The 72,089-nt window shown below is 48.3% G+C and overlaps 1 protein-coding gene across 1 annotated transcript; it reads left to right on the top strand.

Annotated features, from left to right (window-relative positions):
• The first annotated feature begins 28,497 nt into the window (after positions 1-28,497).
• LOC135819510 (uncharacterized) lies at positions 28,498-56,321 on the top strand. Its single transcript, XM_065332730.1, has 5 exons — positions 28,498-29,743; positions 47,813-48,015; positions 51,952-52,004; positions 52,811-52,900; positions 54,016-56,321. Exons 1-5 carry the CDS (start codon positions 29,403-29,405, stop codon positions 54,898-54,900), a joined length of 1,572 nt encoding a protein of 523 aa, XP_065188802.1. The 5' UTR covers positions 28,498-29,402; the 3' UTR covers positions 54,901-56,321.
• The last annotated feature ends 15,768 nt before the right edge of the window (positions 56,322-72,089 follow it).

Genomic DNA, 72,089 nt, shown 5'->3' on the forward strand with positions numbered 1-72,089 from the left:
ATTCGAAACTGCCGGGAATATTCATGACAAATACCGATAGCACGGTGAAGTAGAGCGGTGGGCGTGGGTTGACTGCGCTTGGATATTTTTGAAGCCCACATGCACTTGGAGTGCAGCGACTCCACAGAGAATGTGTTGGACGACCAAACGCTGCTTCGGATCAGGATACCAGATAGGTAACATGTCGTGGTTGTTGGCAAACAATGCATGGAAGCATGACAACTATATGCAGCGACTCCACAGAGAATGTGTTTGACGACCAAACGCTGCGTCGGATCAGGATACCAGATAGGTAACATGTCGTGGTCGTTTGCAAACAATGCATGGAAGCATGACAACTATATGCAGCGACTCCACAGAGAATGTGTTTGACGACCAAACGCTGCTTCGGATCAGGATACCAGATAGATAACATGTCAAGAACACAACTGCAGGCAGAAGCACCTTTGACTAACACAATACACAAGCTTATCGAAGTTACTCACGCGGGGAATTGGAAACTGCCGGGAATATTCATGACAAAAACCGGTAGCAAGGTGAAGTAGAGCGGTGGGCGTGGGTTGACTGCGCTTGGATATTTTTGAAGCCCACATGCACTTGGAGTGCAGCGACTCCACAGAGAATGTGTTGGACGACCAAACGCTGCTTCGGATCAGGATACCAGATAGGTAACATGTCGTGATCACTGGCAAACAATGCATGGAAGCATGACAACTATATGCAGCGACTCCACAGAGAATGTGTTGGACGACCAAACGCTGCTTCGGATCAGGATACCAGATAGGTAACATGGGGTCGTTGGCAAACAATGCATGGAAGCATGACAACTATATGCAGTGACTTCACAGAGAATGTGTTGGACGACCAAACGCTGCGTCGGATCAGGATACCAGATAGGTAACATGTCGTGGTCGTTGGCAAACAATGCATGGAAGCATGACAACTATATGCATTGACTCCACAGAGAATGTGTTGGACGACCAAACGCTGCGTCGGATCAGGATACCAGATAGGTAACATGTCGTGGTCGTTGGCAAACAATGCATGGAAGCATGACAACTATATGCATTGACTCCACAGAGAATGTGTTGGACGACCAAACGCTGCTTCGGATCAGGATACCAGATAGGTAACATGTCAAGAACACAACTGCAGGCAGAAGCACCTTTGACTAACACAATACACAAGCTTATCGAAGTTACTCACGCGGGGAATTCGAAACTGCCGGGAATATGCATGACAAATACCGGTAGCAAGGTGAAGTGGAGCGGTGGGCGTGGGTTGACTGCGCTTGGATATTTTTGAAGCCCACATGCACTTGGAGTGCAGCGACTCCACAGAGAATGTGTTGGACGACCAAACGCTGCTTCGGATCAGGATACCAGATAGGTAACATGTCGTGGTCGTTTGCAAACAATGCATGGCAGCATGACAACTATATGCAGCGACTCCACAGAGAATGTGTTGGACGACCAAACGCCGCTTCGGATCAGGATACCAGATAGGTAACATGTCGTGGTTGTTGGCAAACAATGCATGGAAGCATGACAACTAAATGCAGCGACTCCACAGAGAATGTGTTGGACGACCAAACGCTGCTTCGGATCAGGATACCAGATAGGTAACATGTCGTGGTTGTTGGCAAACAATGCATCGAAGCATGACAACTATATGCAGCGACTCCACAGAGAATGTGTTGGACGACCAAACGCTGCTTCGGATCAGGATACCAGATAGGTAACATGCCGTGGTCGTTGGCAAACAATGCATGGAAGCATGACAACTATCTGCAGCGAATCCTCAGAGAATGTGTTGGACGACCAAACGCTGCGTCGGATCAGGATACCAGATAGGTAACATGTCGTGGTCGTTGGCAAACAATGCATGGAAGCATGACAACTATATGCATTGACTCCACAGAGAATGTGTTTGACGACCAAACGCTGCTTCGGATCAGGATACCAGATAGATAACATGTCAAGAACACAACTGCAGGCAGAAACACCTTTGACTAACACAATACACAAGCTTATCGAAGTTACTCACGCGGGGAATTGGAAACTGCCGGGAATATTCATGACAAAAACCGGTAGCAAGGTGAAGTAGAGCGGTGGGCGTGGGTTGACTGCGCTTGGATATTTTTGAAGCCCACATGCACTTGGAGTGCAGCGACTCCACAGAGAATGTGTTGGACGACCAAACGCTGCTTCGGATCAGGATACCAGATAGGTAACATGTCGTGATCGCTGGCAAACAATGCATGGAAGCATGACAACTCTATGCAGCGACTCCACAGAGAATGTGTTGGACGACCAAACGCTGCTTCGGATCAGGATACCAGATAGGTAACATGTCGTGGTCGTTGGCAAACAATGCATGGAAGCATGACAACTATATGCATTGACTCCACAGAGAATGTGTTGGACGACCAAACGCTGCGTTGGATCAGGATACCAGATAGGTAACATGTCGTGGTCATTTGCAAACAATGCATGGCAGCATGACGACTATATGCAGCGACTCCACAGAGAATGTGTTGGACGACCAAACGCTGCTTCGGATCAGGATACCAGATAGGTAACATGTCGTGGTTGTTGGGAAACAATGCATGGAAGCATGAGAACTATATGCAGCGACTCTACAGAGAATGTGTTGGACGACCAAACGCTGCTTCGGATCAGAATACCAGATAGGTAACATGTCGTGGTTGTTGGCAAACAATGCATGGAAGCATGACAACTATATGCAGCGACTCCACAGAGAATGTGTTGGACGACCAAACGCTGCTTCGGATCAGGATACCAGATAGGTAACATGTCGTGGTCGTTTGCAAACAATGCATGGCAGCATGACAACTACATGCAGCGACTCCACAGAGAATGTGTTGGACGACCAAACGCCGCTTCGGATCAGGATACCAGATAGGTAACATGTCGTGGTTGTTGGCAAACAATGCATGGAAGCATGACAACTAAATGCAGCGACTCCACAGAGAATGTGTTGGACGACCAAACGCTGCTTCGGATCAGGATACCAGATAGGTAACATGTCGTGGTTGTTGGCAAACAATGCATGGAAGCATGACAACTATATGCAGCGACTCCACAGAGAATGTGTTGGACGACCAAACGCTGCTTCGGATCAGGATACCAGATAGGTAACATGCCGTGGTCGTTGGCAAACAATGCATGGAAGCATGACAACTATCTGCAGCGAATCCTCAGAGAATGTGTTGGACGACCAAACGCTGCGTCGGATCAGGATACCAGATAGGTAACATGTCGTGGTCGTTGGCAAACAATGCATGGAAGCATGACAACTATATGCATTGACTCCACAGAGAATGTGTTTGACGACCAAACGCTGCTTCGGATCAGGATACCAGATAGATAACATGTCAAGAACACAACTGCAGGCAGAAACACCTTTGACTAACACAATACACAAGCTTATCGAAGTTACTCACGCGGGGAATTGGAAACTGCCGGGAATATTCATGACAAAAACCGGTAGCAAGGTGAAGTAGAGCGGTGGGCGTGGGTTGACTGCGCTTGGATATTTTTGAAGCCCACATGCACTTGGAGTGCAGCGACTCCACAGAGAATGTGTTGGACGACCAAACGCTGCTTCGGATCAGGATACCAGATAGGTAACATGTCGTGATCGCTGGCAAACAATGCATGGAAGCATGACAACTCTATGCAGCGACTCCACAGAGAATGTGTTGGACGACCAAACGCTGCTTCGGATCAGGATACCAGATAGGTAACATGTCGTGGTCGTTGGCAAACAATGCATGGAAGCATGACAACTATATGCATTGACTCCACAGAGAATGTGTTGGACGACCAAACGCTGCGTTGGATCAGGATACCAGATAGGTTACATGTCGTGGTCATTTGCAAACAATGCATGGCAGCATGACGACTATATGCAGCGACTCCACAGAGAATGTGTTGGACGACCAAACGCTGCTTCGGATCAGGATACCAGATAGGTAACATGTCGTGGTTGTTGGGAAACAATGCATGGAAGCATGAGAACTATATGCAGCGACTCTACAGAGAATGTGTTGGACGACCAAACGCTGCTTCGGATCAGAATACCAGATAGGTAACATGTCGTGGTTGTTGGCAAACAATGCATGGAAGCATGACAACTATATGCAGCGACTCCACAGAGAATGTGTTGGACGACCAAACGCTGCTTCGGATCAGGATACCAGATAGGTAACATGCCGTGGTCGTTGGCAAACAATGCATGGAAGCATGACAACTATCTGCAGCGAATCCTCAGAGAATGTGTTGGACGACCAAACGCTGCGTCGGATCAGGATACCAGATAGGTAACATGTCGTGGTCGTTGGCAAACAATGCATGGAAGCATGACAACTATATGCATTGACTCCACAGAGAATGTGTTTGACGACCAAACGCTGCTTCGGATCAGGATACCAGATAGATAACATGTCAAGAACACAACTGCAGGCAGAAGCACCTTTGACTAACACAATACACAAGCTTATCGAAGTTACTCACGCGGGGAATTGGAAACTGCCGGGAATATTCATGACAAAAACCGGTAGCAAGGTGAAGTAGAGCGGTGGGCGTGGGTTGACTGCGCTTGGATATTTTTGAAGCCCACATGCACTTGGAGTGCAGCGACTCCACAGAGAATGTGTTGGGCGACCAAACGCTGCTTCGGATCAGGATACCAGATAGGTAACATGTCGTGATCGCTGGCAAACAATGCATGGAAGCATGACAACTCTATGCAGCGACTCCACAGAGAATGTGTTGGACGACCAAACGCTGCTTCGGATCAGGATACCAGATAGGTAACATGTCGTGGTCGTTGGCAAACAATGCATGGAAGCATGACAACTATATGCATTGACTCCACAGAGAATGTGTTGGACGACCAAACGCTGCGTTGGATCAGGATACCAGATAGGTAACATGTCGTGGTCATTTGCAAACAATGCATGGCAGCATGACGACTATATGCAGCGACTCCACAGAGAATGTGTTGGACGACCAAACGCTGCTTCGGATCAGGATACCAGATAGGTAACATGTCGTGGTTGTTGGGAAACAATGCATGGAAGCATGAGAACTATATGCAGCGACTCTACAGAGAATGTGTTGGACGACCAAACGCTGCTTCGGATCAGAATACCAGATAGGTAACATGTCGTGGTTGTTGGCAAACAATGCATGGAAGCATGACAACTATATGCAGCGACTCCACAGAGAATGTGTTGGACGACCAAACGCTGCTTCGGATCAGGATACCAGATAGGTAACATGCCGTGGTCGTTGGCAAACAATGCATGGAAGCATGACAACTATCTGCAGCGAATCCTCAGAGAATGTGTTGGACGACCAAACGCTGCGTCGGATCAGGATACCAGATAGGTAACATGTCGTGGTCGTTGGCAAACAATGCATGGAAGCATGACAACTAAATGCAGCGACTCCACAGAGAATGTGTTGGACGACCAAACGCTGCTTCGGATCAGGATACCAGATAGGTAACATGTCGTGGTTGTTGGCAAACAATGCATGGAAGCATGACAACTATATGCAGCGACTCCACAGAGAATGTGTTGGACGACCAAACGCTGCGTCGGATCAGGATACCAGATAGGTAACATGTCGTGGTCGTTTGCAAACAATGCATGGAAGCATGACAACTATATGCAGCGACTCCACAGAGAATGTGTTGGACGACCAAACGCTGCTTCGGATCAGGATACCAGATAGATAACATGTCAAGAACACAACTGCAGGCAGAAGCACCTTTGACTAACACAATACACAAGCATATCGAAGTTACTCACGCGGGGAATTGGAAACTGCCGGGAATATTCATGACAAATACCGGTAGCAAGGTGAAGTAGAGCGGTGGGCGTGGGTTGACTGCGCTTGGATATTTTTGAAGCCCACATGCACTTGGAGTGCAGCGACTCCACAGAGAATGTGTTGGACGACCAAACGCTGCTTCGGATCAGGATACCAGATAGGTAACATGTCGTGATCGCTGGCAAACAATGCATGGAAGCATGACAACTATATGCATTGACTCCACAGAGAATGTGTTGGACGACCAAACGCTGCGTCGGATCAGGATACCAGATAGGTAACATGTCGTGGTTGTTGGCAAACAATGCATGGAAGCATGAGAACTATATGCAGCGACTCTACAGAGAATGTGTTGGACGACCAAATGCTGCTTCGGATCAGAATACCAGATAGGTAACATGTCAAGAACACAACTGCAGGCAGAAGCACCTTTGACTAACACAATACACAAGCTTATCGAAGTTACTCACGCGGGGAATTGGAAACTGCCGGGAATATTCATGACAAAAACCGGTAGCAAGGTGAAGTAGAGCGGTGGGCGTGGGTTGACTGCGCTTGGATATTTTTGAAGCCCACATGCACTTGGAGTGCAGCGACTCCACAGAGAATGTGTTGGACGACCAAACGCTGCTTCGGATCAGGATACCAGATAGGTAACATGTCGTGGTCGTTGGCAAACAATGCATGGAAGCATGACAACTATATGCAGCGACTCCACAGAGAATGTGTTGGACGACCAAACGCTGCGTCGGATCAGGATACCAGATAGGTAACATGTCGTGGTCGTTTGCAAACAATGCATGGCAGCATGACGACTATATGCAGCGACTCCACAGAGAATGTGTTGGACGACCAAACGCTGCTTCGGATCAGGATACCAGATAGGTAACATGTCGTGGTTGTTGGCAAACAATGCATGGAAGCATGACAACTATATGCATTGACTCCACAGAGAATGTGTTGGACGACCAAACGCTGCGTCGGATCAGGATACAAGATAGGTAACATGTCGTGGTCGTTGGCAAACAATGCATGGAAGCATGACAACTATATGCAGCGACTCCACAGAGAATGTGTTGGACGACCAAACGCTGCTTCGGATCAGGATACCAGATAGGTAACATGTCGTGGTCGTTTGCAAACAATGCATGGAAGCATGACAACTATATGCAGCGACTCCACAGAGAATGTGTTGGACGACCAAACGCTGCTTCGGATCAGGATACCAGATAGGTAACATGTCAAGAACACAACTGCAGGCAGAAGCACCTGTGACTAACACAATACACAAGCTTATCGAAGTTACTCACGCGGGGAATTCGAAACTGCCGGGAAATTTCATGACAAATATAAATACACAAGCTTATCGAAGTTACTCACGCGGGGAATTCGAAACTGCCGGGAAATTTCATGACAAATACCGGTAGCAAGGTGAAGTAGAGCGGTGGGCGTGGGTTGACTGCGCTTGGACATTTTTGAAGCCCACATGCACTTGGAGTGCAGCGACTCCACAGAGAATGTGTTGGACGACCAAACGCTGCTTCGGATCAGAATACCAGATAGGTAACATGTCGTGGTCGTTTGCACACAATGCATGGAAGCATGACAACTATATGCAGCGACTCCACAGAGAATGTGTTGGACGACCAAACGCTGCTTCGGATCAGGATACCAGATAGGTAACATGTCGTGGTTGTTGGCAAACAATGCATGGAAGCATGACAACTATATGGAGCGACATCACAGAGAATGTGTTGGACGACCAAACGCTGCTTCGGATCAGGATACCAGATAGGTAACATGTCGTGGTCGTTGGCAAGAACACAACTGCAGGCAGAAGCACCTTTGACTAACACAATACACAAGCTTATCGAAGTTACTCACGCGGGGAATTGGAAACTGCCGGGAATATTCATGACAAATACCGGTAGCAAGGTGAAGTAGAGCGGTGGGCGTGGGTTGACTGCGCTTGGATATTTTTGAAGCCCACATGCACTTGGAGTGCCCTTATAACAAATACTGGGTTCTACAAGAAACTGGGCTTAGAGATAAGGTATACGGTATACTGCTTCAGGTAAATCAATCGTGACGAAATCTCCTGCTGCTATATTATTGAAATCGTGCTGAAAGGCTTCCGAATTTGTTGAACCAGAAAGCATGATAGAGTCTTGAACGCAGGATGTACCATTGGCCAAACTAAGTATCGTATTGATGTTACAATCAATGAAAACAGGTGCTCCTTTTACAAAATAACCCCATGCCTCATTGCAACTTGTATACATCATATCCATGATTTCCTTACTTTGCCGAATTCCTTTCCTGTCTGTTGCTGCCGATGGCAATTTCCATCTGACCACAGGCACCGATTTATATCGAGCTAATTTCTTGACCTGTAAAAAAAATATAATTATATATTTCGTAAGAGCAATAAAAGAGTTGAGAGTCAGTTTGCTTTGGACGATCTTGAGCTATATTAGCGCCAATTCTAAGTTATTTTGCTACCAACAGTGTCTTTTCCATAGCTAGGGGAATTAACCATCATCGTATGCGTAGGTTTATGCATCAGAAAAGTTAAAACTCACCTTTTCAAAATTTATGGCATGTCGCATTGAATTACCGGCGGTGACTATCGTTGCATCCAACCAGCTGCGGTCATTGCTTATATCAGTGGATGTGATCTGTCGCAAGCTGCTTAAATCAGCTTTTGTGAAAGGGGCGGATCGTTCCCGGAAGTTTGCAATCAGACTCCTTTGCAAATCACATTCCGCTGCACGCATTTGTTGCGTAAATTCTACCAACTGAAACATGGTAAATAACCTTTTAGCAGAGATGTCCGTCGGCTTGGTCAATTCCTCCTTCACAGCTATAGCGTATAAAGGTTGATTGCCGACCGGTGGAAGCTGGTAGAAGTCTCCCATGAGTACAATGGCGATTCCTCCGAAAGGAGCAGATGATCTGCATACTTCCTGAAGCCGTTGATCCACGTAATCCAACAAGATTGTACTCATCATGGAAACTTCGTCGATCACCAACACGCATGTTTTTATGGAGCCGTCTTGCCGAAATCCTAAGTTGCGCTCAACGGTTAATCGTCCCATGCGTGATAGAGGTCGAAACACGTGGCCTACAGCTGGGATAGAAAGCAGCGAATGCAAAGTTCTTCCTCCGTATAATGCTGCTGCCGCAATCCCTGTTGTTGCTGAAAATGTTACATGACCACGTGGCAAACTCATTTGAAGGCATCGTGCCAAGTGACTCTTACCGGTTCCCGGACCTCCATGAATAAGCAGCAGGAGAGGTTGTGAAGCCCGTTGTTCACGTTGGTAACCGACATACCAATTGATCACCTTGCAGAAAACATTTCTTTGCGCGATGTTCAAATGTTCAGGAGGTAGGATATGGTTGAGAACGACTTCATTTTCGTTCTCATAATATATCCCCCTTGACGGATCAACTGCGCCCGAGTGCAAACCTTCAATGCAGAAGACGTTACTTCAGTAACGTCTGGCGCTAGCCAGGGTCCACACAGCTTTATTCCCGTAGCTATGCAGAAGACGTTACTTCAGTAACGTCTGGCGCTAGCCAGGGTCCACGCAGCTTTAATTCCCGTAGCTATGCAGAAGACGTTACTTCAGTAACGTCTGGCGCTAGCCAGGGTCCACACAGCTTTAATTTGGTGTTTGTTTGTTTGTTTGTTTGTTTGTTTGTTTGTGTCACGGCTGGAGCTATCCCGTATCTGTTCCGTATCTGTCCCGTATCTGTGACTACAAAGGCTCTGCAGGATTGTACATAACAGCTGTCCACAATATTTGCGGGCCCCTGTATCTGTCCCGTACCGTACCAATATTCGTCGTATTATGTACACGACTCCCTGATGTAGAGGGAAATTTGGAAAGAAATAGGGAGACGTGGAGGAAATTAAATTAGAATAGACGCCGAATAGGTGATAGGATGCGTCAGCATTAACATACTTTGGAAGAGAGATCCCGTCGTCTCCAAAATAAATGTGAACGAGCGATTCAGCGCCGGTCACAGGAAACGTCGGAAGAGAGATCCCGTCGACTCCAGAACGCCCGTGATCGGCAGAGTTCGCCAGTCCCAGGCAACGTCAGGACAGACATCCCATTGAGTCCAGAACGCCCGTGATCAGCAGAGTCTAAGCCGGTCCCAGGAAACGTCAGGACAGAGATCCCGTCGAGTCCAGAATGCCCGTAATCGGCATAGTCAGCGCCGGTCCCAGTAAACGTCAGGACAGACATCCCGTCGACGCGCAGAAAAACTAAATCTGCAGCCTATTTTGCCGTCGGACAGGATACGTATTTTAGGAGACTGTAAAGTTATCTAATGTCCAAGTATCGACGTGAGCAGCAGGTCACTCGCGTTGATTTTTCGACGTGCGAGCCAAATAACGCGAGCTGAACTTTCGCGTCGCAGACATCCCGTCGACGCGCAGAAAAACTAAATCTGCAGCCTCTTTTGCCGTCGGACAGGATACGTATTTCAGGAGACTGTAAAGTTATGTAATGTGCTCCACAGGCAACCATGCATTCGGCGTCGTCATTAGGCTGTGTTTACATGAGAAATTTCAACCCGGGTCGAGTTCACCCCGGGTTGAAAGTCTGTACGATAGACAAAAGAGGTGAGCGTTTACATGAAGACAGCTGACCCGGGTCAAATACTGATATGCCGCCAAAAGTCCACTTCTACAGTCCTGTATGGTCACGTGAATCCGTTCGCGCGAAATTTGCATCTGCAGTGCCGTTCAAACCTGGCGCGAGATACGCACAGAAGTACGTTTGTACGATTTTCTTGACCCGGGTTGAAATCAACCCGGGGCGAAATTTCAACCCGGGTCAAGCGCAATGCGTCATGTAAACGCGCAATTCATTTTATGCACATGGCAGGTTGAAATCTGACCCGGGTCGAACTCAACCCGGGTTGAAACGCCTCATGTAAACACCGCCTTAGAGAGGTTCCGGGGTACGATTTTCCGTGCCAAAATCCGTATGGGCGCTACGGATTTTTTCCAGGCGTTACGTGCTCCATACGATTTTTCGGCACGAGAATCCGTGTGGACTGGCTTTCATACGAACCATGCTTCGTATGGAGATTTTGCGTCATCGGGTGCAGAAAGATTTTTCGCGTGCCTGCAGGGTACAACTTACTAGCCTGTTTGACCTTTTTTGGGTGCAGTCCTGTCACTCGAGTTGAACCTTGGTGTGAAAGTTGTCGCCTGCTGGCGTGGTGACCAGGTGACTGGTGTACGCAGGAGCACGTGACCGCTTCTTCAACCATGTTCGATTGGGAATAAAGGAGGAACGCTGCATCGTAGCCTTTTCGGACCAAAACCAGTCGACTTAGCGTCCAAAAGACTACAACATATGGGCCAATCGCGGTCATCCGTGCTTTTATAAGAACGAAATGGCGCTTTTAGTGACATTTTGCATACAAATCCCCATCTAGTAGGGCGCAGTCACCCAGTTTCGGTGGAAGTGCGCGAGTTCGATTGGGATTCAAGTAGGAAGGGAGCGTCTCAGCTTCCTCGGACCAAGACCATTCGACTCAGCACCCCGAAGACTACAACTGGTGAAATTTTAATTTTTGCCTTAACTTCCCCTTTAACATGAGAATTTTCAACCCGGGTTGAAAGTCTCTACAGTCATGTGTGGTGGAAAATTAGGTGCGTGCTTACATGTACCGTAAAATCCCGCCAGAGCGCCCCGTCTCTCCTGTCCACCCCTCCCTGACTTCTTGTCAGGGATGTATCCTCGTATGACTCTGTCGCAGTCTGTGATGCCGTACTGTACTGCAGACGCGTGCTCGACCCCGTTGGAAATGTACGCAACAGTTCCCACCCTAGGTACCCTCTTGACCAGGGATCGCACAAACCCTGAGTTTTGACGGGTCTGTACGACTCCTGGCTCTTGACCTTTGGTCGGTGTACGAGATGCACGAACAGTTTTCGTAGGGTGAGTACTTTTCATGTTGCACTGAATGCGGCAAGGAGGACTCGCCCATCCGCCTCTCCCCACCTGAAGCGACAAGGAGGTTGGGGCGCTCTGGCGGGATTTTACGGTATATGAAGTGAGTTAATCCGGGTCAATTACTGTACTGATATGCCAACAGAAGCCTTGTCAGTTGTGGTCAGTTTTGTGTGTGGGCCTTCATGAAGACGGTTGAAAGTAATAATAATTAAATGTGGTGCACTAACTCCCTTACTTACACCACACACTACCATCCTCTCCACTTTCACCGATTTGAGACTGAAAATAAATAAATCCAAGTAATATTAGTTACTCACCTCTCACAGACCTTCCTCCTCTCTTATCACGGCTAAGGTGACCAGACATATCATGCGAGTGGCATGGATGCAAGATCTCCTTTTGTTGGCCGTCGTCTGTGATCCATTGTGGTAGGCATTCATCTGTTTGGCGAAAAAGGACCCCACGATCCGAGACGAAGTTGACTGCAAAGCGTTTTATTGCTCTACGCCTCTTCGTGTCCGCAGGAAACGAGGCAGGCGTTTGCAAGCAACGCTTGCAAGACTTCGTCGTAACACGCCCGATTACCACCAAGAGAAGACATCTTCAGGACGTTTTGAAGAAAAAAAACCGAAAGCACAACTCATGATTGGGAACTGATTTCGCGGATGCATGTCGATCCGCGAAAACGGTCCATAGATGCAGGAAATGTGTGGAACCGTTTTCGCGGAGGAACCGTTTTCGCGGCTAGCTGGAACCGTTTTCGCGGTGAGACCCCATCCGCGAAAACGGTTCCAAGAGGGCCATAGATGCAGGAAATGTGTGGAAGAACCGTTTTCGCGGAGGAACTGTTTTCGCGGCTAGGTTCCAGGGGGTAACGGGTGTATGCCTGGAACCATTTTCGCGGAGGAACCTTTTTCGCGTTTACACCGGTCCCATAGCTATGCAGAAGACGTTACTTCAGTATCTCATTGAAACGTTTTTGCAATACAATGATGTAGCTAATCAAAGGAAAAAGCATTTCCATCAGTTCTATTAAACAACATGCACGATGAGCTAGGCAACAAAGCATAGCGCAGGGCCCTGAGCTTCCAAGCTCTCTCGTTTGGTATTTGTTTGTGTGTTTGTTTGTTTGTTTGTGTCACGCCTGGCGCTATCCCGTATCTGGCGGCAAAAAATCATAGGGATGTTATAATTTTTTCAATTCTCCTATTTATTCTCAGGCATATACTGGGGTTCGAACCCGCACTATCACCCTACATGCATTCCCCCATACACTTCGCATTCATACCCATTCTTCCAAGTTGCTTCACGTTATTGCGTTTGAAAGCCCTATTTGAATATTGCGGGCAGCTGTATGTGGCCAGCTGTGTTTGATGGTACGGTACGGGAGACGGTGTCGTATTACCCTCGATCGTACCTGTCCCGTACCTATCCCTACCGTACCGTACCATCAAAGACGGCTGAACACAATGCATATTCAAATAGGGCTTTCAAATGCAAGATCATAATGTGAAGCAACTTGGAAGAATTAGTATGTATGCGAAGTGTATCGGGGGATGCATGCAGGGCGCGATAGTGCGGGTTCGAATCCCAGGTTATGTCTTAAAAAAAAGGAATTTTTTAAAGACCGGGGGATGCATGCAGGGCGCGATAGTGCGGGTTCTAATCTAAGGTTATGTCTTTAAAAAAAGGAATTTTTTAAAGAATTTATAACATCCCTATGCTTTTTTTTGTCTAGGTCATGAAGGCAAAAAAAGCATAGCGTAGGGCCCTAAGCTTCCAAGATTTCGTGAACGCCTTCAGGCAATGCCGCTATCAGAACGCTGTCAATTACATTTGCAATCTGAGCAGCAAGATCGCTATCGGCTTGGCAACGCTCCAGAAGTGTTGGTCCGAGACTGCAAAGAAGACATCCATGCATATGCAGAGAACCACGACCTTGGGTTTCAGTCACCGCAAAGTAACCCAGGCACTCTCCACCACACATTAGACATTCCCTTTCTTGTAGACCAGGGAGCGTCGATGTACGCGTTGACTCTTGCGGTTCTTGATTAAATAAACACCGCAATACAGAGTTGATCAACGCTTGAAACCCTCGCGCTGCAGCAACCGGATTGGCTGCAATGATGTTTGTGCGTTCTTGCAGGGATGGCAACTGAAACTCCACGTCAATACCTGCAATACGAAGGGCTGGCGTGCTATCAATATCACTTGGAGACACTGTCCAGAACCAAAGTGGCAGCCCTGCATAATGCACCATCGCGCACATCTTGCTGATAGAGTCGTTCCTCTCGGCTGGACCAAATGGAACACGTCTTCCAGACACGACCAACAGCGGCTTCAGTAAATTCATCAATAATCTAGCGTCTCTATTGGCCGGGTTTGCTGCAGCTTGCGTGACTCTATCGGAGATTGACGGATCCAAAATCAACCGGTTGAATTTATCAACCGACTCTCTATCATTGTTGACCTTCAAATGAACGCCGAGCGCAGCATTCCAACGACGAATTCGGTCATATAGAGAGAACAAAAATCGGTTGTCCCTGCCGAAACGACCATCATGCCACATCATAACTCTTTTGGATATAGATGTTGACATAATATCTTTTTCTCCTATGCCCAGCGGGAACAGGTATGGGAAATCTAACAGGAACGCGTTGTGAGTAAATTCATTAATCATCTCACTAGTATCCGTCCTGATGGTGACTTCCAATACCCTGTCCCTCCGTGTTTGAGAAGATGCATTCCGGTATGTGCCATCTGTTGTCACTGACTCCTGAGATTCACCATCCGTGCCATTAACAGTGTTTTCTAACACTTTGAACACTTCAGATGTTACGCTAGCATCATGCTGCATGGCTCGAGAAGTCAGCATAACAGACTGCACACCGTCCACAGCTGGTAATCCCAAGGGGTCGTAGAAATCAGTCACGTCACCATGCGGTCTTACATTGGCTGTGTCATCGCGCGCGTAGTCGTCTATCGCCGCTGCGATTGCACTGTCCGCGCAATGAGCATTGTCCACAAGTAATTCTGGAAGAATCTCCAAAGCGTCTATAATGCTTGACGACAAGTTGAATGTATCTTCCGGCAAATGGCGATATGCGCAGTGGTCAGCAGCTCTCATCACACGGAGCCATTGCCTTATCTTGCGCCCACTACACGCCAGAAGACCACTGTGCGGGCCGTCCCGTCTTAATATGTCAGACCGCCTTTGTCGCCATTGTGCACTAGATCCTAGGAACATAATCGAAAAGTCTTCAGATATATCTTCGAGCCTATAATCATAGCAAAACAATCGAAACAAATGTATAGTTAAAAACCTTTTTGAACCAAAATTAATCATCGTCAAAAACCTACTACATACCTCACAACTACCAACGAACTGCACAAACTAATAAAAAAGTTGCATTTCAAATTTTTAACGAACCTGTGCCTTGGAAACATGGCAACAGTCGCCTCGACAGCATCATGACGGAACATCACTGCATGACCCTCCAGGAAACTCTGAGATGATCTTCCAGCGGCTCCACGAGAAGGTTTCAACTTGAGAATAGTTGCGAACGTTCGATATGGCGACACCACAATCTTCTCGAGTAATGACAACGGTTCCAGCATGTCCAACCTTCCGAAATCGTACCCACTAGCCAAGCTAAATTTTGGCACCATTCCCTTCTTCAAGGTAGAGCTACAAGCGGCACAAATGATAACTTCAGTGGCACCATCTTCAACCTCATTTAGATGATCGGGGAGAAGGTGGTACAGATTTCTATCTGAAGGGGAGCGATATACATTCATCACTTCCCTTACTATCTCTGGCCTCTGCTCGTACATTTCGGCGGCTGAATCATCCAGTCGGAGGCATTTCATAAACGCCTCGTGCTGAAGTCGATACTTGTGTGACTTCACCATATCACGGCAGCCACACGCAGCGCACAGGCAAACATTCTCTAAATTATACTCCGCTTGGAACGCTTCCAGACCATCAGCTAGCAGGGCTGTAGAAACTGGTGCTGGAATAATGGATGCCAGTTCTTCTCTCACAGAAGTATCAGGTACTGTCCGAGACGGTCCACGACCATGACCTGAAGCAGCATAAAAGGAAAGCAGAGCTACGTCAACGTTATCTTCCCTGCAAGATTGCAATAGGTGGCTATACTGCTGGCGCTCTTCACGCGTCAAAGAGGACACCATTGCATGATTTTTTCCTCTACCATAGACCGCACAGTTTCCATGTGCGCAGCTGCAGTAGCATGACGCGAATCAGCACGATTAAGCCTCCTATGCTCATTTCGTGCATTTGTGTCGTCCGACGTTTCCTGTGACAGGCGCTGACTCTGCCGATCACGGGCGTTCTGGAGTCGACGGGATGTCTCTTCCGACGTTTCCTGTGACCGGCGCTGAATCGCCCGTTCCCGCTTATTTTGGAGTCGACGGGATGTCTGTCCTGACGTTTCCTGTGACCGGCGCTGACTCTGCCGATCACGGGCGTTCTGGAGTCTACGGGATGTCTGTCCTGACGTTTCCTGGGACCGGCGCTGACTCTGCCGATCACGGGCGTTCTGGACTCGACGGGATGTCTGTCCTGACGTTTCCTGTGACCGGCGCTGACTCTGCCGATCACGGGCGTTCTGGAGTCTACGGGATGTCTGTCCTGACGTTTCCTGGGACCGGCGCTGACTCTGCCGATCACGGGCGTTCTGGACTCGACGGGATGTCTCTTCCGGCGTTTCCTGTGAGACGGCGCTGACTCTGCCGATCACGCACGTTCTGGACTCGACGGGATGTCTCTTCCGGCGTTTCCTGGGACCGGCGCTGACTCTGCCGATCACGGGCGTTCTGGAGTCGACGGGATCTCTCCTCCGACGTTTCCTGTGACCGGCGCTGAATCGCCCGTTCACGCTTATTTTGGAGACGGAGGGATCTCCCTTCCAAAGTATGTTTTTGCTGACGCATCCTATCACCTATTCCGCAACTAATCTATTCTAATTTTATTTCCTCCCCGTCTCCCTATTTCTTACCAAATCTCCCTCTACATCAGGGAGTCGCATACATATACATACGAATAGCAAGGCTCCGTCTTGGGGCCTGTTCTCTTTAACGTCTACACCCGTGATGTGAAATCGGTCTCATCGCCAATACCCAGCGTGCAATTCGCAGACGACATTGCTCTGTATGATTCAAAAGCTTCCGCTGGGGAAGTCTCCAAATCCGTCTCTTCAGCTGTCACTGATCTCGCCATATGGCTTAAGTCACGCGGCCTAATTTTAAATGCCTCCAAAAGCCAGGTAATGACTATCTCACCGCAACATGCCGGGCCTGAGGTCTCTATAGTGTGCTGCGATACCTCTCTACCGATAGTGAAGTCTGCGCGGTATCTTAGTGTCTTTCTTGACAACCGCCTGAGTTGGGATGTACACGTCAGCGCCATAGTGACCACAGTTGCAAGGAAGATAGGCGCCTTGTGGCGAGCCCGTCGATGCCTCTCCCGCAGCTCGCGCAAGATATATGTAAAGGCTATTGTCATGCCGGATATGATATATGGTGCCTGCAGCTTCTCTGCAGCCCTCCGCGTGACCCAACTTCAGCGTCTGCAAGCCATGCAAAACCGGGCGATCCGATGCATTGATGGCAGCCCGCCATGTTCCGCGATGCAGCCCCTCCTGGCTGCCAACTCGATTTACCGCGTCACTGAACTTTTTAAACAAAAGCTCCTGATCTTCATCTGGCGTTGTCTAAATGACTCCACTAGCCTTGCTCTAGCCCAGCTTCTCAAACCAGCAGCATGCAGCGGCAGAAGTACGCGCCATCAGCATGCCAATGGTCTGCTCAGCCAGCCAGCTCGCAGTCGGTGTGGCCAAACGAGATTCGCCACCGCAGGAGCATTGCTGTGGAACAGTTTGCCTAGAGAGGTGCGCACTGTATCCAGATTGCAAGATTTTAAGCTAGCCTGCCTTCCTTATGTATGCCTGAAATAGGTTGGGTTTCGTCAGGCTTTGACATGTTCCTTTCTTCTCAGTATTCTCGCTCGCATAGTACTCCACTTCTATGATAATATTGCCTATGCTGTTGCTCATTAGGATTTTGGCAAATTCTACCCTTCGCTTTCATATAACTGGGCCAGGAACCCGTTTGAACTTGCGAAGTAAAATAAAATCAATCAATCAATATTGTGGCCAGCTGTTTGTGGCCAGCTACGGGACAGATACGGGAGCCAGCAGGTAGCCAGCTGTGTTTGATGGTACGGTACGGTACGGGACAGATACGGGATAGCGCCAGGCGTGACACAAACAAACAAACAAACAAACACACAAATACCAAACAAGAGAGCTTGGAAGCTCAGGGCCCTGCGCTATGCTTTGTTGCCCAGCTCATCGTACATGTTGTTAGAACTGATGGAAATGCTTTTTCCTTTGATTAGCTACATCATTGTATTGCAAAAACGTTTCAATGAGATACTGAAGTAACGTCTTCTGCATAGCTATGGGACCGGCGCTGACTCTGCCGATCACGGGCGTTCTGGTGTCGACGGGATGTCTGTCCTGACTTTTCCTGGGACCGGCGCTGACTCTGCCGATCACGGGCGTTCTTCTTCTTCTTATTATTATTATTATACTGACGGCAACTAACATCCATTCTGATTGCATTTACTCGTCTCCCTACTTCGTATTTCTTTCCAGAAAATCTCCCCATACAGCAGGGAGTCGTTTACATAATATGACTCACTGCTATACATCTACATGACTGTATCTACGTTATAATTATTATGCTATCGGCCTACATGCGATTCCCGGGCTGGTCGACAGGCGGCCCAGCCAGCCTGCTAGTGGGATCTCGGCCTCGCACACAAATCCACACAAAATGTTACTGCACTGAATGCATTCCCCCGATACACTTTGCATATATACTCATTCTCTTGATGGTACCGTACTCTTGATGGTACGGGACAGGTACGGGATAGCGCCAGGCATGTCGATGGCACAAACAAACAAAAATATTGTGGCCAGCTGTCTTTGCTGATACGGTACAGTACGGGACAGATACGGGATAGCGCCAGGCGTGACACAAACAAACAAACAAACAAACAAACAAACAAACACCAAATTAAAGCTGTGTGGACCCTGGCTAGCGCCAGACGTTACTGAAGTAACGTCTTCTGCATAGCTACGGGAATTAAAGCTGTGTGGACCCTGGCTAGCGCCAGACGTTACTGAAGTAACGTCTTCTGCATAGCTACGGGAATAAAGTGCATCTTAACCTCTCTAATAACTGCAAATTCATCGGAAATACAGTGCATCTTAACCACTCTAATAACTGCAAATTCACGCGATATCTGGCGGCGTTGAAAAGCCAAGGTAATTATTTCACTGGCGCAAAACGTCTCAATGGGTTAGTAGTAGTAGTAGATTTTATTATTTTACTAGCGGAGTCTCAACAGGCGTTGCCTTTTTACTGGGAACTCTAGGTGAATTTTTACCATGTTTACATAATGAGTAAGAGACGGGGCCTGACGGCAGTCAGTGGGAAGAGCATTCCATCTGTCTGCCGCCAGGAAAATGGGTTGCACTATTAATGGTGCTCGGATCACTTTTTTGCCCCCAAAACGTTAGTGGCGATTACAGAGCCAGGCTTTACCAATTGTCTTGCTAATATAGTGAAGGACTTTAGCAATTATTATTTCATTTCATTATTTATTTTAATTTATTTATTGTACTAAAGGTTTTGCGCGAAAAACATGTGAACGTCCTTGTAGAGTGTGGGCACTATTTTCAAGTATTTTGGTCCAACTAACAAGAAGTGAATTTTAGCTGCTGCCCGTACAACAGCCTACAAGACTTAGTACACATGTACTGGTATAGGCTGTCGACGATGCTACAAATTGTGTACTTTTTTTCCTTCACCTGAGTTCATGGGAGATCTCGCACTGAATGGGCGCTTTCGATTACACGCATTTTGGTCAATTCTAGAATTAGTTATTGTTGATGCACAGTTTGATTACACAAAAAGTGACTAATTCCGTCGTTAGAATTGATTTTATCCAATTCCGTCGAATCCGTCAGTTCTGAAGAGATGGCGGAATTTCTCTAATTCTGGCGCCAGAATTGCACAGTCGGTGTGTTACCGGTCAGGTCATGACTCAAGCGCGCGAAGAGCCTCCCTGGCCGGCGCATGCGCGATGCTGGGTCCACGTGCGCGAGAGGGTGTACGTGATCTCTTTTTACGATTCATCCATTTTGTTTGTGACATGACAGAATCAAATGCGTTGTGAATTCCGGTTGTTCGTTTACAAGGCCAGAATCCGCTCATTCTGGTCATTCCAGAATTTAAAAAAAAACAGTTCCAGAATTGTGTAAACGCGTAATCGAAAGCGCCCAATATAGCCTCGCTTACCATAATGAAAAGAATGCGAACTGGCAATGATCCCGAAATGAATGCTAGCATCAAGTGCCCGTGCTGATGGGCGTTGTGTACTTCCTTATACATGTACAACTACATGTACTTGAAGTAACCATGTTATGGTATCAGTATCTGAGCCAGAGCAAGCGAAAAGGGACGTTATCCCGATTTAGGGGCATTTTGAGTTATCAACAGATTCCTGTAGCCAAAAGATGTACGAATCACATGGAAAAAAACGATTGAAAATCCATCGACGGATAGGAAAGTTACGGGCATTTATTCCACACTATTTTCCTAAGATTCTGTTTTTGTATTGTATTCCTTATTTTCAAAATCTTGAATCGGCGCTTTGTGACCTTGTTTTATACTGCTGTGTTTTTCCATGTCCGCCTAGATGATGGTGATGAGGACCGAAACGTTGAAACGCCACTTCTAATGGATTTGTGTGAAACGCAGTGCTCTCTTGAGTGTAGGCAGGTTGCGTGCAAACTATTCAAATTCTTTATTTCGCAAAAGTCAAACGGGACTATTGCCCAGTAATAATTATGATAGCGAAGGGTGGGGGTTGACAATACATAATAATTATCTGTCGTAATCATAATGACTGTGTTAGTACTCAGTAGGGAGGGATAAGAGAGCAGAAGAATTGCAGAATGCTAAAAGTAGGTAAGGTGTAAGACCGTTGTGTAAGTACATTTATGTACTCTGATGTGGTAAGGACATTGTTTGTTGTTTGTTTGTATTTATTTTGATTCGCAAATTCGAACGGGCATAGAACCCAATAACATGAAAGCGAATATGAAAATTATAATGAGAATGAGAATTAAAATGCTTAGATCTTCAGCGTAGAGTCAGCGGTACATCAGAGGGAGATCGGGTACAACAGAAAGAGAACAGAAAAAAAACAGAAGATTTCGCTTGTCTTCAGGATCTACAGGGCACAGGTATAGGGGATTACATACGATGAAAGCACTAGTGGTATCACTGTATGGGGATTGGGCGGCGAGACACCACCAGTCCGGCAGTAGTATCACAGTATACTGTTGTCGGCCAGGCATTAGTCAGGAATGCATTATAGTGTATACCTTTACAGTCTGCTCTACGATTTCAAACCAACCGCGCACACAATGTACCTGGCACAGCTCTTCCAACGGGGGTCAGAGCCGCGTCCGTTCAAGTACGGCAACTGCATGTATATGTACATGCACATCAGGGAGCTGTACTGTGTACATAATAGTACTCCCTGCTGTACATAATAGTACTCCCTGCTGTACATAATAGTACTCCCTGCTGTACATAATAGTACTCCCTGCTGTACATAATAGTACTCCCTGCTGTACATAATAGTACTCCCTGCTGTACATAACATCAAGAGTACATAACCAGTTTATCTACTCTTGATAACATGTTAACAGGACTCCTTGGTGTGCATTCCCAACAGGGTCACAGGTGACCCGGTTTTCTTTTTCCAAACGGGTCCAAGCACCCTCCAACCGGGTCGCTGACCCAGCTCTGGAACAAGCAGACGCTGCGAGTCGGAGTCGGAGACACCGTCGCTCTGACTCACCGTTACCATGGACACCGTACTAGATAAACCTTGCTTTGTTGAAAACACGTTGTTTGTTGGCAGCATGTAATTGTTACAAGGCGGAGGAGCACTGTGTTCGGAAACAGTGACCTTACTACAAGTACAACCATCCACGGTTGGCTATAAAAACCCTGCAATCGCCACGCAAAGTGGTCATTGGCTATCCCAGCCATGTACATGTATTGCTTGGAATAAAACTAAAGCTAAACTTGCAGAGCCCCGGTCTTGTGACCATCCGAACCGTACGGGTGTTAGCCCTGGTTCCTGGTTCTGACCCTCATTTTTTATTTTATTTTTTTATTTTTATTGGGAACACAGCCCTACAAAGAGACATGTGGAGACAAACACAAGACAAGACACAGGGGATGTAGGGACGACGTGCCGATGTACAGGGAGCAACTCGACTGACCAGGGGCCTCGGCGTTAGCGTTGCAACCTGGCATCGAAAAAAAAGGGGGGTGGCATAGTCAGGTAGCAAAAGTATTAATTTGGTGTGAGAAAGGGGCGCTAGTATTGCACCAAATAATATAAATACGTGTAATGACTAAACCAGAAGGGAAAAAGAAGAAAGAGAACAATAATCATAACAAGCAAGTACTAGTAGAGAGGTGAATACTAAATGGGTCTCAATATCATCGTCACAGGTACTGTGTGGACCACAGCCATCTCTTTCGGATTAGATCCTTGACCTTGAAGGTTTGGAGGCGTCTTTAATGAGGCTCGTGAAGCAGGAGGTCTGCAGGCAGGATGTTCCATGGTGTGATGGCGAATAAGGGGAAGGATCGCAGGAGGTTGTCAGGGGCTGTGCGAGGGGGTGTCCACTTCAGCTGAAAGGCATGGTGCGTCTGACGTTTTTGCCGTGTGCACATGCTAGCTACGGCAGTGGGCTTGGTTGGTGGCAGCATGGCCTTTACCTGGGGAGGCCCTGGAATGTAGTGCAGCTTGAACAAGTATGACAGGGATGCCACCATCCGACGAAGCTGAAGACTTTGGAGAATGGTTCCAGGTCCCAGGAAATGCAGGGCACGTTGCTGAACCCTGTCCAGCTGGGCCATGTTAGTTGCGGTTGCGCTCGACCAGGCCAGTGGGGCATATTCAAGTAGGGGTTGCACGAATCCCTTGTAGACCGTCACTCGACCATGGTCGTCCAGGATGGGTGCTGCCTTTCGTAGGAAACCCAGCCTTTTTTATGCTAGGGAGTTGTGTAAGTCCTCCGCCATTGCAATGTCAGCCGGTATTCTCTGCTCGCTTATGAAGTTATGGATATCTTCTTCTTGATACCCAGTCCTTACCCAGTCCTTATAAACTTAAAACTTTGCAGCGTTTGTTCTGACTTCTTCTTCATTCCTTTCCCTTTTTATACTCTTTTCTTTATTTTTCCAACTCCTACGAATAACAACTCCCCAGTATAATGAGGGTCAGAGCCAAGGCTAGCACCCATACGGTTCGAATGGTTGCAAGACCGGGGCTCTGCCAATCGTGGATGGTTGTAGGGTCACTGTTTCCGAACACAGAGGTCCTCCGCGCCATGTAATAATATTATGCTGTCAACCAACACTAAGGGAGCATCCGTAAAATTAATATAGATATTAATTTTATTTAGAAACGAAAACTAGTCGTTTAGGGGGGAGGGGGCCGAGCGCCTGTTGGTTTCTCGAAAAATATCGATGTACATTTCGCATGTGTGAGCATGTCCGGAAAAAAAGACCGAAAATATCGATACTATGTACCGTTTGTATGTGTTCGTTTCTCAGGGAGGGGGGAGGGGGTTGAAGAGAAACGACTAGTTTTCGTTTCTAAATAAATATCGGTATTTACGGAAGGCCCCTAATAACATTTCATGTACATGTGTATGCGAAGCATGTAGCGGCCCGGGTGTGGCGATGAAACGCGTTTTTTTGTCTGTTTCTACTTATGCATCACCCGCCACATCATTGCTGTTGCCTTTGCGCTACATTGTACATTGTAGTAGTGGTGCGTGTCATAAGTAGAGTACCGGCCGGGTGACGGTTTCGGGACGAGACCATGCTGTGCAAAGTGTGCAGAGACCGGCTACGGTATGCCCATGGACTTAGCAAGCAATGCATTGAAGCTGAGAGTTCTACGCTCCACTGCGACTCATGATTGGCTTCACACAAGTAATACTAATAATTCTGATTATTTACACTTCGCCCAGGTCGTGAGGACTTATTCAGCTAGCTAGACCTGTGTTGTACAAGACATGCAGCGGTGAACACTCTGGCTTTAGCCCTGTGAAGTGCATGTACCGTATTTCCACGAATACGTCGCACCTTTTTACACTAAATTTCAGGGTAAAAAAGGGGGTGCGACTTCAATCGAGTGCGACTTATAATCGGGAAAATACGGCACGTGCATGCACGACAGCAATGCATAGTGAGTGTTATCTTTGCTCCAAGTAACAGTTTGCCTTCTCTAGTCTAAGAATCTGAGTGACACTTTCCTTCCTAGTAGTAGTAGTAGTAAATTCTATTATTTTACTAGGTGAGTCCCAACAGGCGTTGCCTTTTTACTGGGAACCCTAGGTGAATATTAAACCATGTTTACATACAGAGTAAGAGACGGGGCCTGACGGCAGTCAGTGGAAAGAGCATTCCATCTGTCTGCCGCCAGGAAAGAAATGCTACTGTACTGTTCTCGGCAATCACAGCTCTACGGGTGTACGGACATGTGAAAAAACAACAATGTAGTGAAACACTTAATAAAACAGTGAATTTCCGAATCAACCTCCAACACTTCGTTCTGCAATGTACATTGTACCTACACGTGTACATGTACATGTATGTGCCCCAGTTGCGGGAACTTTTGGAGCAGTGCACATGTAGAAATAATAAGAATACACTGTGCCTTGTAAGATTGTTGTTGTTGTTGATTTTTATTTTACTTCGCAAGGCCAAACGGGCAATGGTGCCCAATTCTATGGAAGCGAATTTCAAAAGGGAGAGAGCTACGGGGAGAGAGAGAGAGAGAGAGAGAGAGGGGGGGGGAGGGAGGGAGATGATAAGCAATTTTGCAGCGTCAACAGAGCGATTTTGCAGTGTCAATAGAGCGATTTTGAAGCGTCAACAGAGGGAACACAAAGAGTTCATAAGCGCACAAGCACGCAGAGAAGAGTAAATGACGTGGTGTGTGGACGGGAAAAGTCAGACAGAGCATTCATTGCAAGGTGTAGGGGATGGAGGCAAGCTTAAATTGCTGGGCAGCCTTGATCTCCCTTACACTTCTTGGGAGAGCGTTCCAGGCCAAGGCTGCCTGAAAGGCCAGGCGAGATCTGCCGGCTTCTGACTGTGCCGAGGGGACAGTGAGGCCCCTGGAAACCTGGTGCTCGGTGGTGCTGCCAGCTGATGGTGAGAATAGGTCCTGGAGGACACTGCTGGCTTTCCCATTGACACAGCGCCACACCAGGACGAGCCGCTTCTGGGCGTAGCACTCCCGAACTCTGTACAGGGACATCCGTTCGAGCAGAGGCTGAGCTGAGGTGTGAGGCGGCAAACCGTATACCGCTCTCGCCGCTCGGTTCTGCAGGACCTGAAGGCGATCAAGCTGCGAAACCTTGAGGGAGGAAGAGAAGGCGTTAGACCCATATAGGAGGTCAGGCATGATGACTGACCTCACATACTGGATGCGACTACTGAGGCTCAGACATCTGAGGGACCGCCACAATGCTCCAATCCTCTGCACAACTTTCTTCGCCATCGCGTCAACATGGGGGTCCCACTTCACAGCGGCGTCAAGGGTCACGCCGAGGTACCTTGCTGTTGGGCTCAGGGGAAGCTCTGTCTGGTTGCAGCAAAAATAAGATTCCTTGCATGTGCCGGTAGCTGATCTTGGGCACTGGTGCACGCCACGACAATTACTATGTCATGTACACTGTATTATTGTATACTACCTACGACCATGGGCCATGGTGTACTGTAGTGTCCAGTATCCTCGGCATTGCACGTGCTGCGTTCCGACTCCTTGACTGCTCGCAAGGGTCTCTCCACGGTCCAGTTGTCAAAATAGTTGTTTTCATATATTAAAACTTGCCACCACTACAATCATGTACATGATCTATGACACGGCATGTGTATGATTGTAAATGCTCGTCTACACGAGTCACAGAGTACCACGCGTCACAGAGTACCACGAGTCACAGAGTACCACGTGTCTGGTTTGCTGTAACTAATACTACATGTAGTTTCATGCCAGATGGCAATCTTCAGACAACTGATCTACTGCTTTGCTCCCGCATTGAGCACCCTATCGAACCGGAGGACTCCGCTCTCTAAATGCTCGTCTACACAGTATCAGATCCCTTGTACAGTATCAAATCCCTTGCACAGTATCAGATCCATAGGCATAGTTTCTCCCGCACACTCGCTGGTGTTAATTTTTTGCTTTCTCTCCTTTTTCTGACCCATACAGTTCTATCTTTTTCGTTTGCTTGAGACGTGTTTTTGGCTGTGACGCCGAGACCTCAGGTCGACAGAGCCATCAATGTCCCACCATCACTGCTGCGTCTCCGTGCAGCGCCTGCTCATTATTTGTCACGTTTGTCCTAGTCTCCGTACCATTGTCATGATTCATTATTCTTTTCGAGCTGGGTATATGAACATAGTAAAAATAAATAAAAAAATACTACAAAAATAGATTTAAGAAAAGCTACAGTGTCACATAATCCTGTGGTGGTCCTTAGATCTTACGGGAGTTGGTATTCATGCATATTATGATTGTTACAAGAGAGAGAGAGAGAGAGAGAGAGAGAGAGAGAGAGAGAGATATTGGAAGCTTTGTTACAACTCTGAGTTTCACGTATTGCTACGATCATCGGGCAACTGATGGATCCAAAAGTATTATGATTGTTATAGATCCCACACATTTGGCGTGGGCTGCATAGCTGGACGCTCTACATGCACTCAGATCACTCAATCTGCACACATATCCGCATGTAGTTGGGATATAACACCAAGAATCAGAGTACATAACCCAAAATAAAAAAAAGGTTTAGGTACTCTTGATCAAAGCTACATGTATAGACAATAGTTCTAAGATACATGATGATTGTGGTGTTGTCAGTGCTCTATCTGTATGGTGTCATAGTCAAGTGCTGTCAAGTGTGCCCGACCGTGCATGGAGAACGACTTCAGTCTACATACTGACTGTGTGCATGCATGGCATGAGCCAGTACTGCTTCAAAGTCTGCGTGAACTCCAAATGCGGAGGGTTCGCATGCTCGCTCCGGCATGGCCGGATCGGACACCGCCGTCTAGCGGTGGGAGACCGATATTGCCGATGTGCACTTGGCTCAATGCAGCCACGAGTACGTACGTAGAGTTCTCATGCACCAGCACAATCGGATACCGTTCTTTGAATTACCCCACACACTACACATTGTGAACATGTTAGTGATTACTCATGTATCGCTCTTTCTACCTGTACTGGACGTTCGTTCGGAACACATGCCCGGATCACGAACGACATTCCGGAGTCGCTAGGAGTGAGCACAAGTTGCCTGCCTGATAACTGTCACGAGCAGTTTAGCATTAGTTACTCCTCCGTCCTGTGAAGACACACACGGATTTTGTGGCTGTTAGATTTGCTTTTTTTCTTCTATAAGACAGGGCAGAGCTCAGCAAAGTGAATGGTACTACGTTTTACGACGTGAGCACCTCAGGCTGACGTGTAGGTCTCCAAGCAGTGCCAGACAACCTCTTCCAAGCGCCCTGCTATACATGAAGCAGAATAGCGACAGGAACGCTGTGGAAGATAGAGCATTTGAGCACCCATTCAGGCGACTAAGACGATAGCTACTCTCGCGCTGAGGACAAATCAATACCGTGTTGGAATCGATATTGACCCAGGACGCTGGTCAGAACGTAAGTTCATGACAGCACGCATTGCGTACACGAATTTTTCGCTTTAATGGTCACCATCGCAACCGGATTTTTTACGGAGCCATGCATTTTTCTGTGGCTGGCGTGTTTCCACGTTCAGGTTCTTCTGTCAGCAATGCAGACATCTGCCAACTCTCGCGCACCGCCGCCAATCAAACCCAGATCTTTGGCCAGAGTCAAGCAAGGCTCCTCACCAGCAACAGTCACCATTGAGTCAGTGACAAACCGTGATCAGGTTGAGTCTCCTGCAGCAGCAAATCTAGCGCAGCCGCACGCCACTAACGTATGCGCAACCAATGGTATGGGTCACAATGCAGCCGGTTCTTGTGACAATCATGCATGTGTGAGTGAAGGCGAGGACGGTGTACGCGAGGTGGCGTCTTTGTACCCCACAGATGACACCGTTTCGTCCTGTCCAAGTTCCAGTAGCTTGGCGTTAGTGCATGCGAGCTGCACTCCAGTGCAACAGCAGCAGCAGGATGGTGGCGAGCCTAGCACACGCGCTGAACCGACCAACACTGCGAGCCCAGCGGTCGGTGACGAAAGCACCTCTGCCAATGCTAACTCTGGCACACCCAACAGGGATCTCAAACACCAGCGGCGTGATGAAAGCATTAGCTGCACCAATAGTGACACTAACACCACTTCCAATGCAGGTTTAGACGGGGACCAACGCGAGCAGCAAGCGTATGTTACCTGTCAAGCTGGCGCGCTGACCAACTCGCCGTCAAGCGCCGTGACGGCTGACACCAAAGCTATCAGCCAGCCCGTAATCAGCGAGCAGGCTGAGCAGCAGCAGCAGAAACAAAAACACGCACTAGACGACCACCAACTTCCACCCGGATCTAGTAGCACCTTGCCACCCCTGCAGGAGAACCGACGAGGAAGACGCGAGTCGCTGCGACGAGCTTTGGACGCTGGTCTGCAGAGCAGGGAGAGCTCCTATGGCACAATAGGGCCGCTGATAGGCCGACGAAAGATCAGCAGGCGCAGGCAGCTCAAGGTGAATAGCCAAAGCGAGCCATCACTCGCAGATTATCAGGACCTTGACAATGACAAATCGCATCCGCGAGACCATCCTCCACCAAAAGTGCTGATATCTGATACGAATGGTGATTGCCTGCAGCCTGGCTATTCCGTTCCAAACGCAGTTTTACATTCTGATCAGCAGCAGCAGCATCACCGTGCGGAGAATCACTATCAATCGGCGGGCAAGCATCAGAAGCAGCTCCAGCAGCAGAAACCGTATCACGTGCACAGCTCAACACTGCGCGGTTCAGACGTGTCCAGCCTAGGCTACTACCAGTACCATCGTGGTCTCCACCATACCACTAGTTCGCATACGTACGGAAGAGGCAGTTACCTCTCGTTCGCCTCTTCCTCTCTGGCGGCTGGAGCAGGGCCTGGCGAATTTAGCAGCGGCGCGCAGCAGTTTGGTTCCTGTCCCATCGTGTTTGAGGCGGCGTTCAGGGACGACCTATCTTCCATATACTCGAGTGCGACTAGGCGCTCGGAGCATTACGCTGCGTTCTCACCCTCTAGACATCGCGTGCCCGTTTTTGCCAGCTTGTCCTCTATATTAGATCGCCTCCCCAGAGACTCGCTGGCTTCGACCTTGGACAAAATTACAAGTCCTACGAAGAAGCACTCGACTGGAGTAGAGTTTAATGCTACCATGGATTGGCAAAACCAGCACGGCAATGGAGTCGGATTCAACCATCAACCTACAGCCAGCACCACTTCCAGCGGTAATCAAACGGCCTCGCAGACGACAGAGGATCCGCGCGTCTACGACAACTTCCATATCCCCAACGACTCCAACCTTTACGACAACCTGAAGAGACAACTGGGAGCATCCAATGGCGGATCGCCGCAGGTTCATAGCTCAGAGCAGCAGGTCGGGCATCTGAGTCAACACCCAGATGGTATGGTGTATCCATTCGATACGACAGCCACGGAGAATAGCAGTCGGGATGGCGGCAATCAGCAAGGTCCAGAAGTGCAATCAGCCTACAAGTAAGTGCCATAACGTTTGTGTCCGTTATGACCTGTGTGTATTTCATGCGCGTACTATCCAGGAATATCGGGTTAGAAATTTGACAATGAAAGCAACTGTGAACAGAATACTGGATAGAATTTTGCTATCATAGTTTTGCTTATTCGTGTTGGAATGGACACTACATGGGTCAAATTTAATCCTATCCCCAAAGCTAACAGAGCGAGGAATGTAAATATTCAGTGCGTCACCCGACACCAGGTGGCGAGGTGAAATTAGAGTGCTATAGAAAAGAGAATCAGACAGCAACTGAGTCCAAGAATTCCTGACCAGTATATTCACCGGGACACGTTTCATGTTTATGTGATGCTGGTCTAACCCCGAGGCCTCCACGGTGGCACACAATCTTCTCAGTTTCTAAGTTTTTTGCCGGAGAGAAAACAGTGGACGATCACGTGGGAAGTGCTCCAGGTCTTAAGATAAACGCGTGAGTAGGTGCGATGTGCATAATTCAAGTTCAGTCAGGCAACAGTGTCGCTAGACATTTTTAGTGTATGTGCCGTTCCGACCTTTCCATCAGATTATAGAGTACGACGTGGACTGCCGACTAGGTACGAGGCCGTGCTGCGGTGCTTGTCGGATCTTGTGGTGAAGCTACTCCTTGCTTGCTGGTGCGTTTGTAGCTCACACACACACACACACACACACACACACACACACACACACACACACACACACACACACACACACACACACACACACACATACACACACACCACACGAGTTCCGTGCGATATTTTGGCTCGTGTGGGAAATGCCTGTCTTTCCTAGGCAGCAACAGATGTCCGCGAAGATCCTGTTGTCATACGTTAGTTACAAGACGGTTGCAGACCATCTTTTTTTTAGGGTCATCCTGTTGGAATGATGGCACGCTATGGTAATGCGAATACACGTAAAAATGTTGTTGCGTTTAAGTGAGAAGGAGCCTGTGACATGGTGTCGCCATTACACGCCACTTTGCTAGAGCTCTTGGAAAGCGGGAAGGCAGCACCCAAGGGTGTATGTATCTCCAACTAATCTGGCCCTGCAATGCCTAGAGATATGAGAGGTGCTGACTACTGGATGCCTGGCAGGGACAAACATGGTGTCTGCCAGCGTTACGGTCAATTGTGCTGTGTGGCAGTGGCAAGGAGGCGTGCTGGATCGGAGAGAGTAATCCATGTGTTGGGTGTCAAGGTTTGCTACGTACCTTGCAGTCTCTAGATAATCATTGGGGTTTAGTACACACCATTGACGCGAGAAAACTTGCTGTTTCTCTCTTGTCACGTGTATTTTATTTCGTGAGTCGAACGTGCAGACGTTGTGCGGGTTGTGGTGCAATGAACTATTGATGGTAAGGTAAACACTACGAGCAGGTGAGACTGCATACTCGTGCAAGGGCAGGTAGCTACTCACAAACGGCTGTCTCACTGCCCTGTCCCTGCCTAGAGCATTTGCACGCTGAACAGGACGGCAAACAGAGTTTGAACTTGTCTGGAAGTGCGGATTGTTATCTGCTGTACGATAGCCCTTTGACGTGAAACTCAGAGTAAACAACTAATGACGTTTTCCGCCAGTGTGTCCACTGTGTGTGATAAGAACCCACTCCACCATCTCTGTTTGAGTTGGTAACAGTTAGCTGCGTGGTATCATATGTGCTCAAAGTCCATCATTGGTCTCTTCAGCGTATTTGTATACGTTCCCGATTGTGCATTTCGCAGAAAAGAGCTTTATTCACTTTATAATGGGGCAACAACAGAGCTTGGTTCTCCTAAAGATATCTGTGATGGTCTGAAAGTGAGGCTTAGGCATCCGCCGTCCCGGTGGGAACTGTAGCTTGCCGAGTACAGTATTTTACGGATGAGTGTTTCCATAATCATGTCATGAGTACAGTAGCCACAGGGCGAAGTAGGGACCTGCCAGGAGCGATTCCCACGATCATCATCTCCATGATTGTTTTGACCACCAGAATGAACAGCTTTATCGATTTCAACAGCTTTGGAGTATACCTGTACATGTACACGCCGAGCCAGTTGCAGTTGCTCGTGACAGTGTTCAATACAACAAGCTGCAGAGCCTAGTACACACACTTGAGAGTAGGCATATGCGGATAATGGCGGCAGAAAAAATGGCAGAATTCGGTACTTTTCTGGTAAGTTTCATGCATGTTTGGTATGTGGATAAAGAAATGGAGCAGAATTCGAGGAATTGCCCGCCATAAGGTTTGTATGGTTCTGCCAATTTCACAGCTTTTCGAGCAGAATCTGCCACCTTTTCGAGCATTATCCGCACACCCCTACTTGAGAGGAATCAAAAGCGTTTCTGCTGTTTCTGCTGTCGGTTAAAACCGTGGAACTCAGAGTTATACTTCAAGAAGTAGCAGAAACGATTTTGTTTCCTCTCAAGTGTGTGCATGTACATGTACCTGTACATACATGACGATGGTACATGTACATTGTATAAGGAGATGAGGTACATGTACTTTTCTCCTTTTACTCGTTCTGATACCTTCTAACAAGATACTCTCCAACGGAATCTGGCAGAGTTCTAACAAACATAAAAAATGGCTTTGGTCCTAAAATCTCAATCGCCTATTCTCTACAAAGTGTTCTCGGTTTGCGTAATCTCCTCAGACCTGAGATTACGCGGAACATCTACACGTATCGAGGAACGACTGGGGGAAAACTATTAAAACGTCCTTTACTTGTGAAAGTGATGATGGTTTTGCATCCAAAAGGATGAACAGGACGTATCAGTCCAAGTACATGCACGTTGCACCCTACCGCGAATTCCTGAAGAAGAAGGCAGGTTCAAGTGGTGCATGATCTATCCTGGAACGATAACTTGAATTTCCCCCACTGCAACATTTCCAGATTTGGGTTCAACTAACCGCTAAACACGGTATGATGATCACGGTGACACTCGTGTGGCTCCACTGAACCCGCCGTTTTCTCATCCCCCCAATCGAGAATCTGATATGGTGAACGCGTGTTGGCCTTGTTGCTCGTTGTACGCTTTGGTGGCGAGGAATGTACATGTACATGTACATGTAGCTTGTAACACGACACGAACCATACTCAGGGCCGCCAGGTTTCCCTATCTCAAATGACAAGGTAACACAATGTACCTTCGAGTGGATCTAGTCATGTTCGCCGAGCTCAACAAAGTGGCAACAAGCCTTTGGCCTAGCCTGTGTCGACGCGTCCTTCTCGGTCGCGGGATGATTTGTTAGATGTTGCACTTTAGGAACGAGTGCAAATAATTTTTAAATCGTTGCACACCTCCATGTAATTAACGCCGTCCTGCCATTGCGACCACAAACGCTAACACACGGAATATGTGGGCTCCAGAACCATTGTCGAGTTTCCTTCTCGGAAACACTTGAGGCTGCACTCGCCGTGTTAGATAGAATGTCCAGTGTCCAGAGTACACAGGCAAGGGATAGTACTTTGGAACGTGGCGCGAGGCAGATGATCCCTTCGCATCATTCTGGCAGCGTCGAGTCCGCCGCGTACTTGTGTTGTGGAAACGGTCTGATGTGTTCCCTGGCCTTGGCTGCACTTCCCGGCACCGATAGCGTGTTGATGTGCGTTACGAATCGCTCCCCTTCTTGGTCCAGTGCTAGATCTGCGAAGCGAGTCCATCTTGCCCCAATACCCTGGGGCATACGAAATCATATGCTCACCGTGGATCGGCGACTGAACTCCAGTGCATTTGAATAGAAAGTGCTTGCTCATGGCGAACGAAGGTGATGATCAACAAGACAGGCACTGTACTACAGACACAGGCAACTTGAGGCAAGTGGATGAGGGAAACGATCCAGTACTAGTAATTAATATATATTTTAACGCTTTGCCTGGCCAGGGGAAGCGATTAATTGCATGCTCCATGCAATCTGGGGATCGAGCACATTCCACCATGGCCACCTCAGCTCATCTTACATGTATGCGAACCAAGCGCACACGTTTGTCGTCTCCGTCTCCATCAGCGGTGCTCTCATGGGCACGCACCTGCTACACCCAGAACTCATCTTTGGTGTGCATTGGAAGACGTCGCTATCATCGTGAGATGGTGCCTAGAGGCGGGCTCACACCCCAGTATGGAACTTTCCCCGTGTTTAACCCTCAAGACAATGTAAATACGATAGAAGTCATACTGGCGAAAACATTGCGTCAAATCATCCCACTCAAATGGGAACAGCCCCATTCACCGTCCCCAGGGCTATTAACTGGCAATAACTTCATGGGTCCAGTTGGCGTTTGGATGGAGCACCACTTCTCAACTACTCAACTGCTGCCTTAAACCTACGAGGTGATATGATAGGAAGAAAACGCGGTCAGTGTGTGTGTCGACATGGCGCTAATAGAACGATAATACACGCTGCCCACCCATCAGCATCGCCATATATGTCTAATTATGTACAATCATGTACATGTAGTACATGACCTAGCCATTCGTGTCACAGTCACGGGTAGCTACATGTACATGTACTTCAGTATACCCGTTTCAAGTAGAATTAATTTTAATACCAATCCTAAGGGAAATCCCCTGCCATCGTTGGTGTCTAGCCCTTTCCCAAAGATGCTCGCCACTTTTTTCGCAACTTACTTTTCGTTGTTTAGGAAGAAATCGCAACTTTCGCAACTTTCTTCATTTTCGCGAACTATTTCGCAACTTTTCCGCAACCTTGGCGCAATTGGCCCCATGGCATGGGGTCAAAAGGTCAAGTCACCGACTCACCGACTACTAGTACATGTACATGTCGGACAAATGCATACTCGTACTCGTACTCGTACTCGTACTCGCTCATTTCTCGCCTGCCTTCAGACTGATTTCAAAGAAACAGTAGATCAACGTTAGTTATGATAATGTGCATTCCCTTTTCCTTGCACTGGAATGATGTACATGTACATGTACATGTTGATCTACATGTAGGATACATGCAACAGTACTTGCACTGTGTAAAGTGGTGGTTCACAGCAGGAAAGGGTGCAGATCTACGAGTTTGCTGGCGCTGCACTTCTGCTAGTTCTGCTCCCTTTTTTGTCGGTTTTTGCACAAGAACTCTCCAATTTTAGGTTGCAATATTAGCAACTTTTTCGCTTTTCTGAAAATATGGATGCGATTTCAGCAACTAGCACTTGTTTTGGCACGGTTGCGAAAAGCGTAAGTTGCGAAACATTATGGCATCTTTGGGAAAGGGCTATTGGTGTCTCAATGCATTGTCTCGCAAGGTGTAAGGAACTGGCTCTTCGTGTCAATGTCACATCATCCCCCACCACGTACTACAGTAAAAGAGCGTACAATCATATACATGTATGCATATGATACTCAATCTGTGGACAGAACTGTTTCGTCCTTTGTGGACTCGTCAGCGCAGCACAGAGGAAATGAGGCCGAACCTGATAGCAATGGAAATAAAAATTTCCAATCAGGCCCGAACGTACCTTGCCAGAGTGCTCAAACTGACAAGTCAGTGAGCTCTGCATAAAGCAAACAGCAAAGGCACTACCCCACGCAAGAGTGCTCAACTGCTACAAGAGCAGGAGCGAAATACTCAATCTGCGGACAGAACTGTTTCGTCCTTTGTGGACTCGTCAGCGCAGCACAGAGGAAATGAGGCCGAACCTGATAGCAATGGAAATAAAAATTTCCAATCAGGCCCGAACGTACCTTGCCAGAGTGCTCAAACTGACAAGTCAGTGAGCTCTGCATAAAGCAAACAGCAAAGGCACTACCCCACGCAAGAGTGCTCAACTGCTACAAGAGCAGGAGCGAAATACTCAATCTGCGGACAGAACTGTTTCGTCCTTTGTGGACTCGTCAGCGCAGCACAGAGGAAATGAGGCCGAACCTGATAGCAATGGAAATAAAAATTTCCAATCAGGCCCGAACGTACCTTGCCAGAGTGCTCAAACTGGCAAGTCAGTGAGCTCTGCATAACGCAAACAGCAAAGGCACTACCCCACGCAAGAGTGCTCAACTGCTACAAGAGCTATGTTATTGTAATTGCCAAAGCCTGCTTCTGTCAACCTAAGTCCTTGATGGTAATAGTGCACACGCTCACACATTCACACCTCTCCCTGGCGCCAGCAACAGTAACCGTTACAACAATTATTCTTAGAATACAACACCCAGGGAGGGAGGGGGGGGGGGGGGTGCGTACACTTAGACTTGGCTATCTTTTAAAATTAAGTGTTTGGTGCTCGTGCACAGTACTACCTCGTCTCTCATCAATGTTTCAGTGTGACACCTACATGACATGTACATCAACACGACCAGTGTAGTGTTCAAGAAGCCATGACGAGTGCTGAGTTGTATGCATCTACATGGCTGACGTCCACATCGTTCCTTGCTGTGCACAATCATGCTCTCCAGCATTCCACATCACTGCCGGTACTAGCTGCTCGGCGGTGAGGTCTGCGTTCAACACCGAGGATATAATTTAATAGATGGGCGCAGTGATGTCCCCCGATGCGAATGTCTTTGCTTGATAATGTTCCTCGACACGTCAGGTGTGATGCGGCCGCGAATCCGGCTAACTTTTCGTTTTTTTACTAGCAGCAGGGACATATAAGGACAGGTATTCAAACTGAGTTATTTCTTGTACTGTGTATCTACATTAGTGTCTAGTGCGTTACAGTAGCCTTGAGCGAGCACGTCGGTCCTTCCTTTCCACATGGCCTACGAATCGAACGGCATATACAACGGTAATATCGCGATAATAATGACGTGGCCAGAAACGGTGGCCTGCTACGAAGGGGACTTCAACCGGACCGTGCGAAACACCGCAGGCGTAACGTGGAGGGCTTTGCTATGCCCCTAGCACGGATTGAAAACCCCATTATGTGACTTGGCGGGGGTGCTCAGCTGTACTGCACAAACGTTTCAGCTGTCAAAACCAATGGCTGAAGCGTATTCTCATCAAGCGCCAATGCCACTGAACGTTTTGTGATCGGCTTCGCAAAGCCACCTGCAGCACTCTACCCTTTCTTTCTACAATGTCACTTCGTCCTATTGAGTCCCGCTCATGAATGCTTCTCAATGCGTCATGTCACCATACTACAAGAGTATGCTTCTGATTACCTGTATTCATTGGAAGTGTTCTAATTTCCCGCAAACTCCAATGCACCATTGTGATCTGATCCAATTGAGGCGATTCAAGTATTATAATGCTTCAGATTCGTTGCGTCCACGCTGGGAAATGAGGTTAAAGCGTTTGATCATCACGCTTGCTTCATTGAAGCTCGAGGTGGAGACCAATGCAATGTTATGCACATACATGTGCAACGTTACGACATGTAGTTTATGCGCGTGTAGTTGCAACTTGTTCTTGTGCCCGAGCGAGGAACATTCCCATAAAAAAGAAGTGCGCGTACAAGTTGTGTACCTTGGTAACACCGAAACCTGAACGCGTGAGTCCTTTTTTACGAGCGTTCTTCGCCAGGCTCATTGCCACAAGCGCAACGGTGGTCGGGCGGCTGCTAAGCGATTGAACACTGGACAAGATCACCTGTTTTAATAGCGAGTAACGTAATCCAGCCAGTGCCACTGGCTAACGGTGGTCGAGCAAGTAGCCGACTGTTGTCGTTCGGAGAGACTCTAGAAAGCCCGTGGTGCTTCGGGGGTGATCTTGTAGCGATGATGTAGGGAGACCAGGAAAGGAGCTGTGGATCGAGTAGGCAGAGAGCTGCTGCTGTGTTCCGTTGTACGTCCACACTACACCGTGCTCTGGGTCAGGATCGTTCACGATTTGCTCCCCTTTATGTCGCACAACCGGCAAGGTCGGTCCCATCGACACGTCTATACAACCAGGAACACTATGGACACATGATATGCCCATATAGCCATGGTAGGGACCATGCATATCTCAGCGTGTACTCCAAATCCTCCTATATCCCCACGAGTTTCCTCCGTTGGTACGTACACGCTCTAAACGTGTGGCCTGATGCAGCGAACGGCGCGCGAGCAGTAGAAGCACGCTTTCGAGTAAACTTGCGAGCAATTTGTAGAACAAAAAAAACTACCGATCACCCTCTGAACAGAATCAATGTAGGCCGAAACGGCTGAGTGAGCAGAACGTACCCTTCAAAGGGGTCAGTTAATTATTTGTTACCACCGACTTGAGTGTGCAAGCAAGTAGATATGTAAGAGTATTTCCAATCTGAGAATAGTTAGTAGCCAGTATTATTTTGATGTATAAGGATTGTAGGAGGGTCCGTGTTAGCTGATCGCGACCCATAGGAACCGAGGCAATAGTGATTATCCTGTCTCCAGAAAGACGAGCTGGCCACCGACTGTCGCAGTCTAGCTTGTGCGTATCTGTTGCAGGAGGTGTATGCCCTGCAACTGTCCAATCCTAGTGCACACTAGTTGGCTGGTTGTGCAGGAAGGCGTCTTCTCAAACGATCGCTTCCCCTCTCGCTCTCTCACCTTACCATCTGCATCAGCCGGGCTGTTTCGACTTGTTTTGTACTTGACTGTAATCCATACATTGGATATTCCCAGTGAGTTCGACTTCCATTTCAAACCATTTGGCACAGGGTGAGCTAACAATAGGCACCTTCAGCACCAGTTATTACCTGCATCAATTGCCCATTGATAGTCTTCCACCTCTCCGCCAGACATCTTGATTGCCTTCTCGGAAGGTGTGCGTGAACAGAAGCCAATCTGCGCTCTGCTGTTGGGACGGGTGCCGACCTACGACGAAGTGTCGTCCCAGCAATGTCGGGCATCTCTCGTCTATATCAGCTCACCGAGGTACCAAGCAAATGGCTGCGAAATCCCCTGGACAACTTTCGCAATTGGTAAGTGACATTCGTTAAACTAAAACGAGGGGCAACTGAAATCTATTATCGATCGGCGATGATTCTTCGCCCTCCCATACATGCACTGCTGGCAGGTTTGACACATGCCAGTGTCGGCCAATCGGCTAGGGTTTGGCAGAACAGAGATGCTGTGGTTCTTTTCGCGGGCATACACACACACACTCGCCACGGCGCGCGTACACGCATACACAATCGTACCTAAGTCACTGTACCGTCGATGCAGCATTTTTTTTAGAATTGATCTGTCATCGTAATTTATTGGGGAGTAAACCTAGGATACTAGTATTTGTCTACCCATCGAGTTATGTGACGTCTTCTGTATCTGTGGTCTGGATTCGTCTCCAGAGGAGGTCTAGAGTTCAAACGCGATTCATGTAAGGAGCCGTGAGTACAGGGTATGTTTTCAACGGGAAAGTTGTCGAGTTTGTTTCCAGCAATGATGTGTTACTACTCCTACGAGTAGATTGGTCTCTGGTTGAGTCCCGGTGATGAGACTTGAACTTTTCAAAATTGACATGATCACCTAGTTTGGAAAGATGACAGGTTGGAAGATCACATTGAAAAGAACCACAGCTCTTCACGCGTGAACATACAAGCTACATTTTTTTTGTCACCGGGAATTTGGGTGCGCAGCTTTCACTACCGAATGAATAGTTCTTAGTTGTCATTTCTCACGATGACAGTTTACTGAGTTTAGTGAGTATTTCTATTCATTCTTGTTTTTAGAAATAACCACACACCTTTAACGGCAGCAAAGAGACAAATGGAATGGCAGAAGTTGGGGAGAGCCAGGGTAGCTTGGCCGACCATGGCATATGGTATGGGCTTAATTGAAACCCGAGCGCTCTGCGGAATGTGGGCGATGTTCATGGAAAGTTGAGGAAACGAAAGACCTACTACTGTAGGACAACAAAGGTCAGTAGGAGTTGGCACTACCTGTAACCATCGATGATATTGCGCACGCAAACCATCAAAAACCCGAGGGCAGTGGTGTGCAAAATGCACTTCCGTGCATTCTTTCGTATCCCTTGTGGCAACATACCAATTTCGGTGATAGTCACAAGAAGGAGAGTAGGGCAGAGTTTGTTCCGGGACATTGGCCAAACACAAAGGAGGCTTCTATCAGCGGCAGTATATATCGAACCTAAACGGGTTCGTATCCACCCTTCTAGGTAACACCTTTCATGGCGCCGTGTTGATGGTTCTAAAATGGATTCTTCCCTATTGGGTCCTGCTCATGGTTTCGACCATACGGTGTTCGTCGCAAAGGGTCTGCTGGAATGTTTGTTTTACGATAGCAAGCCACAAATGAGTCAAACATGACGGGCTCCACTTTACACGGGTAACCCATAACTCAGTTTCTCTGCGGCGAAAATTCACCTGCTCGGTGATGCGAAGATAGAGTGGCTAGCAATATACATGTACGTGTGTAGGTAGACATAGTACGAGTCATGAGTTCAGAAGATATTCCTACATACTTCGAAGTCCTGTAGTATGTCATGTTCATGTACCTTTGATTGTTCAGTTTGTTCTTGAATGTACACAGAAACACTTGTGGATGAGTGAGGCACTCGGCAAACACTCAGCAGACACTCGGCAGACCCTTGGACGACTGCTTGCCTAAAGCCACAGGGCTTGAGAACTCAGTTTTACTTGATCTGCCGATTAGTCGTCTATGACCTGTGGTCGTATGAAGTGGCGTCTCCAGAACAAAGCGCGAATCGTGACTCCCTAGCACGACTACGACTACAAACGTCTGCCTTTGGTTGAATGATTACTGCGGAAATAAGAGTCTAAACAGGATAACGCTTATGTTAGATCCATGTTTCGGATCTGTATTGGAGAACGGGCTGTTTGTTTGCGGGTCGCCAGAGTGTCGAGTGAAGAATGGACCCCATCGAAATAAATCCAGCATACTAGAAATTCGTTCGCGGGGTGCAGGATCTGTTCAGGTAACACAACTTTGTTTGGGAGAGGCGCCGTGAAGTTGTTGAAGGTTCCACAAGTGGGAAGAGGTTGATGCCTGTAACACCAGCTCCCGGTGGGGACTGGCGCACTCACTAAAACTGCCTCCTATGGCATTAACCCATGCCGACTGCTCAACAATTGAACTTGGTTCCAGTCCCGGCGTTTCTGTTCTCAGTTCTTTCCTGTTTGAAGACATTTGCGTGATAAGTAACCTCCTCTACAAACTAATTTCCTATATGCATCGTCGTACCATCGATATCTGCGGACCCTTTGTCGCTTCCTTCTTCGTGTTATCAGGTTCATTTGTATGTGTATGTGTTTGCTTTGAATGGTCACCAATGCCTGCATTATGCGATAGTTGAAGCACGCACAGTGCCAATGTCATCACACCATAACACAGGCGGTCTTTACGGACGCATTCCTTCATTCGTTTACTTACAGTATGTATACATGTAATGGCGAGTTCTGGTGGTGATGGGCCTGCGGTGACCGATATGGAAGCGCAATGGCGTGGAAGTAATTGTGCCAGTTTTGTTCACTTTAACTTAGTTCATAGGAAAGGATGAGCAGCAGCTACGTGAGCCAGGCCAGAAGAACATGCTCTTCACAGCTCGCCTCGTGTACATCTACATGACATTGTGCATGTGCTTTCAGTACGTACAGTATGTATATCATGAACATCTTCGGAAAAAGAAAGAAAAAAACATCTTCGGATATTGGACAACGGTGGTGTCGATCGTGTGCACAGCTTTCCACAGCCCTACCGAGGGACATGTGGAGAACAACACACGTCTATTGTCAAGAGGAACCTTGATGACCACCATGATCTTCAGGCGGTGTGTGTGTGTGTGTGTGTGTGTGTGTGTGTGTGTTTGTGACTGACGCGGGCTGCATCCTAGTTGCTCTATTTGCGTACCTTGGAGAGAAGGTGTGCCGTGGCCAGGCGCCGTGCTTTTAAAGATTGGAAAAGAAATGGGCTTGCGGTAGCTGCAGCACCACACACACACACACACACACACACACACATGGGGGAGATTGCCCTGTCGCCAATGGATTTACCACGACGGTGACCAAAGCGTGTCACGTATACATACATGGTTTGGAAACTCTGAGCAAATTCTTCTCATCAGAATCTCTCTAATGCGAGCAGTAGACAGGGGAAGTCAGGTCGCCTGTTCCAGGTCTAGCGAATCTACCGCCCCATTGCGTATCACCTAGATGGCACAGGATTGTTACAGGAACACATGAAAAACATTCTGCGTATGTTCCATTGCTCGCACCTTTTCCTGGCCAGGCTGTGACAGCATTAAAAGGAAGGGCACATCTCCTGAAAGGCACTATGCATTCCGACTGTTACTAAACACAGGTCTCACGCGCGCGAGGTGTGATCCACGCCATGTGCACTGTGCTTGCTCGGTCCGTATACGGGCCGTGAACACGGGCCGAGGTAGCGCTCATTGGCGCTACCGATACGGCTGCAGTGACCACGGAATAGAACCATTTGTACCGGGCATCAGTTGAGACGTTTAAGCGAACGTGCTCACACGCGAGTTTCCTCCGCATGGCGGTGCTGAATTGTAAGCAGTGTTGTAGAGCTCGTTGCTGCGGAAGGAGTTATAGTCAAAAGCGAGTGTGCGTTACTTGTGCGTGTGCCTTTGGTGATGGGCTCTACAAGTTTTCCAGGATGCGCTGCAGTCTCTGTGCAATACCAGCGAACGGTCACATCACCCTGTGGATGTCGAAACCCATTTTCCTCGTGGCATCGAAGTCCTCCTGACCACGTTCTGTGGAGTTTTCGGAAGGCCGTGCAACGACCACCTAGGATCCCGCTCGGATGTAGCACCTCCCATTGCGCGCGGGCACCGTGTCCAAGCGCAGCTGTTTTCACAGGTCTGCTTCTGAGGTTCTATCCCGACAGCAACTACCTTTGATTAGCGCTACACCAGCACGGGTGTGAATCTAATTGTCACCCTGTTGTAACAGGAGCATGCAGTTCTCTCGATTTGGGTTACACCCAAAAGTGCCTCCTGGGGCTCAGTGCCTGATCGAATTATAGGCTGTGTGTGACCTTTTCGCTAGTGGAACGGAGAGAGAGAGGCCTGAAAGGCGAGATCAGCCCTCACTGGTGCGAGATTTCGTGGAACGGCTCCATCTCGTCCGTTGAACAACCATTATAACTGTTCTGTTCCATGAAGAACGAACATTATCACTGTAGTACTCGCTTTCATTATAGCCCGCCAAATCCCTCGCTCGTTGTTGGGAAAATAGGATATAGAAGTACCCCGCGTGTAGAATGGGAAATCGTGCTCGCTCCTCAATGGCGTCGTCACGTGGAACTCTGTACGGGCTGGTGTCCAAGCTGATGCAGTCGTAAGTGATACATGTACATGGATATGAGCATGTTTGTTTGTTTTATTTGAATTCGCACTGGGCTAAACGAGCAGAGATGCTCAATACCAAGGTAGCGGGATAGTGGAGGGGAAATGAAAAGAATGGGTGGTGAGAGGGGAAATGAAAAGAATGGGTGGTGAGAGGGGAAATGAAAAGAATGGGTGGTGAGAGGGGAAATGAAAAGAATGGGTGGTGAGAGGGGAAATGAAAAGAATGGGTGGTGAGAGGGGAAATGAAAAGAATGGGTGGTGAGAGGGGAAATGAAAAGAAGGGGTGGTGAGAGGGGAAATGAAAAGAATGGGTGGTGAGAGGGGAATAAAAGGAGGAAAATATGTACCAAATTCAACTTGGATGGTGAGCCAATTAAAATTAAATTATAGTGAAAAAACATGAGCCTTCCAAGTTGGAAGGTTGTTGGTTGCGCCTTGGAGTGGTGTTGGAGCTAGGTGTCAGGTCGCCGAATGCCTCAGTTCTCCTTGTCAGTGCTGTGCCATTTTTTCGCACTCGCTGGCTGTATACGATCTGTTTACGTTGGTGGACAGTTAGTCATAACTCGTAACATGTTGTCCTTCTCCTTTTTCACCAACATATGTACTAGTATGTTTATTCGCCAGGTTACATTTTGCATCGTCTTACTGGTACTATCGTCTCTGGTGTAAACTGAGGCAGTTTTTGCCTGCTTTAAAAGTCAAACCTCTGTACAGTGCAACCATGGAAGCTAAGTAATCCAGTAATTACATAGTGTAGTGTTATCCCGAGTTGAGGGGTGGGGATCTGGTCATGGTGTAGTGTTTAAACGGGGAAAGGCAAGGCCATGCTTTTCCCGCGTTTGTGTTTATACTTGAAGTTTATTTTCATCGATACCAAACGTGCAGTGTTCGGCCCAATAATAATAAATTAAGATTGCATGGCGTCAGAGCAAAGAAAAGTGGAGAAGACAAAACGAAAGAGTGATAACTGATAACCAAGCAAAATTAGTATTATAAAAACTTGGATGTTGAGCCAATAGTAATATTGTAAAGAGAAAAGGACCTACGTTGTATACAGTACTAGTTATGACTAACAGTCCACCAAGGTAACGAGATAATAAACAGTCAGATAGTGCGACAACAAGGCACATAACTGACAAGGATATTGAGACATTCGACGTCCTGACACCTACATGTACATGTAGTTGCAACACACCTGCGAAGCGCAAACCAACAACCTTCCAACTTGGAAGACTCAGGTGCGGAAAGTTTCAAGTTACCTTGGTGGACTGTTTGTCATAACTACTAACTTATACAATGTACACGCAGGTCCTTTTCTCTTTTAATAACACATGTAGAAAGGAAAAGGACATATGGAAACGAGTTAAGAGTAACTCTCCACCACTGTAACTAGATACTATATACAGTCAGAAAGTGCAACAACTAGGCACAAAACTGACAGAGTACTGAGACATTCGACGTCCTGACACCTAGCTTCAACACATCTCCGTAGCGCTAACCGACAGCCTTCCAACTTGGAAGGTTCAAGGTTATGGCAAGACCAAAGAGGGGAAAGCAAGCGCAACGACAACACTAGCATAGATACAGTGGTGGAGAGTTACTCTTAACTCGTTTCCATATGTCCTTTTCCTTTCTACTTTTATTATTGGCCCAATACCCGAGTTTCATGTACTGGTAATAATTATCATGCCTCCCTAACATCACCTACATGTAGGGTGACAGTTGCCAATAGTTACAGGAACAGATGTCTAATGTCACATGCACCGGAGTAGTAACTTTGTGTTCATCTTGTACAATGTACACTCAAGTACTGATTGAACTCGGATGGAGAGCCAAGGATTATTTTATAAAAAGTAAAAAAAGTGTAACTATAGTGTAACTTGTACTGAGTTCCTTGGTCCTTTTTTCACTTTTTACAAGTACGGATTACACGTGATCACGGGCTCGTCACACGAAGTCTGAAACATCTAGCTTCGTTCCCTCGTGTTGTACTCTGAGAACTACCGTCAAATGCACACCTCCATCTCCCAGGAGTCCCTAGATTACATTAGTGTACATGTGCACGCACGCACAGCTGCACATGCATTAACTTCCCACGGACACCACACACACGCACGCACGCACACATACCGGCGGGGCGAGCACTGCAGTACTGCAGCACTGCAGTACTGCAGTACTGGTATGCACGCGCAAGCGTGACTACTTCATGGATGATCATATTGACAGCTTTCAAAGTTTGCTTCTGCAAACTATGACTACATCCTGACAGGATGGCTTCATGCATTCAAATGAGAAAACTCCGTGGGGAATAGCATTAAATTGTGTCTGTGTGGACATCACTGGTGAAATGTTTAAATGCATTTGAATCCCGATTGAGACATTTATCGAGGCGTTTAATATTTAAATTTAAAAATCTGATAGCAATCGAGATCTCGGTGGAACTGTCCTCTCTCTGCTGGTAATATACGAATGTAGTGGGTCAGCCTAGAACGTAGTACTCAGAGATGGAGTGACTGCTACTTCGGTGTATTTACGTAGCGACCGCGTGTGTGTGCATGCATGTGTGTTTGCGTGCGCGCGCATGTGTGTAGGCAATTGCTCTTATTAGCTGATCGCAGCATCAAGCAAATCCATTAGGTTCACGGAGTTGAGCATGAGATAACGTGGACTGCATAATTACTCCTTGGGAGCAATGTCGACAAAATGGCACCACAAGTGTCCATCACATAGCTATGCCAAATTCCATTGAACACAACATGAAAGCATCCTGCTTGACATGTACGAAGATTACTAGCCACGACTCTGAGCTACATGTAGTTCAAAGTAGTTAACAGTATCTGAGGGCTATTTGGCAATGGCCCGATCATCCCCAGGCAGCCCAGTAGAACAAGGTACTGCAACAAAGCTGTTTGTCAACAGATAAAATCACAATGGAAACAAGTCTCAGCGACTTCCAGTGGGTTCTGGCGAGTTGAGCGCGGTGCATACCGAATTAAGGCCTAGGCGTGTGTCCCGGTACAGTGTGCACCAGGCTGTTATGGCTGTGTGTGCACCAGCCACACATTGTAGTGGCGGTAGTGATCTTCTACATTTGGAAGCAGGTGACATGAGAACACATGACCTCTAGACATAAGATGGCAAGTACCTCGATCCGTCCGCCCTGGTCCAGTCAGGGTTAAGCGCAGAGTTCGTGTATTTGCCTCAGCAGGTTCACCTCGCCCTCCCAGCCCTGTAACTGCAAAGGTCTTCTTAGCACGTTAACACGCTGCACTAAAACGTCAGACGTTGCCTTCATGCAACGACTTCTTGAGTCGGGAAAGGAGCAGCCCAAGGGAAACCCGCGTACGTCGCCAAGTGCTTTAGGGTAACATTGACTTCCTTGCTGCTTCCTATCACGCTTAAACGAGCGGCGAAGTGCACTTTCCGATGGTTTCACTTTTACGTTGACATCCTGACTGGCACTGCAAGCAAGCAAATTCAGCACTCAAGAAGTACACTGCGTGCGTGTTTGGCCAGTCAAGGGAGAAAGGTAGTAAAACTGGCGATGGACTAGTGTCGGTGCAACCGGCTCGCGCGGGCAGATCATCCTGGGACCATTGGCCAGGGGTGACGGATGCAGAATCGCGAACGTGCCCCTCAGCACTGAACTGTTGACTTTGCAAGGGCCGGTTTCATAATGGCTGAATGCATCGCTGAAATGCTGTGTAGCGAAACTCTGTATAACACACAATCATGATAGAGTTCTGGTAAAACTGTGCGCTATGGCGGACGGATTCGGTGGAGAAGAAGAGCTACAGCTTCTGAGTAGTATGTTGTATCCAATACAGCTACGAAAGTTTGTTATATCCCCCAGATATAAGCAATCGGTTTGTTCCTATCCACTAAATTTTGGTATGAGAAGTTTCGCTGACTGCGAGATGCACGTTGCCTCAGCACTGCCAACCATTTTTCATTAACCAGGCGTGCCGTAGTATACATCATGACCTCTTGAGTCGTGGCGAGCAGGCTGGGCAGCAGTACAGACAGACGTACTGCATTGCGGCGGGCTTATAGCGGCGGACCTCTCACCGCTTGACGATGGCCTGTTCAGTGCGTGGAGGGTGACGTGCCGGTCGTTGCTGCGCGCCATTACACCGCTTCTAATGTTATTCGTGTTCACCATGTTTGACCTGGCCTGCTTCTGACCTCGCTCGCTGCTAGCCCCATTATAATGTTTGACTTAATCGTAAGCTAACTCGAGATCAGTCTAGAAGTAGCCGATAAGCTAAGCAGCTCTTCGTATTCAGATGGGTATCTGTGACGAATAAGGCTGGGTTTACCCGACCAGTCACGGGAAAATCGCCTTGGTGCTTCAAAGCCTTGTTCGAATACTGACCTCGAGACGTACGCCGGTTTCGATCAGACACCTCACAGCTCTGCTGCACTGTTTTGGCGGGCTTGCTGGCTTTCACCCATCGCCTTTCTGTCAGCACAGGCCCGGGCATGCCACACGATGGTCGGTCTCTGGCGTTTCTGCCCTTCTGCCCACCGAGACACTCCCCACTTCACAAGCACACACCCGACACGTAACGGTATATTGCACCCTCTACAGGGTCACTCGAAGCACAGGTGACGTGTACCGCCTGTGCGTTCTAGCTGCTTAGCTAGAGGCAAGACTGGTCAACTAAGCCAGTCAGAAAGGCAACTAAACACACCCGTTGCCTGCATAGTTACCCTGTTCTACAGTTTCCCATGTACGTTAGTAGCTACCTGGGCCGTTCACATTCAATGTAGAGCGTAGCGGTTTCAGCGACTGTTCTGTTCCTTGTATTGTTGAACCGTTGTAAACTAGTTGTAACACTTCAACACAACAACTTCGTCTCGTACCTTGCAGGCAGCAAAGGAGCGGACCTGGCCAAGGAGCGGGAGGCGACCAGGAGCAGGAGCCGGAGAAGATGTCTATGACCGCAGCACTATCATCACCGTCGGGAAAGCTGAATGGCGTTCTGCACGCGTTGTCCATCCTACTAGCGCTGATCTCCATCGTCATTGCAGCACTGGTGGCATCTGGTGATATCCACAATAATGACAATCTCCGTAAGTTGAAACTGGTCTCCTTTCCGTCTTATGATGGTTACATGTATTTTTGTGTCGCTTGTTTGTCTGGTATGCTTGGTCACGTTGCCGTCTCTTTCCTTCTTGCGGTGTCTCCACGTCTCTCTCTCTCTCTCTCTCTCTATCTATCTATCTATCTATCTGTGTCTGTTTGTCTATCTGTGTCTGTTTGTCGCTCTCTCTCTCTCTCTCTCTCTCTCTCTCTCTCTCTCTCTCTCTCTCTCTCTCTCTCTCTCTCTCTCTCTCTCTCTCTCTCTCTCTCTCTCTCCACGTGGCCCTCCCTAGACACTAGATGGCGATCAAGTCTATCCATATCACTCTTCCCTTTAACTCGTAAACGATTAATCCGACAGTGGCCTAAGGCTATGCCTTATTCGCTTTCAAATGTTTTTTACGGATGCTCCCTCCCATTGGACGTACTGACATGTCTATTTCAGACTCGGTTCGTGGAGAGTATTTTCATGAGCCCCAGCTCACACACGGATACACGAAAGATATGCATAATACTTACTCGCTTCTTTCCTGCCCTAGCGGGGAATGACAATAAAAAAACCTGGGCATGGATGCTCTCGGATGTTATTAACAGTGCCAACGAGTTCGATATCAATTCAGTTAGTTCAATGCCCTCCACAAGATATTGACTCCAGGTACATCAACTTAGCGCCAGTATTAGGGGCACCGCTATGTAGTACGCAGACTTTGCCGAAGATCCCTGCGACACGTCTTCTATATGCGCCTTCGATACCAAACCGTCCAAGTCAATCAAAAAACAGGGTTAGTAACGCAGAATGCATTGCGGCTCCCTGTGTAGAGAAGATCCAGGTAAACAATGCACTGCGTGTCCGCTCGATCGCTTTCGTGCCCGACGTTGTCTGCGTGTGCATGTGAGCAAAATATCCGTGTGTGTACGTGTACATGTATGTGTGCTTGTGTGCGTGTACATCGCGCTGAGCAATTAATTCTGGCAAACGGCGCAACAAGGACACCAGTGGCAGTGATCCTTCGTGTGCGGCCTACATGACGACTTTAACACTGGCAAGCATTCTTGTCTTTGTCGACCGTAGGCAAAGCTCTACTGGGTTCAGCACCGCATGTCGTGATGTTGGCGTCCACTGTGTTTTTTAAGACTTGCACTATGTACAGCACGTGACGCTTTTTTTCTGATCGTAAATCAGTCCCCTCTGGCTATTGATGAGCATGGGCAGAAACAGGCTCTACAGAAGTAAAATACGAAGGTTGCGATTTTATGGCAGTAACGTTATGTTGGACTGCCCTTAGTATGTGTATTCACAGTGTGTGTTGAATAGTGTAAAGAGCCCCATCAGGAGTCCATACCCCCTTGTTTTGGCGGCTGAACTCCTGACACCATGCAGTTATGTACTCTTGACAGTGCTAAAGTTACATAAACCGAAAATTCAAAGAATACTAGAAGCAATGGTGTCCTTGGTGGCACGAAAGACATCATGCTTGTGGTCTATAAGTACTATGTTGGTAGTATGTACGAGTGCATGGACATGCATGGACATCAGAAACGTTATGTTCACAGCGTCATGTGCCGGTACATGTTCATGTACATGCAAGTGTGCGGGTGGATTGGTGTACCCTTGTACGGCTAGCTGTCTAGATGTGGCCCACCAACTCCAGGCACGCATCATACACCAAACGCATTATGAACTCTGAAAATAAGGGTCCCATTCCCATTCACTTTGCGGTGGGTCTGATCTACTCGCCTCCCACCGCTTTAGGAGCTGCATCTCCGCCTTGATCCTTGGGGGTGGTGAACGCAAACCGTGAATTAAAAAAAAAGTCTGATGTTCGCAGCCAATTAGGCGAGATGATCGCCTTTTGACATACGGTACATGTACATGTAGACCGAAGGTGCGAGAGTGCGAAACTGGGCAGAATCTCTGTCACCACACTGAACAGCCCATGGCAGTGAGTGACCCTACACGCGGAGTGCTGTTTGCCTAGGCGACCACGGTGTGATCGCATCATAGCCTAACTGAATCACCTGTCTTCTACATTGGCGGCTCCTGCTGTTCAACGATGAGGATCATGCCTCTACCCGTGGGCGAATATTATGGCCAGACCCATCATGGTTTCAGGTGGACTTGAAAGGTTTAGCGGAAGTCCAGTGGGCAGTTGGGGAAAGTTCCCTTTTCGACTCGAGTCATTGGTTTGTATACGGGGGTACTAGTGCCTCAAAGGAATTCCACGTCACAATCATTTTAGAAACTCAATTCGTCAAGGCTGCCTGTCTGATCTGGTCTATGTCCGTTGAGCATTCATCCAAGGTTGAAGGTGGGCATAAAAGAGATGCTTTCACGCGATGTCGCCTCCAGTGTCACTGCATGTGTGCACAACAGCGTGACCATGCAGGTTGCGGACGACGTTAGAAGTTAGTTGCGAGCCGACCATAATACCAGTTCAAAACATAGAGTGAGGTAACGAGTAGGTCATGCCTAGCGGGTAACCTGACCGGACCAACTGCTTGCTTAGCCCATCTGCCTGTCACTTACATCGCACCATGCAGTGAATGACCTAGCGGTCGAGTAACTAAACGTAGCTGCAGGAAGACCCCATCACCTGATTGCTAACCAATAGTGTACCTTGGAGCAGGCCAGCTCGACATCTGTGGCGTGTTTACTACATGAGGCACGTTCTTTCAATCATCAGATGAGAAATAGTCATGTACCCTCATCATCTGGGAGGAATTTTGAAGCATGTCTATTTTCATCATTCGACAAATCGTGTAAAATACTAAATCCGGTAGAACAGCGTTCGTAAACTTGCCTCTAGTCTACCATCTACCTCTATCGGTATAATGACTCCACTCCACTCTACCAGGTAGCTAAAAACGAACGCAGCCTAAGACTTTAGTCTTGCATTAATTATACATACTGACGCCTTTTGAGGAATGGAAGACCAGCAACTTACTTGCTCCCCTCCTAGGCAAAACAAAAAAAGTAGCTAGCAAATGTCCCACCCAGTAGTAACGTATAGTGTGTGTCGACTTTTGCCGTGGATACGAGTCGAACGCAGCAGACACGTTCCGCAACAGACCCAGGCTGCCTTATTGGGCCACTCAGCAGAGTAAGGATCGCGCTACCGGGGTAGAAGCGGCCATCACGACCCGCACACACTCGTCCAAACTTCGTTTTGAGTGTACCCACATTTTCTTATCCTTCCGACGCCCATCTACATGACTGTACATCCAGCTTTCCCAGGGAACGGAAAGAGCATTGTAAGAGGAGTGCCAACTTCCTGAGCTCAGCCAAAAGCGGACAAACGTGAACCTTCCGTTCTTCACTCAAAAGGTCCATGGTCGGAATAGGGCGGAATAGGGCGGAGTGGAAGAAAACATTGGCGCAAGGTTACTTATGCTCTTTGGCTCATCTCTGGTGAAGACTTCTTTCTCCTCCGCACCAGGCACACATAGACGCACAATTATACACACGCACTCACACACACACGCACACACACACAGACACACACGCATCCTGGAAGGAGAGGAATACTGGCACATGCACAGCCTGGCCTCGTGGATCAGCTGAGCAGCTTAGCATAGCAGTCTGGGACTGACAGTACTGCCACAGTCAATACACACAGGAAACATGCATAGTGACAGGCACCGTAACGACAAAGGCAAAAAGGCCATCTTTCGTGGGGCACCACATCAACACAGTATCGGTAGCTTGCAACATCCCGGCAAGTAGGCTGAGCTATCACGAGGCAACTGTGTATAGACTATAGTATAGAGGGAAACTCCATGTGTTGTAATGCTCCATCAAATAACTGTATGTACTTCTGTGATGTACTCTCCACCACTGTACTTCAAGTATGACTGCGGCCGCTCAGTATTCTTTTGATGGACTTTTGTTTGTGTCCATTGTGCGCGTGTGTGTTTTGTGTATGTAGGCGTACGATCATCGGGACCGGTTCAGTCACCCATGGTGGAGTTGCCAGTCGGGGTAAGTCTTCATGTACATGTAGTCTGTACATGTATGTATTATTCTACTCATCTTTGTTTGACTTTGAAACTAGCAATAACATATGACTTGAAAGTGAATGTAGCTTATGTGCACAGTTTCCTGGCTCGCCTGAAGCGACAGCCACATTTCTACATCTGCAATCTCTTTTCGCCAGTTCTTTGCCACACGAAATCTCGCTTAGGATTGAAGAGAAAGGATAACCACATGAACATCCTGCCGATTATCAGATAATTCACTGGCCTTATTCGGACACATGCAACACTGGGAAATGCAATTCTCGGAGTGAGAGAGAGATGCATGTTAGTGCACATGCAGGGAGAGCTTCTGCAAGATAGTATACACCACAGTCTCAATGAAGTACACATGATCCAAATGCAAAGCTATCAACGACGCTCACAAGTTAGCGTATTAAAGACGTTGCGAGCGTTATCTGATATACGTACTGTTATTTTGTGAACAGAGTAGGTGTACGGAGCTCGTGCACGCTTTGAGTGGATACATTTTAGTTCCTGGCGGATAATGCTGGCAGAAATATTGGCGGAATTTAGTACTTTTCTGGCATGTTTCTGCATGCATGTTTGGTATAGCAAATATAGCCTTTAGAACCCGGGTTCTGCCAATTTCAATGCTTTTCGAGCACAATCGGCTTCCAATTTTTCGAGAAATAACACGGCATCTGTGGGGCGTAATGTCCTTAACGAACAGGCTACTAGGACAGCACGTGAATTCATTCTAAACATGATCTATTGCTGGTGGTGCGCGGTGGTGTGTCTGTATTGATGCAGGATCGGCTGATGAGCCTGGAGACGAACATCAACAATCAACAAAGAACGTTACAGCAGCTATCAGCAACCAACACAGATCTTCAGCGAAGGGTAAGACATCATCAGATGAACCCTATACACATTGGCATGTACTGTACTGTACTGTACTGCAAAACCAGAACAATTCGGTAGTGTATTATTGTTGGTACAGGTCCTCCCTCATTATAACGAGTCCGGTTACCGGTACTACATAAACCCCGTTAGTAAATAGAAATCTGAAATCCCCTGGCAAAACGTGGTCTATACAACTGTTTACAGGTCCGGTTACAACATAATCCGTTAGTACATAAAATCCGTTATAACGACCCTTTGCCCAGGTCCCTGGAGTGCCAAACCCTCAGTATAAGATAATATTGACCATGCAGGACCAAGGTCAAAACACGTAGGATAAAGCAGAAAGAGGAAACGTATTATGTCTATGTATTCGTGAATATGGACGATCCTTTGCATCCAAGGAAGAGTTATGTTGGAGTAACTTGGAGATTTTCAATTATCTTATAACGAGTTGAAGCATCCATAATTTATGTTGTATCGAGGGTAGCCCCGGTAAGTATGAAGTAGTGCCTATTTCACCTTTAGCTGCAAGTCCTGCTACAAGATAAGTCTCGTTTATATAAGATAACTTTTTCGATGGCCCAGAGATTATCTACTAACGAGGGAGGACCTGTATATCAATATAATCAGGGTCCCAGTAGAGCAACACTGACCCCGTACTGTCCCGGGTTAAAACTGGTGTTACAAGTACATGTACTAGTAACGTATAGTGTGTAATTTAGGTTGCATTGCTCTTAGGTGTAAGTCGCTTCTACCGAAGTTGCCAACAATAAAGTCCACCGAAAAGTTCTGGTTTTACCACACTGTAATCCCGGCAAAAAGTTCTGGTTTTACCACACTGTAATCCCGGCAAAAAGTTCTGGTTTTACCACACTGTAATCCCGGCAAAATTGAGAACACGGTAGGTAACCTTAGCGATTGAATTTTTGGCAAATGGACCGGCTTTACAGAGGTCAGTGTACACTGAGCTAATTACTTGCTGAACACGTTAGAACACCATTCAGCTGTATACCCACTCAATGTGTGTCTCAACATGTTGTTTTTGTTGTTGTCGCCATCGTCGTCGTCCCCCTCCTCTTCCTCCTCGTTGTTGTTGTTGTTTCAATCTACAGGTACGGGTTGTGGAGGTCAGCCGTCCTGGTTTGCCTATGCAACAGCCAGTACCTGTGCCAGTCCCTGGACCTGGACCTGGACCGGTGCCTGGAGCTGGGCCTGGACCGGTGCCAGTGCAACAGGTACCGCCGAACGTCATGCAGATGGGACCAACGCCAATGCAGGGCGGCGTGTCCACTACCTACATACGCTGGGGGAGGACCATGTGCCCTGGCCAGAGGTTCATGCCGGGCGGGGCGCAGATGGGCGGCGGGGCTGGCGACCCGTTCCAACAGCAGCAGAACGTCTTCCAGAACCAGATGCGAGGACGGTTCATGAACGGCATGCAGGCGGGACCGCGGCCTGGCTCGGTTCATCTCGTCTACGAGGGAGTGACGACCGGCTCATGGAGCAACAACATGGGTAACGGAGCCAACCCGCTCTGCCTGCCCATCCACCCGCGATGGGGCAACTTCAGCGACCTGCCCAACCAGGGAGGACGCCTGTACGGCGCCGAGTATCGCCTGGGTCAGCTAGAGGGCACGTACAACGTGTTTGAGAACACGCTGCAGCCCGGTCGGCTCAACCACCAGAGCGTGCCGTGCGCGGTGTGCCGGGCGCTGCAGGTATCCACCTCGCTCATGGTTCCCGGTGTGACACAGTGCCCACTCGGCTGGCAGGTGCAGTACCACGGCTATCTGATGAGTGAGCGCTTCGACTCCACCAAGGCCGAGTACCTGTGCGTGGACGCGCAGGCCGAGGCCTCGCGGCACGGCGGGTCGAGAATGCCGGGCGTGGTGCGCGAGGGCATGATGCTCTACCCGGTCGAGGCCCAGTGCGGCTCCCTGCCGTGCGCGCCGTACGTGATGAACAGAGAGTTGACCTGTGTCGTGTGCACGATATGATCCGGGATGTGTAGCTACTTCCTGCACTACACTACAGCAGTCAGTGCAGCACTGCATCTACATGTACTTCAACATGAGTAACAGCTATGTGCCTGCTGTGCTGCTGCTATCCGTGTTGAATGTGGATGATGTCACCGATGACGTCATCGCCAATTCCACTACAAGTATTCTCAGTAATTCCCAGACACACGGTGCAGAACATCATTGGGACAAAGCCCAGTTTATCTTTCAGTGTTGCTCGCCAGTCTTGAAGGGTCAGCATTACTGAAGCTTGTCATGGTGTGACCAGCACATTGCTTTCTGATGACTGCCACAGCCCGGTTGATACAGCGACTATCCGTACTCTTGACCTGAACTTTCGCTTGACTGCATGTACCACACCGTAACAACACCCGTCATCGTCCCCCCGGCACAGATGCAGCTTGTTCTGTCTGTCTGTCTGCCTCGCTCTCGTTCTCTCGTCTCTCTCTCTCTCTCTCTCTGTAACGCTCTCGTTCTCTTGTTTCTCTTTCTCTCTCTCTCTCTCTCTCTCTCCCTCTCCTTCTCCCTCTCTCTCTCTCTCTCTCTCTCTCTCTCTCTCTCTCTCTCTCTCCTTCTCCCTCTCTCTCTCTCTCTCTCTCTCTCTCTCTCTCTCTCTCTCTCTCTCTCTCTCTCTCTCTCCCTCTCTCTCTCTCTCTCTCTCTCTCTCTCTCTCTCTCTCTCTCTCTCTCTCTCTCTCTCTCTCTCTCTCTCTCTCTCTTTCTCTCTCTCTTTCTCTCTCTCTCTCTCTCTCTCTCTCTCTCTCTCTCTCTCTCTCTCTCTCTCTCTCTCTCTCTCTCTCTCTCTCTTTTTTTTTCTCTTTCTCTTTCTGACAAGATCATATCACAGCTATTGCCACACTGCTGGTCGGGGTGCAACTTGAGAACACGGCATTTTGAGACGTTTTTCTGCATTCTTTATCGTGTTCAGCTCACGGTAACAGTAAACCATTTGTACTCTGCAATTCCGGACAAGAAAGTATATTCGTACTGCCTTTATTCTTTTGATAATACTCTTGCAGTTGGATTTTGTATGCTAACTTAGTTTCGTTGAGCCCGCAGCTATCACACAATGATCCCAATCAAAACTGAGAACTGCATCTTGAAACCAACTGGGAACTAATACTTACTTAGACATGACTGGATTTGAGGTACCTCCCAGCTTGCAGCAGCATAACGTTACTGCTTTGCAATCTTGTGCTCGGCTTCCCAGGCCTTAGTATCGCTAGACTTGATCCCATTGAAGATTCGGCAGCACTTCGCCTTGCATTTTTTTTAAATGACATAGCCGGACGTTTGTACGGGCATTCATTTGTTTCCATTTTATCACTGCTGATTTCAATATCATATTCAAAATTATCAAAATTGATGCCAGTCAGAACTGAATTTTAAGAGCATAACTGACATGCCTCTTCTCTTGTGTATTGTAGGTAAGAAGTGTGGCTTTAGCCAAATCTCAACAAACAGTCCGGGGACTCATGAAAAAAATGCCAGGCAAATATGATGAAGAAACGGGCTTGCTTCAGTGGTCCCACCTGCATAAGTAATTACGGCATGTTTTCAACTACCGTAAAACCTGTAACTAAAGACCACCATGACTAGCGACCAGCCTGGTACTACAGACCACTTCGCCAGGCACGGACGGTCGCACATTCATATACAGAGTATGGTTGTGCTGTGCAAACCTCTAACTAAGGACCACCTGCCCTAAAGACCGCTTTCTCTGGGCCAAGGGGTGGTCGTTAGTCACAGGTTTTACTGTATCATGGTTAGAATCATGTTCATAACACTGGATAACATGTTAGTTTGGGCGTAACTTAAATTTCGGTAATTTCAGTAGAGAAACCAGGCACCTAAATTTAGATCAAACCTAAAATTAATGGTACTGGAGTACTCATAGTATATGTGAAGGTAAAGCTGGTCACCTGCATTACACCCGGTGTGCAACCTGGCAGGTCCACGACACGGGAAATTTTAATACGCCTAAAATTACATGCCGTGACAGTGTTGTGAACCATTCTGATTCTCTAAAAGTCAGGAACGAACGACCACACCGCACGAGAACAACTACCGGTATTGACTCCTGACAGTATATTTCACTGACTCCATACCTACATGTATGTGCATGTAGATAGGGTTTCCAGGGTACCTCACCATCAGTTCTAAGCGCTGTTCTATTTTTACAACATGGCAACAAACCATCATGGTGCGAACCCCAGCAGGAATGATCACAGGGAGGCACACGTAGCGAGGGCAGGCGAAGCAGTGGACGCGGGGCAGAAGTAGCTAACCTGACCCTGGGTCTCGGTGTCGACTCACTGCTCATGCGCGCCAAACAGAAGAAAAAAACACTACACTGGTTACCAGTTACAGAAAACAAAATGAACAGGAGCTCTAGGCATATAGGGGACGGTACGTGCATTGCAGACTGTTGAACATGTTACATGTCACAGTGGGGCTTCAGTATAACGTACCTCCATGGGGACCTAAACCATGTAAAAACAAACTCGTACTCAGCACGCAAAGGGTTAACAGCTGTACTTTATAGCTGAAATCCTGTACAGAGCTTTTTCAAGGTCGGACCTACGGTTGCTTTTCAGGGTGACGTGCGAGAGATTGTGCATTTTCAAGTTTGTCTCCACCTGTGCTTGGAGCGACTCTGATGCTTGTTCTTTTCCGGGCAAGCCATGGAAGGGCTTCCTGGCAACTGCTCTGACTCAACACGAGTGTTGGACATCTTTGTATGGGAATGGATGCATGGAGGTGAAAGAAGCAGTAGAATGGCGCTCCACTTGATGTCCATATTTTGTATGCTTTTCAATGCATTTCGAGTCTTTTGACATGCACCCTATAGTATAGACCAGGGAGTAGTACAATTGTACTACTCCCTGGTATAGACCTACAGTAGCTCCCTGTAATAATAAATAATTGAGAGGTTCCGCGCTACGTAAAAGTGAGCAACTTTACCTTAGCGGGCGGGGAAAACCCGTGAATTCGCGAATTTGCACTCCACTTACAGAAAGTTGTCTACGTAAATAGGGCTCTGATAACGTAGCTGGTCGTAAGTGGATTGGGGTACAAATTTATGACTCTCTCCCCAGGTCGATCTGGTCGTACACTGCCGCGTTTGGAGTTGCCAAGGGCAGCTACGTGATTTGAAAACTCCGTATGGCGGAACACAGATGCACATGCAGTTTACGTGAGACTTTCCGTAGATCGACTACGTTTTTTCCCAACGTAATTACGTGATGCAGAACCTCTCTAGTATGGTGTACCTACTGTTATACATGTACTAGGGGCATGTTCGATTGGTAGGATCGGGATCCCGATCCACCGGATCCACTGGATTCGCACCCTTTCGATTGGTCGGATCCGGATCCGGATCCTTCGGATTTGGATCCGGTCAACCCTCCTCGGGGAGCAGGGTTGACCGGATCCAACGGATATCCGGATCCAAATGTGACCTTTGTGCGTATATGGCGGGTAAAAATCATTTTTGTACACATTGTGGTACGCACACGTGGATGGAGATAGAGCTTGTTGACTTTTTGTACGACGCACGGGATGAGTACGACGTTCACCCTTTTGGGTGCCTTGTGAGCGCCATTTTCAACATGGCAACAGTCAAGGTCCAAAATAAAGTGTTCAGTTGAATCTGAAGGATCCGAGGGATCTGAGATCTGGATCCCGATCCTTACCAATCGAACATGCCCCAAGCCAGGGAGCAATAAAAACCTTCTTCTTTTGCTGTTTACGAGTGCTCCCTCCGCTCAGTTCAGTACAAACTGACTCGTACCCACTCAGTGACAAATGCTACAGCAACTATAGTACGAGTACTACTGTAAAACATGTAATTTTCGCCGTGTAACTTTAATTTCGGTGATTTCGGTAGAGAATTCAGGCACCTAATTTTAAATTACACCTAAAAGGCACTAGAGCATGTACTGTATGTGAAGGGAACGCTGGTCACCTAATTCTAAATTACACCTGAAACCTGGCAGGTCCCTGGCACCGAAATTTTAATCCACCTAAAATTACATGTACAGTATACTAGTACTCTACAGTGCATTTCAAAAACTATAGACGCGTAGGGTTTTTGAAATATTTCAAATTTGGCTGGAACTTTTTGAGAATAGTTTTCGGAATATTGCTCAGGATCGCTCCACAATTACTCTATTATAGTTTCTACAGGATTGGATAACAGACGCCCAATTTGAAAAAAATTATGCACAAAGTGATCACAGATTTTATGTGGTATAGATGCTGGCATAACGGTTTTTGCCTAGGTACGCGTCATAGTTTTGAAATGGACTGTACCTTTTTCCGCCAAGAACACGTACACACGGTATGCGATAGCCCCGCTATGTACTCTAGCTTGTTTCCGCTAGAGAACGGATTGGCTGCTCCTTGTAGTTGTGCACCAGCAGCGCTAGTAAGTACCTGTAGTGGCCGATCCTGTTGTAGATGGTAACAACCAAATCATGGCAAATGCACCTGTTGTCGCCGCACACTGCTGCAATTCATTTTTATAACGAAGAGAAAATGACCTGTACACGTACCGTTCTTACATGTAGTGAACAGGGAGCTGTGTAGGCACGAATAGTCGACTCCCGTCCCGGTCCTGGAGGAAGAATAATGGTTACAAAGTTGGATGCTTGGCCTCTTCCCTGGCCTTCCTGGATCAGTTTTGACTTGCCCAACAAGTGGAAATCGCTTGAGGATACCATCCTGAAGCGGTGTGCTGAAGGACGATTAATTTTGTCTCTCTCTCAGAGTGCAACGGTCATAAATTGGAGATTTGGCTCACGGACTATCCATCGTGAGTGGAGCCCGGATGCTGGCGGTGAGTGGTGTGTGTTCTCTGCACAGCTGGCTGAGGTTAGTATAAACGTATAAACTAATCCTTATTTCAGGATTACCCAAAGGCTAACGCCTATCCGGGGGATCTCCTATTTGTGTATAATCAAGCCCTCCAACCGCCAAGCACTCGACTCGAGGAAATAGAAGTTAGTTGTGAGCCGGCCACAAAGTAGAGATCGATGACGAACATCACTGGCACATCACCTATCATGCCGTGCACCAGCGCCGCGCCGAACGTTGAAGGGTTTGCAGTACAACTACGGGTACAACTACAAGCAGGAAGTAGTGTACGCATAGTACCGTGGAAGCGAAGAGGTCATAACCCGGCATGACCTTATCAACCATGCATGCTCGCATGCATGTCCACTCTTCGGGTCATATGAGGAGGTACATGCATGTGGGCACAGAGGTCGACGGGTACGGGATGTGTTGAAGCGCTAAAGTGGCAGTACAGTTGTGCCTGTTTTGTCGCAACTCCGCGGAAATGGAGTTTGATATTTTCGAAACTGAATTCCCTTCGATGGAACAGCGGTCTTCAAGCTCCCAGGCCCATTCCTTGTCGTTGATCGACGGAAAAAAGCAGGGTTATGTTTCAGCCAGGATCTTACAGTTGGGAAATGGTGAGCTAAGATGGTGGACATTTCCTGCCCATAGTGTTGAGCTGTTTTGTCCTGGATTAGTGGGCATCCACGCCAGAGAGCAGATATCCCGCCTGACCAGCAGGCTGCTGTTAGTAGTAGTAGTAGTAGTAGTCGTTGCCTTTGATAGTTTCTGCCGCAATTTGAATCGGATCAAACCTCGCCTACCTGGTCGACAGGAGCGGAGGCGGATCAGTTCTAGTTCACGGATCTATTCAGAGATGGCCATCTGCTGTGCTGTCGCGGGACGACTGCGTAAGTTTCTAATTGTTGGAATCGGGCAGTACTAAACAACCTTCGGCCCTCTGGTTTGAACTTTCGACTGCTTGGAGGACTTTGTGCACTCACCTTTGTAGTATGTACTTGTACATGTACATGTATGGTAACCATACTACTTTCTAGTATATTTACGGCGCAATCGTGTCTTTATATGGGATAGAGCAGTGACCAAGCCTCTATCGATATATCCTTGGCATGCATGAAACCAAGAGTGCATAACCCCATGCACTCTCGATGAAACTGCTGTAATTTGGAGCCGCAAAAGGACTAAAAAATCCAAAGGGACAAGTAATAGTTTCCTCATTCGTCTACCGGTATACCGTAGAAAGGTCGCTCAGTGGGAAACTCAAGAAGAAACTCGTGGAAGTAAGTTCAAGCTAGTTGTTTTCTCCCCTATCTCCCGCATTGCTATTGACGAAAATACCTGTAAAGACTGGAGGCGTGGAGCATCGCTGTTCAGTATCCCGGCTTGCATGACAAGCTCGCGACTTGCTTCAGTGGATTATGCTGTCTTGGAAACCTGCAGAAACGTGTACAGAGACCTTATGCGAGGATGTTGGCCTAGATTTTTTCCAGCATGGTCTCCTCAACGAGTATAAAGCTGTACATGTGATTGCATTGTGTTGCCTGGAGTACCATGTATCATGTAAAAATTTGGGTAGGGGTGGAGTAATCATTCTACAGCGCGTTTCGAAATTCAAATGTATGAGAATGAAAACATAGCCGTGGTTGGCTATAAAAACCCTGCAATCGCCACTCAAAGTGGTCACTGGCTACCCCAGCCATGTGTTCCTTTCTACTTTTTAAATAAAAATTATAAAATATTATTAACTGTGGGCCTCCATCAAGGGTGCATAAACAAGAGTATGCAACTGTGGTTATGGGCCAGTGTGCTGTGCGCTGTCTTCATTATGTTCATTCGTACTTGCCTGTGTCACGTCCCGTACACATGCACCAACATCGACGATCTCTCGCACCAGCACAGCCGGGTGGGCATTGCACGTAGCAATCACCAAATCATTATAGCAATCTGTGTTCTTCTCTCTCCTGATCTACACTGTTGCAGAACTGATTTTTCTGCTCGTCCTCTACTCGTCACTGTCGTCGTCATCGTCGTCATTTCTTTTCGCTGGACCTGAGCCAGCCACCCAGACCACTTCATCCGGTAAGTCGCGCAGTTGTTCCCTGTCGGAAGGCTTACCTTCCGCCGGCCGTGTAATAACAGCCGACGACTCGTAAGCACTGAACAGCGGAATGTTTTGTTCTTGTACTGATAATATTTTCAGGAGCGGCGGAGGCAGTTTTTGATCGGTCCGGACATACCATAGTCTTTCATACTTTCAATACTTTGTTTATGGTATGGAGGGTGTGAACATGAATATTATTATTATTATTATTATTATTTATACACAAGAGAAAGACCAAGGAACTACAAGTTCCGCTATACTGTCCACTAACACCGCCAGTTACTAAACAATCAGCTCATGCGATAACATTGCACGACACTGACCGACGCGTAACTTGTAGTTCCTTGGTCTTTCTCTTTTGTATAAATTAAACCTTGGCTCTCCATCTGAGTCCACTATTATTATTTAAATTTTGAATAGGGCAAAATGATCTCTTCAGGAGTAAACACACATTGGTGACCAAAACGTTGGTGCGCCCGTGGCCTGACCAACCGGACCGGTTCCGCCGGGCATGAGTTTATCCTGTACACTCTGCCGCCCATCCTAACATGGAAAAATGTGGGCACCAGTTATGCGATCGAGTCCACCAACGCAACCAGATTTTGAACAGTCCGACGTGCCCAATCTAGCACCAAACTGAGCAGTGCTCAAGCTGACTTTCATGCCGTGGAATGTCTCAGTACTCGTCTGACTGTTCAAATTCTGGTTTAGTTGGTGGATTCGATCGCATAACTTGTGCCCACATTCTTCCATGTTACAATTTTTTCCTTGGCTCACCATTTGACTACTCTGCGTATCGTGTGAGATAATAGATCTGCTCTGTAAAATGCGAGTTATGAGCCGCGACACTACAGGGATTCTTCACACGTACACTGACCGCACCGAGTATAACACCATGACTGACCGCACGGTACGACATTATTCTCCACGCAACAAATTACATGCATATTGGTGCAACACACAACTCACGGTTCGCAAAAGAGCACTGTAAAAGCCTAACCCTAATGTCGCGTATAAAAGCAGGTGCTTACGGCCGTATAAACCGGGGTTCAAAACATGCTTCTACGTCAACATCATCAGTCTGCACTGTGCAGTGCATCTGCCACGCATGCACGTGCACATGTACTTTGCAGGGAGCGGCTTCTATTCAAACCTTGCTTCCGTGTCACGACGCGCTTCAAAATATCGGCTTCTATTCGAGTCATGCTTCTATACCGGTCATGCTTTTATACGCGACACTACAGTATTTATAACGAAGTTCTAATTCTAACGAGTTAACGAGGCGAAATCTGTCGTTATAATAGAAAACGTTAGACAGAAATCGATACATATTGTTGCTATTGAGCGTTTGAGAATGAGTGAGAATCGTTACCTTTGGTACACGTAAACTGGTCAATTTTACGAAATCGTTATAATATGCGCCTCGTTAGAATACTGGCTTTCACGGTAGTGTGTTTGCTGAAATATATACAGTATATTGCACCATTTTACCCTACCCTTCAAGTCCAATGAATTGGGTGCTACTCGCACAAAAGCGTGACTTATAAGCTATCACACCAGTGAATAGATTGAAACGATAGTTATGATAAGCTAGTTTTTCTTGCGACATTGGAGCGCGCACGATTTCCCACAAACTTGACCTGGCACTTCGTGTCTCTAACTCGGACCTGAAAATTAGGATTCGACTTTATCTTATCGGAGCGCCCCATACACTCAGGCGAATGGAGTGTTATCCTTCTTCAGCCGAGGTGAAAACTTCCTGGGCTTACGGAAAGCTTTGTGTCAGCTCTGGCACAGCTAGTGGCACACGTCTAACTGTCACCCGAGCAACAACCGCACCAATCTGCCAATACAGCTACCCTTGGGCGCACCAGAATTACACAGTTGCAGTAAATTGCCAAATTGGTGCGGGCGTTTGAGTGTCCGGCTTGTCATAATTGCTATCAGAGTCAAAAAAATTTAATGAAAAAAAACATTTCTTCAGAGTTTCCTGCTTTCAATTCCCTCAACCTTATGAATATCATATACATGTAGTTGTCAGGAAGCTGTCGGAGAAAAGATAGAATTTCGTTTGAGCCTTTGGGAGAAGTACAGCTCTCTGTTATATCTGACTTTGGTTGGGAAGCTGCTAGAGAACAGCTAGAATTTTCGTTTGAGCCCTAGAGGAAGTACGGGTCTGTGTATGCACGTAACTGACGTGGGTGCTCTTGCTGCGCTTCTGCTCATCGCAGGCAACACCTCTCTCGGACGGTCCGCCCCGTCGGCGTCTTGGCACAAGAAACAACTGCCGACGGCGGTGATCAGGACGCACAGTGACGGCGTGGGGCCCAGGCTGGATGCGAACAGTGTTGTGTCAGTGTTGCTCGCCAAACACCTGCTGGTGGAGACGCGCGGGGCCGACACCGCTGCAGCTGCGGGCGTCCAGCTGCCGCGAATCCCCAGCCGTGCCAGCGGGCCGGTGAATCCGGTGAACGTGGCCGTCCCAGTGTCAGTGCTCGTCACCACCCTCCTTCTGGTCTTCATGTGCGTGAAGCGACGGCGCGAGAAGAGCCAGGCGATGACGCGCACCGACATGGAACCGGTTCCGGACGAGAAACACGAGCTGGCCGGCAGGCGCAACACGACCAGCTCTACAGTGGACATGAACTCGCGCACTCTCAGCGGCGCTCACCAGCCGCCAGCAAAGATCACCTCGTTGTACTATGGTGTTGAAGAACAGCAGGAGGACGGGCTGCTGGGTCCACACGAGGGCGCCAGCAGGGAGGGTCTGTCGCTGAACCCGCAGTCGCTCTCCTCGTCCATAATGGCCATTTCGGTGCCGGTCACGCCCATGTCGTTGACCACCCTGTCCTCGGGGCACGAGTTTCCGCTCGGCGCCGGCTTCTGCAACGACATTAAGTCGCTATGCTCTGCGTCGGCCATGACCGACTGCCAGTCGATCACGGACGTGCCCAACAGCTCGCGGTCCCGCTCTGGCCACGCGCCGCCGCAGGGCAACGTGCCCGATGCGTCGTCGTCGTCCGTCAATGATGGCACTCCCACCGAGGCACGGCGCATAGCGGCAATGGACGTGATGAATCGCTTCGCCCGCGCCCAGATTCACCAGGACAGCGGCTCTGAAGTCCGGAAGCGCGAAAGAGCGGCCAACACCGCCCTGGGAAGGATAGCGTCCAACGGCTTATCGGTTAGCCCACACAGCAGCGCGGGCTTGGGCCAGCAGCATCAGGACCATAGCGCCGGAGGCAGCAGCAGACAGCTTGCCATGGACGGTACTGACAGCATAGTGTCCGGCTATCTCTTCTCCGACGTTGTGTCGCGATCGTCGGAGAACGCCGACTTGATGTGCCACCCGGGCTCCAAGCCGGGTTCGGCCGATCCCGGAATGTCGCTCAACGACGACCTCCAGTCCTCGCTGTCGTCAACGACGACGGCTGCGCTGATGGTGCGAGCGCACGCGCTGCACTCAAGCCACCCCAACACACCGCAGGGCCGCAAGGGCCTGCCGGCCAGCCCGTGCCGTTCCCGCTTCAGCGGTCGCTGCGCAGACGGTCTGCCGCCCATGCACAGTCCCGGCCTGGTCAGTGGAATGAGGCGCACCGTCGGCAGTGGCACAGACATCAGCTCCGATGACGGCAACGACACCTTCATGGCCAGCACTGATCATGCTTGCAGCAGTAACACGGACACCGGGGGAACAAGCACCCCGCACAGCCTGCTCAACCGGCCCGCCATGGAGATACGAAATGCTCAAGACGCCAGCAGCCATATGATGGACAACATGAGCTGCGACGCCATCTACAACACGGTAGACGAAATCGACGAGGACGACCGCAAGGCTGAGAAGATGGCAGCGGAACCTTCAAGCGATCCGGTAAGCTGTCGTGAATCGCAGGAGGCGGCAGCGGATTCGGACGGCCGCAGTGGCAGTGCTGGCGGCGTTCACCAGCGCAAGGACGTGGAGAACTGGTCGCTGCCGTTCGCCCGCTCGACCTCGGTTCAGCACACGCGTCCGCACTCGCGCCTCTCATCGATCGCAAAGTCCAGCAGCACGCACGACAGTGACTCCAGCAACCAGCTGGTGCTGAGCCGCTTCAACAGCGGAGACTACTGCAACCACCCGCCGGTATCGCCGAACAACCGTTTAATACGGGAGGATAGCAACGACAAGGAGTACTGGGCACCGCGGTCCAGCATGGGCAGTTTCTCCAGCCGTCCGCCCAGCATCACACCGTCATTGAACATCGGACTCGTACGCCGAGGACGCAACCTCTCCACGGAGTCCGCAAGCAGCGGCGAGAGTCCACACAGTCAACGAACGTATCTGCCGTGGCGGAGAGTGGGCGCCGAGAGCAACCTTGACCGGAGCGCGGGCAGAAGCCCTGCTGCTGCTATTGCTGCTGCCGCCGCCGCCGATAACATTGACTCCAGCGACGGTACGGCACACGATGTCAATCGCACGGTGCAGTCGGACCTCTCCGAGGATTACTACTCCCTGCCCGACTGCGATGTTCCAACGCAGGCCGATTGTGAGCAGCAGCAGCAGCATGCTACGGCAATGGCTGCGGCGGATGCATGTGGCGGTGCAGAGAACTCCAGTCAGCCAGCAGCGGCCATGGGGTCGCGGCGACGTCGCAAGATGTCGCTCGGCGCCTCGTTTCCCATGGGCAATCTCGTCGAGAATCCGCTGTACGAGGACGAGGACTACGACACGGTCGTCAGTCGCCTGCCGACGTGCTCGCGCATCCGAAGTCGCAGTCTGGCCGGTGACGACATGTCAGCAAACCCACTGTACGACGAGAGACCCACTGGCATTGTGGCGCTTGCCGAGCGACAGAGCGACGGGTCGCAGTTCGACGACCCCTTCGACTCGATGTGCTCGAACCCGCTCTACGGGTCTCACGGGGACACGGGCTACGGCATAGCGCATCGGCCCAGCAGCGGCAGCAACAGCATCCAGTCCGTACAACAGGTGACACACCGCAGTCTGCCGCTCGAGTGCACCGGCAGCCTGGTCAGCGAGCAGCGGCATGCGACCAGCATTGACGCCGATCTCGTGGCTGAGCGCAACCAGATTGCTGCTGCCAACGCGGCCAAAGACTTCATGACGGAGAACCCGCTCTATGCTAAGGGCGGCGAAGACCTACGGAACAGCCTGACCGAGAATCCGCTATACGGCGAGAGCCGCAGCGCCGAGGGACTCCTCTCCAACCGCTCAGCACAACAGCAGCAGCAAAAGCGTAGGGACTCGGCCCCGTCGGGTCTCCGCTCCTTCCATCGCAATCGGCAGTACGGTGCCAAGGTCAACTACTCCATGGGCGGAAGCCTAGAAGACGAAGAAGAACAGGATCCGCCCTCGCTATACGCGTGCGCAGACTTCGCGCCGACCCCTCTGAAAGACATGAACCGGGCTGCGGCGGTCCTGCCGTCTGCCGTCTCCCGTCACTCGTCCATCCAGAGCTTCGGGAATGTCAGCAACGCCAGCGCTACGGGCAGTAACGCCGCCGCTCCCTCCGTGCATCATATCTACGAAGAGAACATGATCAGCTCGGAACCGCTCTACGACACAATGATCTAGTTGCTGGGTGGGCGTCCATGGCTGTTCGCTCAAGACTGCAGTGTTTTAGTTGCTAAAAGTCTATGGCAGTTTGCTCAAGACTGCAGTTGTGTAGTTGCTGACAGGCCATAGCAGTTTGCCTAAGACTGCACTGGTCTAGTTGCTGACAGGCCGTGGCAGTTTGCTCCAGAAGGCAGTGGTCTACAATTCTGCAACTCTGTCGTAGTCGGTGTAGTAATTTAGGTTCTTTCCTTTTCCCGTTGTCCGTGTGTTCGTGATGCGTGTGTCAGTACAGTGTTTCTGTCCACACCGCGGCTCCTGGCAGTAGATTGCCTTACAAGACAAGTGTATGCCACGTGCAGCACTCTCAAAACATGCGCTGCTCGCGTCGCGCATGTGACAAGGTTTGTGTGTGTGTGTGTGTGTGTGTGTGTGTGACAGAAGGTGTGTGTGTGTGTGCACGTGTATTCCCTGGTTCGTCACATCTAGCCTATCCTGGGGCTCTGCCCCTGAACTGATGCAAGGCTCCCTCTCTCTCTCACCTGTGTTGTTTCACGACACGTCTGTTCCCCCATTATGTAACAGTAGCCACTCAACAAATATATTTTATCTTCCTAGTTTCTCTAAGTCATATCCCATACCCATGATGGCACATTTTTTATGACCAAAGACTTGACCGCTAATTGATTTGTGACCTCTCTGCCATCCCCCATCCTACTGGTTTCACGTCATTTTCTAGATCTGTAGCTTCTCTTCTCTTACGGATGTCCATGACTCGATAGCGAGCACGTAGCTGCTCTGTTGAGCCTGACTCCAGTTCACATCCCATCCACTCTCTTTCTCTCCAGTTCTCTCCGTCCGTCTCTCTCTCTCTCTGCCACCAACCCCTCCTCCCCCCCCCCTCTCTATAGACGAGATCTTGCTTCTCTTCTGTTGTTGCCACCTGTGCAACCATTATTCTCCTCCGCTTTCTCTGTATTTCCTGTGAATCTCTCTGTCGAGCTATTATGAACTGCGAAACTACTGCTCTCCGCTCACAATCGAAGGCAGCATTTATTAATCTCCTGAAAATTACAACTACAAAACACAACTACCGAACTTATTTTGTGTCACCTCTCCCTCTGTGGGTGCATGTGTGTATTTCTCTCTCTCTCTCCCCTCTCTCTCTCTGCTGAACTTCTTGAAGTTTCCTCGCATACTTTGACAGATTGTGAAGTCTGCACCCCCCCCCCCCGCAAGAGTGTGTGTCTCTCACTTGCACAACTATTCTGAGGGAACTACAAAAGCGCCACTGCACTGCAATCACAGCTTGTAATCAGCAACACCGTTAGGCTTAGGGGCCGTCCGCAATTATCGATCTTTTTCACGAAGAGAAAAAGTTTCGTATACGGGTGGGTGGGTGGGTGGAGGAGGAGAGTTTCGTTTTCAAACCTATTGATACAGTAGTTGAAACATCAATCCATTCTCTAGCTGTCAAGCTAGGGGGAGAGTGGGTGAAAAATATCGCTTAGGGCTGCAACGGGTGCGGATTTGGTCGGGTAACGGGGGTTCAGGCATTTTTTTTATCCGGGTAGCACTGGCATCCTATCGGGTATTTTTTGACACCGTTTGTAGTGCAAGTGTGCACTTGCGCGACATAGAAATTGTAGAGAAAGAACGCTGGTTACCAGGCAGGCATGTGCGGATAATGCCGGCAGAAAATTGGCAGAGTTCGGTACTTTTTCTGGTGAGTTTCATGCCTGTTTGGTCTGTGGATAAAGAAATGGAGCAGAATTCGAGGAATTGCCCGCCATAAGGTTTGTATGGTTCTGCCAACTTCACTGCTTTTTGAGCAGAATCTGCCACCTTTTCGAGCATTATCCGCCAATGCCTACTGGTTACATACATGCAGCGTTGCAAAAAACATCATACTCCAACTACCCGACCGGGTTCTCAGGAGCAAATTGCTACCCTACTACCCGATCAAATTACGGGTAGCACGGGCACCCTACTACTCGTTGATACCCCTAAATTATGGGTAAAGCCGGACGGCCCCTTATTGTGTGCGGTACGGTACGAGCACACAATGTGACGTGCTATGCATGCAGCATGCCTGCGAGTGTGAACTTACAAAGTAGGGATACTAGTAGTACAGTCAGATCTCGCTTATCCGGTCCTCTTTTATCCGGATCCCCCCCCCCCCCCCGCCATCCGGAAGAAAATCGTTGGTTGCCGATTTACAGCATATGCCATGCATACATACAGTATGTGTGTTCTACTACATGTATCCGGTTCCCTCGCCTATCCGGAATACTTTTGTGGAAAACGGATGTGTGCGGTTATGCGAGGTCTGACAGTACATGGGTTCTGAAACATGCCTTGCTCATAGTAATAGCAAGACTTAGAGTAACCTCCCGGATTCCCGGGGCTTATAATACTCTTGGTAGTACCTGTGCCCCTTTCACTTGCACCAACCTACTAGTCCCTGGCACACTATTCCATTACCCTGGGAGTAGTAAAATACCAATATTTTACTAATCCCTGGCCATAAGTTCCCATAACCCACCGCCATGTACAGGTTCTAACACGACCAATACATCTGAGATAACAATAAACATGTACATGTACAATCAGCGGCAATGCATCATGAAAAATGACGTCAACTGGAATTTCCCTCAGGACAGTCATTATTATCATTTACTTCGGAATGTTCGGATATAGACATTGTGCGAAGGATACCAGCGCAGGCCTCTTCAGTAATCAGGCTCAGGCTAGCCGTGTCGAATCCTCCGGAACAATTCTTAGTGGATCGTATGCACACACGATGACATAAGTGTAGCAGAGGCCACCAGAAAACCAACAGCCGTCGTGGCATTCTTAACAGGGAGCCGCACAAACCTTGCCCGACTCCCTGGTTCTCAGCATTTCAGCCCTGGCTGGGCGTTCTTGAGCTCTATGTTCTGTGGCGAGCAACTCTACTGTACATGCGAATTTGTTACAAGTGGAGTTGCACTTAGACTTGGGTTTGAATGGCAAGCCGCCAATGCTTGCTACGCTGATCAGTCATAACCTCTGTAGAGTGCAGGGTCAGGGTATGCCACACCAGTCTGGGCTTTCTCACACTACTCGTATTAGCAAGAGTCCAAACTCCAAAACCATAAAAAGTGTTATCACTCCCTTTGTATGGACTCCCATAGATTTTTGCTATACCTAAGCAGTCAAATATTCCTGCATATTTGACGCCTTAGGGCTATATTGACCGCTTATATTTGACTCCTTTTTAGCGATCGAACACATGCTTTGGTTAGTCGTGATAAATCTAATATTGACTTCGTACTTGGTCAGTATAGGAAATAAAACACCTCGTAAAAGACCTCGGCTTCGCCTCAGTCTTTTACTCGGCTTTTATTTCCTATATTGACCTCGTACTCAGTCAATATTAGATACGGTCATAATGGGTCAATACGAGGCATGTTGCCTTCATTAAAGGGGCACTCCGGCTTCATTTTCGACGCCGAGTTTTCGATGCCAAGACGAAGGTAGGTGAAAGAGAAGACCCCTCGAACAAGAACGAGTCTCCAGAAGCGATCGAGTCGAGCAGGAAGACGACTTTTGAATTTCGCCGAGCGAGCGCTGATGACGTAATGAGGGATTAGCTTGCCAGTGGAAATGCATCTGCGCACATACATTTCACACACTTTTTGGCCAATTTTCAATCGAAGAGGAGGTTGTTTGCTATGTTCTCTCAACGTCGTGAGCGATCCCGTCTTCTATACCCTTCCAGGTACCCTGAAGGTCCTCCAGAGGAGAATTTATCTCCAGCAACGCGTTGTTGATCCGCTAAATTCGTCTCGAGACATATTCACCCAGTGCAGTGCTGATAAATGAAGAATGTTGAATCTGTGATAATTGTCGACGATGGAGAGAGAGGTTGATAGCCGCTGTCGCAGGGAAAGTGAAGCTGCTGGAAGTAACAATGGGGGCGGCTTGTTAGCATCACATGAGCATCCAGACTTCAAAGCAGCTTGACGGAATCGGGGAGTACTGACTATTTGTCTCGATCTCAGTATAGTGAATTTTATGACCAGGAATTATTCGATCAGGATCCCTTCTACAAGATGTGTAGTACAGGTGATTTCTGAACTTGACGATATGGAGACGGACCAGTAGACCTACCAACAACGTGTACCTGCAGGAAATTCACCCAAGGCTATTGCTATCCTCTTCAGTGGCTGTTGTTTTTTTAGTAAAAATATGTTGACTTCTCTCAACATACTCCTGCATGGCAGCAAGAAGGTGCGCTATGGAATTCAACGCCACAATCTTCGCCCAGCTGTGGATGAAGCATGGTCAAGTCATAGCAGTACATATACTTGAAACAGATGAGAAATTGAAGTTCCGATGTATGTGATTTGTGATGGGAAGTTTGACAGCCCCAGTGACCGAGTCAAGCGTTGTCTTTTGCCGTGGCACAAATTGCTGAAGAATCTGAGATGGTCTTGGAATTATACTACCAGAAATAATGGTGGCATGAACCATTGTGGAATCGGACAGCTCATGGAGAATACTGGAATAGCTCAAGTATCTCTAGGTGATTGTAAATCCTGTTCTGGCTGATAGCTTCGGCCTGCTGCGCCCGTCCATGTACAATGATGGTAACATGCATTTCTGTTTT

The sequence above is a fragment of the Sycon ciliatum genome, chromosome 6, assembly GCF_964019385.1.
Source record: "Sycon ciliatum chromosome 6, ocSycCili1.1, whole genome shotgun sequence".
Taxonomy (NCBI): Eukaryota; Metazoa; Porifera; class Calcarea; order Leucosolenida; family Sycettidae; genus Sycon; species Sycon ciliatum.

Coding starts and splice junctions, on each gene's coding strand:
- LOC135819510 (XM_065332730.1), top strand. CDS start 29,403: ATGGATTGGCAAAACCAGCACGGCAATGGAGTCGGATTCAACCATCAA. Junction 48,016..51,951: donor CCACAATAATGACAATCTCC/GTAAGTTGAAAC, acceptor TTGTGTATGTAG/GCGTACGATCATCGGGACCG. Junction 52,005..52,810: donor TGGTGGAGTTGCCAGTCGGG/GTAAGTCTTCAT, acceptor GTATTGATGCAG/GATCGGCTGATGAGCCTGGA.